The sequence below is a fragment of the Chionomys nivalis genome, chromosome 8 (assembly GCF_950005125.1).
Source record: "Chionomys nivalis chromosome 8, mChiNiv1.1, whole genome shotgun sequence".
NCBI lineage: Eukaryota > Metazoa > Chordata > Mammalia > Rodentia > Cricetidae > Chionomys > Chionomys nivalis.
The window spans coordinates 47,504,048-47,575,732 of record NC_080093.1 but is presented as its reverse complement, the minus strand read 5'-3'; the positions used below and the strand labels follow the sequence as shown (position 1 = coordinate 47,575,732).

Here is a 71,685-nt window from a genome sequence, read left to right as displayed (position 1 = left end):
TCCTCAGAAATCCATCAGGAGGCTGTCACATTTCCCAGAGACAAGATTCCTCAATAGAGGGAAGACAGAAGGTGCCACCTTGTGCCCCTTCTGCATCTAGGTGCCCAGATGGCTGCCCCCAGTGAATCTCTCAGTCTCAACGTTCTCCTCCTGCCCTTTCTACCCACTTGGAGAGATTCCACTGACACAAAGGATACTCACAGGGTTAATCCTCCTGACACCAAGTCACTCTTTAACTCATTGTCTTCAGGCCAAAGATTAAAAGCTGCCTGCACAAGAGTCAGGGCTCCAGCAGACCCTGAAAGCTGAGCTGTCCAGACCCCCGAAGTGAAGAAAAGAGGCGAGGGCAAGGGAGGGCCAGAACCAGGGGAGAGAGAAAGGAGGGGCGGTCCACCAGCCTGCTGTCCCACCACAGAGCCGGCTCACGTCCAGCTCCAGGAGCCACTCAGCTGCGAAGGCAGCAACAGCCCGCTCCTCAGGCAAAGGGCAGCAGGCATACAGACAGAAGTCCTCGGACTGGAGGTCTTCAGTCCCGGACCACTCAGCCTGGCCCAGCCCCATGGCCTTTAATGACCTCCTGAAGCAGGTGGGGGGCGTCGGACGCTTCCAGCTGATCCAGGTCACCCTGGTGGTTGCTCCCCTACTGCTGATGGCTTCCCACAACACCTTGCAGAACTTCACTGCTGCCATCCCCACTCACCACTGCCGCCCACCTGCCAATGCCAACCTCAGCAAAGATGGAGGTCTGGAGGCCTGGCTGCCCCTGGACAAGCAAGGACGACCCCAGTCTTGCCTCCGTTTCACTTCCCCACAGTGGGGGCTGCCCTTTCACAATGGCACAGAGACCAATGGCACCGGAGTCACAGAGCCCTGCCTTGATGGCTGGGTCTATGACAACAGCACCTACCCTTCAACCATCGTAACCGAGGTAAGGATTTGGGGCTCCCTCTCCACACAACATCACTTCACTTCTCAGACAGACAGACAATCCGACACACACACGCACACACACAGTCAAGTTCTCCAGGGACCAAGATCAGAAGAAGATAAAAGCATTAAGAGGAGGATGGTATTTGCAGAGGGTGGATGTGGAAGCTGCTGAGTGTTTTAAGTGTTCTTAGCTCCTGAGAACCGTAAAACAAACAGCAGAGGAAAGTGTGGTTGAAAGAGGGTGGCATGGGCTGCAGAGGACCTTCCTAGAGGAGGCTGAGGGCCTTCCCTGCATCTGGCCTCTTCTCTGTCCACAGTGGAACCTCGTGTGCTCTCACCGAGCCTTCCGCCAGCTGGCCCAGTCCCTGTACATGGTGGGAGTGCTGCTGGGAGCCATGATGTTTGGCTACCTGGCAGACAGGTCAGTCCTGGGTAAGCCAAGGAGCTGGGTTAAGCTGGGATTGGGGAGCCCTGACTGGATTCAAGGCAGGGGTGGATGATTAGGTCCTCAGAAGACTGCGGCCTAGGCAGCTGCTCCTCTCCTCTGTGGCTCAGCCTGGCTTCTAGCAGTCCTCAGACCCCTGACACAGGTTTTCCCTCCCCCACAGGCTGGGCCGTCGGAAGGTGCTGATCTTGAACTACCTACAGACAGCTGTGTCAGGAACCTGTGCAGCCTATGCCCCCAACTATACTGTCTACTGTATTTTCCGGCTCCTCTCGGGCATGTCTTTGGCTAGCATTGCAATCAACTGCATGACACTAAGTGAGGACTGCTCACCTATGTCCCCACACACCACCCCATCCTCCCAACCTCCTCCCCCAGGCCTCCCCTCCTGAGGCCTCCTGCTTTCAACCCCAAACCCCCCTTAGATATGCATTTTCAATCAACACCACCCTGCCTTCCTCAGCTCACACCATAGTAAGATTGCAGGCTTGTGGTCAGAGCGACCAAGACAAACCAGGTACAGGAGACCTTAGGAGTAGTGAAGTGAATCCAAAGGAGATCCAAAGTCTAGTGAGACAGGCCAGGCATGGCGGCATGTACCCACAAACCCAGGGCACGGGAAGCAGAGGTGGGAGGACCGTCCCAAGTATGAAGCCAGATGGGTCTATATAATGAGTTCCAAGCCAGTCTGAACTAAATAGCAAAGAAGGTGGGGTTGGCAAGATGTCTCAGTGGGTAAAGACACTTGCCACCAACTCTAGTGACCTGAGTTGATTCCCGGGACCAACATGGTTGAAGAAGAGAACCGATTGTTGCAAGTTAGTTGTCCTCTGACTTCCACATACCTGCCATAGCATAAGCACAAAGAAGGAAAAGAAGAAGGGAGTACAGAGAGAGGGAGGGAGAGAGAGAATAAATAAGTGAATAAATGTAATCGTTTTAAAGGAAATATCCTGTCTAGAGATACCAAAGGCACTGACAGCCAAGAAGTCAGATCTCGCTCCTTTTTTGTTGGTATTGTTTGTTTTGTTAAGACACAGAGTCTTACAATGTAGCCTCCAATTCATGATACTCAGCTTCTCCCTCCCAAGTGCTGGAATTACAGGCATACACCACCATACCCAGATCTCTCTCAGTTTTTAAAATAAATATAGAATATCATAATTATTTTAATATTATGGCTAGTCTAATATTTCTAAACAAGGATATTTAGTGACTGAGTTCATGGACCATCAGTGTGCCTCCTCTAGTAGATCACACACACACACACACACACACACACACACACACACACACACATATTCCCCAGATAATGAATCTGAGACTGGGGAGAAGAAAAGAAATTTACCTGAAGTCATCTCTCAAGCCCAGAAAGAAATCCAGGGATTCACAATTCTCTAGACAAAAGGAATCAACAATAGCTGAGATGGAGCTGAGCCATGCCATAATAAATAAATAATAAAGTCAATATACATGCTCAAGGGCATCCCAGCAGCAGCATCAGGAGCCCACCGGGAACCTAGTGGCTTTTGAGACCTTAACAGAGTAGTGGTCGCCGCCCTGCCTGGACTGATCCTCCAGGATGGAAGAAGGCAGTGCTCTGACCACGGAGGCTGAATCTAGCCTAAGACTGAGGGAAAGAGAAGTGGTGTCTGCTGAGAACAGGCTGAGTGGTCAGAGTAACTCTGCAGGAAAAGGGGATGTAGTCAGGCCCTGGGGGCAGAACCAAAAGCAGCAAGAGCACAGTGAAGTCAGTTCCTGGGGACCCTACTCTCACACAATGTCTCCCCTCTCCCTACCCTGGCACCCAACCTCAGACATCTACATAGTTTTGGGGAAGAACACAATTGGGAGGAGTGACGTCTCTTTCCACCAAGCAGCTCAGTTACTTGCGCCCCTACTCTAACCCCTTTCCAGATGTGGAGTGGATGCCCATCCACACCCGTGCCTGTGTGGGCACCGTGATTGGCTACATCTACAGCGTGGGCCAGTTCATTCTGGCTGGTGTGGCCTATGCTGTGCCCCACTGGCGCCACCTGCAGCTTCTGGTCTCTGTGCCTTATTTCGTTGCCTTCATCTACTCCTGGTATGTGGGACCTGGGGTGGGAAGCAATGGCCCAGAACCCTACATGGCTACAAGGGACAGGCCATCTCTCAGAGCTGGGCACAAACCTCCCCAGAAACTTCATCCAAGACAGAAAGCTGACCCAATCCAGTGCTTCTGTTAAACAGACTGAAACCAAGGCTGTGGGGAGTCGGTTTTGTCCTGGAGGAGGGAGGCAGTTCTCTGGTACCCCACAGTCTGACCTGCCTGTTAACACTCCCCTTCCCTACCCAGCACCCAAGAGCTAAGTTCTAGGTTAGGGGTGAGTGATTATCAAACTGGCCACTGCTTGGTGATCCTTAAGGGGGCCTTGGCAAAGGCCCTGGTTCCCAAAACATAAATAAAACTCTACTACATGTCTCTAACTCAGAAGACTGAAACTGAGACCATGCCAATATCCACCCTCTCTCCATCCCCACCCTCAGGTTTTTCATTGAGTCAGCCCGCTGGTACTCCTCCTCAGGAAGGCTGGACCTCACCCTCCGAGCCCTGCAAAGAGTGGCCCGGATCAATGGGAAACAGGAAGAGGGGGCTAAATTGAATATAGAGGTAAGACACCTTTGTCCCTAGATGCTGCCTGAGCTCCCCTAGGAGGAGCTCAGGCCCTGAATCATGCTTGTCCTATCAGGTGCTCCGGACCAGCCTACAGAAGGAACTGACCCTAGGCAAAGGTCAAGCCTCCGCCATGGAGCTGCTGCGCTGCCCCGACCTCCGCCGCCTTTTCCTCTGCCTCTCCATGCTGTGGTAGGCTCAACCAGAAACACTGATGGGCAAGCAGGCTGATCAAAAGACAAAAAGCAGGCTGGGAGAGGGCATGGATGCAACAGGTAGAAAAGGCAGAGAAGGGGGAGGTAGAGTCAGCAGATCTGCTATGCGGAGATGTGAGAGCCCTAAAGAAACCAGAGTCCTCAGGCTCAACAGTTCCCATGCTCAAACTGATCTCGCAGCCTCTCTCACCAGTCCTGTCCCTGTAGAAATCACCTCACCAGGACCAATGGGCCCCAGAGCCCACAGATTGTGAGGACAGTCTAGTGTGCTTTGAAAGCTCTCGGTGATTTTACTGCTCTAGTGGTGCCTGGGAGAAACGAGGTGCATAAGAGGACCCACATTTATCCCCCAAAACATGGTTGGGCCAAAGATGACATAAGACCAAATCTTCCTTTCTTGTGCAGTGTTCCCAGTATCTCTCTCTATGCATCACCATGGCAGTCCATGACAGTTAAGTGGGGTGTGGTCAGAAGAACAATCTTGCCAAAGAATTCTTCACTGGCAATTTGTGGGTTTATTCTCTGTACTGTTCTATCCCCAAACCTAAGCTTTGTGAACCCCTAAAACTTCATCCCAGAAATACAGATAAGTCCCAGACAATTCCAGTCATTACCAGGACCTTGATGTGGCTTACATAGTAACCTCTGCCCTACAGATAAGATAAAGTCTGAAAGTGTATAAGCCTTACTTAGCAACTAAATGAAAGTTCCCCTGTTCCCTGGGGTGTCTAGTTAGCACAGGATTGGAGGACCGCCCCAATACTTCAGGTGTGCAGTGTGAACCTTCAGTGGTTAAGTGTCTGAAGAAACAATAGTCAAAGCAGATCCTAGGTACCAAAGCAGGATACCCCAAGCAACACTGAATTTATGAAAGAGTACACTTGTGTAAGCCTGTCTAACCAACCGCACATCCCTCTCCCTCCTCACCAGGTTTGCCACTAGCTTTGCCTATTACGGGCTGGTCATGGACCTGCAAGGCTTTGGGGTCAGCATATACCTAATCCAGGTGATCTTCGGTGCAGTGGACCTGCCGGCCAAGTTCGTGTGCTTCCTCATCATCAATTCCCTGGGCCGCCGACCTGCACAGCTGGCCTCCTTGCTGCTGGCAGGCATCTGTATCCTGGTGAATGGGATAATACCTAAGGGTGAGCACCTACGAGCATCTTTGCTCTCAGTCCCACCCACCCTGCTCCTTCAGACATAACCCAGCTTCTCAGAAGAAGCCATTACCTCCAACCTCAATCCCTACACTTCTTCTCTCCTCATTGCTTTCTTTCTAGACCAGACGATCGTACGCACCTCCCTGGCTGTGTTAGGGAAGGGCTGCCTGGCTTCCTCTTTCAACTGCATCTTCCTCTACACTGGAGAGCTGTATCCCACAGTAATCCGGTGAGTGGGAGCCCAGGGCATGGGGTGGGGGTTCTTAGGGAAAGACAGTCTCCTGCACACACTAAAGTCAGAACCCTTGAGCATAGTCCAGTACACAAAACCTTTCCCCACTCCCCCAAAAAAAGCATTAATCAGGGCAAGACATATAGGAACCACTCAGTTGCACATGTCAGGGTCTGGCTGGCAGAGATGTGACTGTCCAGCCCTCACCTAACCTTAGAGGAGATCTAGAAGGAGTCACCAGCTAGAACAGGGTAGAGAGCCACATCTCAGAAGCAATGAACTGAAGACTCCAGAACACAAGTTACGAGCTGTGGTCACATCTAAACTCCATCTGAAACCAACCAGTACGTCTGAAACCAAAGACACAAACATGCATTCGACTTCCCACAAGAACCACTCCTGACAATATGCCAGTCGTATTAATAAACTCAGTACCCCTTTATAGCGAGACGGGAAAGGCACTAAGAGATAAAAATGTCTACTTTAAGAATTGAATGCAAGCCAGGCGGTAGTGGCACACGCCCTACCTGCTTCTCTCTCAGGAGGCAGAAGCAGGTGAATCTATGTGAGTTTGAGGCCAGCCTGGTCTATGGAGCAAGTTCCAGTACAGGCTGCAAAGCTACACAAAGAAACCCTGTCTTGAACAAAAATAAGGAAGAAAGGAAGGAAGGAAGGAAGGAAGGAAGGAAGGAAGGAAGGAAGGAAGGAAGGAAGGAAGGTAGAACTGAATGCAAACATCGTATGAAACGTCAAAGACCTGAGAGTCACGTGCTATGAGGAGAACCCTAAGGCATCTTGGATGCTACCCCGTGCCTTTGTGGGTTTCCAGGCCAAGTGTGGACAGTGTACCAAGCACTCAGGTAAAGCATGTGCTATGTACCAAGCACTTTCTTAATTTCACAAATACTAACTCAGTTATTTCTCAAAGCAGACCAAGGTAGGTCCTGTCACTCTCCTTCCACAAATGTAAAACAAAGACACACAGAAGTTAGGTCACTTCTGCAGGATCCACAGCTGGCAATGAAACCTGCACTGAACCCGCATTGGTTGCCACCTAAGTCAAAGCTTTTCACTTCTTCTCTCATACAGAATGTTCTTGGTTAGCTGGATTTACTTATTTTTATTTCATGTATGAATGTTTTGCCTGTGTATATGTATACACCATGTACATGCCTAGTGCCACAGGGACCAGAAGAAGAAGACATCAGATCTCCTGGCAATAAGTTCCATATGGGTACTGAGAACTGAACCTGGTCCTCTGCAAGAGCAGCCAGTGCTCTTAGCCACTGAGCCATCTCTCACAGAGAATGAATGGTCTTAACATACAAGCAATGTGTAGCTTCCAGACCCTTCCCCTGGGGATTCTAACAAATAGGTCTCTATGAGACGGAGACAAATATGACTCATAAGGTATGCAGGTGTGCTGGGTGTGGGTGTGAGGTCCTGAGTTCCATCCCTAGCACAGCCAGAAAGAGAAAAGGAAAAGAAAAACTTTCCAGATGATGGTAGCCCAAGAATCACTAGTCTTACCCAATGATCTCATGTGACTGCTGGAAACTGGAGCACAGAGATGTAAAGAGATTGTCTGAAGGTCACACAGCAGCTTAAGGACAGAGGCAGAACTCATTTTCAAATTCCCCAAATCTGATGATATCCCTCAATTTCCCTTTTTGTTTAGAAGTCATCACAATGGCCTTGGGTGCAGGTCAGTAGTAAAATGTCATCCTGGCTTTGATATCCAACACAACCAACAGCAAAACACAAAAATGTAGAATCGTTTGCTAATCAAGTAGGAAAAAGGAGACACAGGGATGTCCAGGGCTGTCAGAACTGCCCTGCTCCAAATGTGACCACTGGTACCCACACCAGAGCTCTAATCAACACCCCACTTGACCACAGGCAGACAGGCCTGGGCATGGGCAGCACCATGGCCCGGGTGGGCAGCATCGTGAGCCCGCTGGTGAGCATGACTGCCGAGATCTACCCCTCCTTGCCCCTCTTCATCTTTGGTGCTGTCCCAGTGGCTGCCAGTGCTGTCATTGTACTCCTGCCAGAGACCTTGGGCCAGCCACTGCCGGATACAGTGCAGGACCTCAAGAGCAGGTGAGCACACCCCTGGAAGAGCAGGTGAGCACTCCCCCGGAGAGGATCAGTGACTCACTCCAGGCCACCTGCCCAGGCTGGAGCAGCACTGGGACTCAAACCCAGAATGCCTCTTCCAGATCAGAGTTTTGTCCCTTTGTCCCTGGGTTCAGGATTGTCCCATAATCCTTCTTGGGGCTCTCAGTTCCAGGAAGGAACAGTTGCCATTTGGGGTCAGATAGCAGGTTACTAGTCACGGACTGAGGGGAAAGCCCGCACCGTCCTGAGATGTCTGCCTTCCTCCCTGCAGGAACAAAGGAAAGCAAAGACAAGTGCAGCAGGAACAGCAGAAGCAGATGATCCCACTCCAGGCCGCAACACAAGAGAAGAACGGGCTGTGAGGATGGAAGGGGCCCCACACAGCACCAAAGGGAGTGGGGCTCTACAGGTCTTGCCACCTTCCTAAAGAGGGAGAGTGAGTGGAGGGACCCATCCAAGTATGGAGGCTGCCGGTCAGAGAAATGCCTCCCCAAGGGTCACTTCGGTAGACCCCACGAGGAACAATAATTAAAAGTCCTGACTGTGTGCAGTTTCCAAGATGGAATGTGTTCTCCATCGGCAATCTTCCGGCTCGGTGTTCACATGGTCTGTCCCTCCCCCAGCTCCACGGCCCTCCACCTCCAGGACAAGGCACAGAATCCCAGACCATTAAAAGACTTTTCTCCTACTTTGGTCCCCCTCTCTTCTTCTCTGCCTCCACCTCTCCTATCCACACATTCCTGTTTAGTTAAATGCCTTATGCCTCCTTCCCTCCCCAGAAATCAAAACTCAGTGAGAAACTGAAATGAAAGCAGCCAATCAGAGGCTCTGCTTTGGGCTCGTCTCCCTCTGTATGAACAGATGGAAACTTTTAGCAGGAAACGAGAATGATGATCGTAGGTGCTGTCCGGATGCTGCCCTCTGCAAGTTCAGATCATTAGCCAACCTAATCCTTCCTGTGTTTGCTGGGTTTTCAGTGTTGCTTTGTTTTCTGTGGGTCCAGGGAGTACTGGAGGGGAAAGACAAGGACTGGACAGTATTGAACAGCCCGGGAGACCCAACACCGGATGCTAAGTATGTGCCAAGCAATGTCTTAAGCAATCTCCCTCTCAGTCATTCTCTGGAGGAAGATATTGTCTGAGAGCAATTTGGTTTGGTTTCATTTTTGGTTATTTTGTCAATTTGACACAAACTAAAGTCATCCAAGAGGATGGAACCTCGATTAAGAAAATGTCTTCAGCCGGGCGGTGGTGGCGCACGCCTTTAATCCCAGCACTCGGGAGGCAGAGGCAGGCGGATCTCTGTGTGTTCGAGACCAGCCTGGTCTACAGAGCTAGTTCCAGGACAGGCTCCAAAGCCACAGAGAAACCCTGTCTCGAAAAACCAAAAAAAAAAAAAAAAAAAAATGTCTCCATAAGAGGCCTGTAGTCAAGCCTGTGGAGCATTTTCTTCATTAATGACTGGTGCGGGGAGGAGGGTCCAAACCACTGGGCTGGTGGTCCTGGGTGCTATAACAAAGCAAGCTGGGCAAGCCTTGGGGAGCAAGCCAGTAAACAGAGCTCTTTCTTCCATGGCCTCTGCGTCAGCTTCTGCCCTGACTTCCTACAGTGATGGAGTGTAACCGAGAGCTGTAGGATGAAATAAACCCTTTCCTCCCAAGCTGCTTTTGGTCATGGTGTTTATCACAGCAAAGGAAATACTAAGACAGTACCGCATGTATCTCTGGCTGGCCTTAAACTAAGTAGCTGAGGATGACCTTGAACTCGCTTCTTCCTTCACCTCCCATGTGCTAGTATTATAGGAGTGTGCCACAATGCTCAAATATGAGAGCAGTACTGTTTTATTCCTAGCTTAGTCTCTTTTCAGTCAGTGTGTCAGTGAATTTGTAGCATTCTCTAGAACATTCCAGAGACTCCTCAGCTACCTGGTCCTGATAGGGTGTTTCTCAAAAGTCCCAATCTCAGGGCTTCACCCTGTCATGCCAGGGCTCACACAGGCTTTAGTCCAGTCCAAAGCCCTTCCTTATATGTTTTCATGCCCCTCCCCAGAAGCTTCACGGCCCTGGAGAAATTTAGAGGACAAGCGATTTCATCAGCTAAGCTTCCAGGTCCTGTGGCAGGCTGAATAGAGGAGCCCACAAGGTGCCTATAGCCAAATCCCTGGAACCTTTGATTGTGTTGCTGAAACAGAAAGGGAATCTTGCAGATTGTATTGCTTGTATTAAGTATTCTGAGGTGAGGAAACTATCCTGAATTATTTGGGTTAGCCCAGTGTGATCGCAAGGGCACTTAGATCAGTGAACAGGAGATGTAACAGCAGAATCGAGAGGCTGCGGTAACTTAAGAAGGGACAAAAAAAAGCCATTTAAGGCAAGACAGAAGCAATAATCTTCAATTAATTGTTAACAGATTAAAGTAGCTTCTTATCATTTTCAATCAAATAAATACATTTAGCATTTCCAAAAAAAAATTAAGTGGTGTGAGCTTCCAAGCCAAGGAATGAAGCTTCTTCCCAGAGCTGAAATGAAAGGAAATGGATCTTTCCTTGGAGCCACCAAGAGAAACACAGTCCTGTTGACATAGCAACCTTAGATATCCAGCCTCTATCTATATGAGAATAAATGGTTTAAGCTTCTATATTTGCAATGATTTCTTGCAAGCAGCAATGGGAAACTGATATGCCTTTTGCTAGCTTCCTCCAAGAGACTCAGTAGAGACTTTATTTTCCCATGTACTGTATTTGTGGTTGGGGTAGAGCTGTAATGCCTAGGTAAGCAAAGGTCCCTATTATCAAATTCACAAGGTTGGCTTTACCCCCTGGTCCTGTAGATATTGTGGAACTCCTAAACTCCCCTCTGCTAAATTCTCACCTGCCTACCCCCAGTCCCACAGCCCCCAAGCCCACAGCCCCACAGCCCTCCCCCTGGCCCCACAGCCCCCACAGCCCCACAGCCTCCCAGCGCCCCAGTCCCTTGCTTAGGTGTTTCAAAGATGTCAAGAAACAGTGTCCATCATAGGTACAGGGGCAAAAGAAAAATACTGCACTGGGGCCAGAGGCGTAGCCCAGCTGACAGAGTACTTACCTAGCAGGTATGAAGCCCTAAGTTCCAGCCTCAGCATTGAGTAACCCAGGCATGTGGTGTGTGCCTATAATCCCAGCACTCAAGAGGTAAAGGCAGGAGGAAACAAAGTTTAAGGTCACTCTGGCCTACATAGTGAGTTTGAGGCAAGTCTGGTATTCAGAATACATACTGTCTTAAGGTGAAAACAGAAAGAGATGACTAGGGGGAAGGGAAGGCAAGGGAAGGCAAGGCAAGGCAAGGCAAGGGAAGGGAAGGGAAGGGAAGGGAAGGGAAGGGAAGGGAAGGGAAGGGAAGGGAAGGGAAGGGAAGGGAAGGGAAGGGAAGGGAAGACTCGTTGGGAAGAAAACCCATTGTGCCTCCTCTTAAGAAAACCCTCAGTGATCTCTTAGGGCAGTGGTTCTCAACCCAGGGGTCATGCCCCCTTTGGGGGTCAAATGACCCTGTCACAGGGGTCACCTATCAGATGTCCTGCATATCAGATATTTACATTATGATCCATAACAGTAGCAAAATACAGTTATGAAGTAGCAATGAAGATAATTTTATGGTTGTGGTTATAACAAGATGAGGAACTATGCTAAAGGGCCACGACACTAGGAAGATCTGTCTTATGGCTGTCTCCATGCGACTCAGATTGTAGTTGCAGACCAGTAGCTGGATCTGTTGCAAACTCATGAAGTGCTAAACTAATGATCTTGAATTTCCTCCACCAGCTCTAATTCATTCTCACCCTGTTCTTCTTAAATCCCTCATCAAGAGACGCCCACACCAGTCACATCTGTAGAAGCTGCTATAAGTCACATCTGTAGAAGCCGAGCCAACTGTGAGGATCCAAGTCAGCTACAGTTTAGATGTAGGTGGTAGATGATATTGGATGTTCATATGAAATGTCTCAAATGGCAGCCACTAAGGAAAGCAAGTGTTGGGGGGTGGGGCACCAAAACACAACATAATGGAAAGTTAGAACTACCCCTATATCAGTGTGTCATTGACATATAGATTTAAAAAATCCCGAAAACACTTGCTGATATCCTATTTGAACTCTCCACTTGCAATTATACAAAGAATATGGTTGTTCTAAAAGCGTTGAGATTGGAAGAGAAAAAGGCTTCAACCATCAGGGAGAGCAGGGTCCAGAAAAAAAAACCTCTTCTACTGTCAAAGACTAAAAAACAGAAGGACATATAGTTAGACACCGGATACTAGGTAGCACAGGCCATACTTGCAGTGAGAAAGGGAACAAATGATGAGAGAGATACCCTCATCCAGGGACCCCTTCCTGGGAGCAGATTCTGGACCTCAGAATAGAAGCAGGATCCAAACAGAGCCAGGCAATCTCGTGAAGCTAAGGAGAACAAACAAAAGAGAAGTTCAAGGTGGCCAAGACAGCTAGAACTTGCAGAAGTGAGAACTATAAAACATCTACAGATGAGAGGGGTATGCGCACTGGGTTCCACAGGTTTGCAGAGTCTAAAGAGGATTCTTTGGTGGAGATATAGCTCAGCGGGTAGAAGGCAGCACCTACCTCAGAACCACGTACAAACCAGATATCGACTGGGCCACATGAGACTGTCTCAGAGACTAAATAAATACGTGAAAAGACTTTCTAGGCCCAGTGAGATGCCTCGGGGGGTAAAAGCACTCACCACACAAACTTGACAACACGGATTCTGTCCCTGGAACCCACTATGGAAGTGGTGAACTGACTCCTGAAAGATATGCTTTGACCTCTATATGCACAGAGAGAGAAGAAAATTAAATTAAGTTTTGTTTTGTTTTTTGTTCTCTTTTTCGAAGCAGGATTTCTCTGTGTAGCTTTAGGGCCTATCCTGGAACTAGCTCTTGTAGACCAGATTGGCCTTGAACTCACAGAGATCCACCTGCCTCTGTCTCCCTAGTACTGGGATTAAAGGCGTGCGCCACAACCGCCCGGTAGAATTAAATTAAAATTTAAAAAAATTCCTAGAACTCAGTAAACAGAACTCAAGCACCCCAATTCAAATATAGCCAAAAATACATAAGCACAGGATTTGCCATAAAAGAGACAGGAATGGGTGATCAACCTCAGTAGTCATGAGGAAAATGTAAAATCGGATCACAGTGAGATGTTGGTTCACACCCATACAAACAGCTAACACATAAAATTATGAATCCTATGCAGTCATACGATGCCCGGGACATAACCTTGGCATTCTACAGAATCTCCCCACCACGAAGACTCTCACCAGATGTACCCTCTTGACTTTGGACTTCCGACTACTCCACGTGACCAAGATGCAGCCAGAAGGCTGAGGCTCAGCTAGTGAGACGGAGCCACACTGGACTTTGACTCAGAGGGCAGTGACTTGAAAACGGAGCTCACCAGAGAACTCCCCCATGGTGCTAGGTCCAGAGTTCAGCTGCAGACCCCAGTGTCTCCTCCAAACTAGTGTGTAGGTCACACTACTCACGTTGAGTTTCCTCTATAACTCTCCCAACTTTGACCAATAGGCTACCAATAAATTCATTCTCTCCTTGAAAAATAAATAAGACTGACCACACCAGTGTGCTGAAAAGAAGAAACAGAAATCTAGTTCTAGCAAAAATTAAAAAAGAAAGAAAGAAACAAGTTTGTAGCCATTTTTTAGCAACAGCAATAATGAGCCAAGGCAAACCTTTGCACTCTGTTAAGCTGACCTACCTCAGGTGTTTGTCACAGTGACAGGAAGCTGACTAACACAGAGTTCCAAAACAGAATACCCAGGCTAGAGAGCTTACTCAACAGAAAAATACTGTCTCACTGTTCTAGAGGCTGAACGTCCATTATCAAAGACTCAGCAGGTTTGAGCCTCTTCCTTTGGCTACCTTCCCAGTGTGTCCTCACACGGCCTCTGCTACACACACACACACATACACACACACACACACACACACACACACACGCATCCTTGCTGCTTTCTTCTTATAAGGGCATCAGATGTTTGGATTAAGAACTTACTCTTTTTTAATAGAATATTTTTTATTATTTGGCAATTGCACACATGTGAACAATTTATCATAATCCTATGCACCCCAACTCCCCTTCCCACTCTACCCAGGCACCCCCCAACATATTCCCCTCTCTTTTACTTTCTCCGCTTCAGTAAGGAGAAGGGCCCTGGAGGCCTGGCTGCCTCAACAGGAATGGCCTGAGTCCTGCATCCTCTTCTCTGCTCCAACAGGAACAATCCTTTCCCAACCACACAGAGGTCGGGGGCCCTGGAGTCACAGAGGCCCGCATGAATGCTTGGATCTTCCCTCCCTTCTGCCAGCACAGCAGTGAATAAACCTGGGGCACTTTCCATCCTCTGTGCCCCCATCTGTTTCAGGTACCTTCCTGCACACTGTGTCAGAGTAACTGACAAAAGAAAGTGTTTGCTTTGGCTCGCAGTTAGAGGGTACACAGTCTATTCCAGCAGGGGATGCAGGAGCCTGGGGCAGCTGGTCACATAGCATTTGCAGTCAGGAACCAGAGAGAGATGACTGCCTGTATTCAACTCCTCTTCTCCTTTTTATTCAGTCAGGAACCCCAGACCATGAAACAGTGCCACCCAGAATCAGAGGGGGTCTTCCCACCTTTTCAGAAGTACCCTCACAGACACACCAGACGTTTATCTCCCATGTATTTCTAAATCCTGCCGAGATGCCCATCAAGATCCCTTTTCCCCCAATCTTGCTCTCCCAAGAGAGCACAGACTGCGTGACCTTGACTTGAGTTTATCTGAATGAGGGAAGACCCTGAAGCTACAGTGTTTGCCCAAAATACAGAGCTGAAAGAGAGGCTCTTCCTGGAAGAGACACAGTGATTCCTGCAGGAAGCAGCTCTCCACCCAGCCCACATCAGAGAAGACAGTGCAACAGGAAACAAATGCTCAGCTTCGCCTCAGAACGCCAAAGGACCCTGGGAAATCAGACACATTCGAAAGGTGGGTAGGTGGATGCAGAAGAAGGAAAAAGAAAGACGGAGGCTGGAGATTCTGAGCTCAGGGTTTCAGAGACAGAAGCAATTTCCTGACCTCATCTAGAAATTGCTCTCAGTAGCTCAAAGTAGGAGATGGAGCATAGCCAAGGAGCTAAGATGGGAAAGACAACAGGGCTGTGGGGTTCCTTTCATCTTAGTGATTTAGTGCCTCTCCCTCGAACACACACAGAGAAAGAGACAGAGACATAGACAGACACAGAGAGAGAGTGGATTATGCTAGCCTACTGAGCGCCTCACTGGACTGCATTCTGAAGGTCACAGCTGTAACACCTCTGTTCCAGTCGGTCAGCAAGAATAGGGGACTGGAGAGATTGCCTAGCAGTTAAGAGCCCCTGCTCTTCTTCCAGAGAACCCAAACTCGGTTTCCAGCACCCAAGTCAGACAGTTCTCAACCATCTGTGACTCCGGCTGCTGGGCATCTACTGTCCCTGGCCTCTGCAAGTGTCTGCACTTGTGGGCAGGAATTGTCCCACACTGCACCCACGTGGCAGACACACCTACATAAAATGTGAAATACTAAAAATAGATGATTTTTAAGAGCAGTAAATAAAGCACATGCACGACTTCTGGAAACTTGAACCAAGAGCTGGAACAGCGAGGTGTTTCCGCAGTCATTCTGCTCCTCCTCAGCCCGTTTCATCAGTGGGCTCATCTTGCAAAATGACCACTAGTCTTGTTCTGGTCCATTACTTCTCAGGCTTAGGGCTCAACATCAGTCAGAAGATTCTCAGGAAAAGTTCTGATTGGCTTAAAGCAACACACTGGTAAGTCTTGCACCTACCTGCATTTGGCTCATGGCCATACTTCATCTAATAAATGCACTTTATTGTTGACTTTTTCATTGCTGTGATAATGCCTGACAAATGTGATGTAAGAAAAGAAAGTGTGTATGGCTCACGGCTTAAGGATAGAGTCCGTTGTGGCGGGGAAGCCACGGCAGCAGGAGCTTGAGGTGGCTGGTCACATTGCATCCACAATTAAGGAAGAAAGATATATGTTACACTTAACCCACTTCCTCCTTTTGATTCTGTCTGGGACCCCAACCTGTGGAATGATGCTGTCTAAATTTGGGGTGGGTCTTCCAGCTCAATTAGACTAATCTAGATACCACCTCACAGACAGGTCCAGAGATTTGTTTCCATGCTGATTCTAAACCTCATCAGATATTCAGTTTAGCCATCGTTTGCACCTCAGGCTGTGCTTTGCAAAGAGAGGATACCCTGAGAAAGAGCTGTGGTCAAGCATAGACCCAGGCTTTTCTCATACAGCATCTGTCTGAAACTGGTAAAAGGTAAATTATATTCGTACTGGAAAGACCTAACACAGAAGCATCAGATAACAAAGTATGGCCTGCTAGTCCCTCCTCCCTGTCACACACAGGTGCCCTGTAGAAGTCCCTCCAGGCACAGTCATAAAGACTTTCTTCTTTTTCAAAAGATTTATTTCCTTTTATTTTATGTGTATGGGTGTTTTGCCTGTGTGTATGTATGGCACTATATACATGCAGTGCCCTCAGAGACCAAAAGATGGTGTCAAAACCCCTAGAACTGGAGGTGTGAGCCTCCGTGTGGGCGCTCAGGGAGGGCAGCAAGTGCTCTTAATTCTGGGCCATCTCTCCAGCCTGGATATTTCTTCTTTATTTTCTGGCCTAAGATGGTAAATATTCTTGTCGACTCCAGCGTATTTTATCAATATTCCCAATTCTGCTTTCCCTTGGCTCTTCCTTTTTAACTTTTTAAAGCTTATTTTGCAGTGTGTGTGCGATGCAGTGGAAGAGAAGAGCATGTGTGGAGGTCAGAGGACAACTCTATAGAGTGGTTCTCTCCTTCCTTCCACCTGTATGTGAATTCTGCAGACTGAACTCAGATGTCCTGGCAAATGCTTTTACCTCCTGAGTTCCTTGCCAGTCCCTCCCTGCACTCCCTCCCCTCCCCTGCTTTTTCCAAGACAGGGTTTCACTATTCCCTGTGTAACAACCCTAGCTGTCCTGTAACTCACTGGGTAGATGAGACTGGCCTCAATTCACAGAGAGCCACCTGCCTCTGCCTCTGACTTCTGAGTACGGGGATTAAAAGAGTACACAACATGCCTGGCCCCTTTCCACTTCTGTTTTTTAAGATTTTTTATTTTATTTTATTTTATTTTACGGGTATGTGTATTATGCCTGCGTTCCTATATATGTCTACCACATGTGTGGCTAGTGCTATGGATCCTCAGTTGTGAGCTGCCACATGGATGCTGGGAATTGAACCCAGGTCCTCTAGAGGAGCATCCACTGCTCTTAACCCATGAGCCATTTCTCCAGCCACCAAACCCTTTTCACTTCTTTTATTTTTATTTATTTTTTTATTTTATTTTTTTTTCTTTTTTGGTTTTTCGAGACATGGTTTCTCTGTAGCTTTGGTGCCCGTCCCAGAACTCCCTTTGTAGACCAGGCTGGTCTCGAACTCCCAGAGATCCGCCTGCCTCTGCCTCCCGAGTGCTGGGATTAAAGGCATGCGCCACCACCGCCCGGCTCCCTTTTCACTTCTTAAAACTCTACTTTCTTTTTGGTTTGGTTCTTAGTTTGGGGGTTTGGCTTGGTTTAGTTTGGGGGTTTTGGGACAGGGTTTCTCTGTGTAGTCCTGGCTGTCCTGGAACTCACTTTGTAGACAAGGCAGGTCTAGAATTCAGAGATCCAACTGCCTCTGCCTCCTGAGTGCTGAGATTAAAGACATGCACTACCATGCCCAGCATTTCTTAAAACTCTGCTTTCAAAGCTGGGCAAGGTGGTGCACACCACCTTAAACTCTGTAAGTTCAAGGGCAGCTTGGTCTATAAAGCAAGTTCCCGGACAGCCTGGAACACAGAGAAACCCTGTCTCGGAGGGAAAATAAAACAAAAATAATAATAATAACTCCACTTTCTGCTTTCCAAGGCTGACTATACTCTGAACTGTCAACCCACCTGCTGCTTTTCTGTCCCAAACAGCAGGTAGTTTGACTGAAAGCTCAGATTTCTGACCATCGGAAGAATCTCAACAAGTGAGACTAAAAGAAGACTGGGTACTAATCTTCTCACCATTTTTTTTTTTTTTTAAGATTTAATATCTGAGCAAAGTCAGACACACATTCCCTGAGACAGTTCCAAACATGTCTGTATGGATGCCAGGACTGATCTCTTCTGCACAGTGAACTGGGCTATCAACCACCACCACCACACGCAGGCACGAACTGCTGGAAAGTCTGTTTTATAAACAGTCACAACACTTTTTCCTTGGGTCAATAATATCAAAGCCTGTGGCTGCCTCCCAAAAGCATCTCATTAGGGTAATAGGCAACTAACATGCATAGCCCAATGTGAAGCTGGACCTCCTGACATGTTAAGCAAATGAAATGGCTCACAAACCAGGAGGGACTACTTAAGCAAGAAACACAATTGCAGTGAAGACATTCACCCAGGACCACATGGTTGTGTCTGGTAAGTACCACAAACCAGGTGCTCATCTGAGAAGGACGAGTCTCAAAATGCTCCTTGAGAAAAACTCCTAAGCGTGCCCTGACCTGGGAGGGATGACTCAGCAGTCTGCATGCCATGCAATAGATAACCACAACAAGAAAAAGTTTGCTAGTTGTAGGTTATTTTTTTAAAAAAGAAAAGGCAGCACTGGAGCCAATGAGATGGTTCAGTGACTAACAATGCCTGCTGCCAAGACTGATGACCCATGTTTGATCTCTGGAAGCCTTATGATGAAGGGAGAGCACCAACTCTTACAAATTGTTCTCTGCCCCTCACATGCATGCCTTGGTGCATGCACACACACACACACAATAAATAAACATGAAAGAAAATCTTAGCCCAACTTCAATTATTTTCTTGTAAATTAAAAATACTAGACAAGCCAGGTGGTGGTAGCATACACCTTTAAACCCAGCACTCAGAAGGCAGAGGCAGGCAGACCCCTGAGTTGGAGGCCAGCCTGTGTGTGTACTGCATATAGATAGATATGCAAGCATGTTTAAATGTATGGGGTGATATTGTATGTGTGTGTATGTTCCTGTGTGAAAGTCTGAATTGATGACAGGTTTCTTCCTCAGTCACTCTCCACTTGATTTACTTATGGGATATTTCTACACTGTGTGAAGATGTATCGCTGTGGTTGGTGTAATAAAAAGCTGAATGGCCAATAGCTAGGCAGGAGAGTATAGGCGGGACTTCCAGGCAGAAAGAAACTGCTGGAAGAAAGAAAGGCAGAGTTACCAGCCAGATGTGGAGGAAGCAGGATGGGCAGTACAGAGATGAGGTTACCATGTGGAAGTTCGTAGATTTTAAAATTCGGGTTAATTTAAATTAAAAGAACCAGTTAGGAATAAGCCTAAGCTACAGCTGAACTTTCATAATTAATAATAAGTCTCCATGTCATTACTTGTGAGCTGGAGGTCCAAATGAGATACTGGATGTGGCTTGAGCATATATTAGACCTCAACGCCCACCTCCACAGTGACACACGTCCTCCAACGAAGCCACACCTACTTCAACAAGGCCACGCCTCCTAATAGTGCTGCTCCCTTTGGGGGTCATTTTCTTTCAAACCAGCACACTTGATGAACTTGAGATGGTTGAAGAGAAATCCTTGTTTGTAAATTTTGTTATTGTGAGATTTGATTTATTTAACTGTTTGCATGGTGTACACACTTTCTGTGTGTTATATATGTATGTGTGTATATTTGTTCTTTATGGACTTTTGTTGTTTCTTTGAGACAGGGCCTCACTGTGCAGTCCTGGGTGATAGAGATCCACTTGTCTCTGCCTCCCGAGTACTGGGAGCCTTGCCCTTTTTTCTATTAACAAAGAAAATGATAATTTTATCTAATCTACTTGGGAAGTAGAAAAAGACAATATCTCCTAAGTAAATAGGGAGCATGAGGATCATGAGGGGGGCAGGAGGGGAGGGGGAGGAAGGGAGAGGAATGGAGAAAAAGATATAGCTCAAAAAAAAACAATTAAAAAGAAAAGAAAAGAAAATGACAGTTTTATAATCCATCCGAAAGAACGCAAAAGTGAGTTCTTAATTTTAGAAAAAAATGGCATATCTTTTCATCATTTCAATTCAAAAGTACTGGTACATCCTTTGGCAGTAAATTTTCTGTAGGCTGTGGAACTGTTTGATTGCACCTAGAGAGAAAATAATGTCAGAAGGAGAATTCTTTTCTTATCTTGATTTAAAAGAACAACAAAATTTTTCAGTGATAAAAAAGAGCTGAGCTACCAGACCATGAAGAACCATGGAGGAAGCTTAAACATATATTACTCAGCAAAAGAACCAATCTAAAAAAGCTATACACTGTACAGTGTGTGTGTGTGTGTGTGTGTGTGTGTGTATAAGACGGTGTCGAACCATGGAGGTACTGGCCTGGCATTCATAGAGATCCAACTGCCGTGCCATGCCAAACCTTTTTTTTTTTGGTGAAGACAATAACAATCAGTGATCCCAAGGGGTTGGGGAGGAGAAAGTGTCAAACAGACAGGGCACAGGGAATTGGGGGACCATGAGTCTTGCTGTTCTTTACTGGTGAGTACATACCATTACACACTTGTCAGAATTTATAGAACGTAAAATGTTAAGCATGAACTGTAGGCCAGGTGGTGGTAGCACACATCTTTAATCCCAGAACTTGGGAGGCAGAGACAGGTGGATCTTTGTGAGTTTGAGGCCAGCCTGATCTACAGGGTTCCAGAACAGCCAGGGCTACACAGAGAAACTCGGTCTAGGAAAAAAAGAAAAAAGAAAAAAAAAAGCATGAGCTGTGAAGTGCAGCATGGGCTCTGGTGACAATGATGCATTAATGTAGGTCCCACTACTTGTAACTGATGAAACCCACGCTGGTGTGGAGTGTTGACAGCGGTAGAAGCTGCTGCAGGTATGTGGCAGGAGTGCACAGCAAATGTTTATACCTTCTGGGGACCTAGAAATGCTCGTTTTGTCTGGCTTGTTGGTTGGCAGTTTTGCTTTATTCTTTTTTAATATTTATTTATTTATTATGTATACAATATTCTGTCTGCAGGCTAGAAGAGGGCACCAGACCTCATTACAGATGGTTGTGAGCCACCATGTGGTTGCTGGGAATTGAACTCAGGACCTTTGGAAGAGCAGGCAATGTTCTTAACCACTGAGCCATCTCTCCAGTCCTGCTTTATTCTTTTTTATTTTTGTTTAAGATTTATTATTTTATGTGTGCCAAAATTTTACCTACATATATGACCGTGTACTGTATTCATGCCTAGTGCCAATGGAGGCCAAAAGAAGGTGTTGGATCCCCTGGAACTGGAGTTACAGATGGTTGTGAGCATTATGTAGGTGCTAAGAATCAAACCCAGGTCCTCTGGTGGAGCAGTCCATCATCTTAACCACTGAGCAATGTTTCAACCCTCTTCTATTTTATTTTTGGTATGTGTGTATCTGTGTAGTGTGGTGTAAGGGTGTGAAGGCATATACCAAGGCTGGAGTATGATGTCAGGTGTCTTTCTCTGTTACTGCCCACCTAACTGGTTTAAGATAGGAGTCTTTCAAAGAATCGGAAGCTGTTGCACAGGTTAACCAATGAAGTCCCATTGATCAGACTTCAGGTGTGTACAGCCATGCCCACCTTTTGATGTGGATACTGGGAATTTGAACTCAGGTCCTCACACTTGCCTAGCAAGTGTTCTTACCCCCGAGCCATCTCCGCAACCACTGGTTTCAGTTTTTTGAAACAGGGTTCCATGTAGTCCATATTGATTTGAAGCTTGCTACGAGGTTAAAAACAACCTGAACTCTTGCTTCTGCCTCTCAAGTTCTGGGATTACATGAACCACAAATCCAGACACATAAAACCATTTTAAGTAATAAAATCAATTACTCAAACTAAACAGAAATCCCAAAAAGTGCTTTCTATAAGAGCAGCATTGTTTAAATGTTAGCTGTGATAACAATTACTATTTATATCAGGGCTTCAAAGGACCACAACCCTCTCAAATGTAGTGTACAAAACCGGAAAGTTAATGGGAGTATCCAAGAAGGGTCCACAGAGCCCTTGATCTAGAACTCGAGCATAGCCTCACAGGGGCCTGAGGGCCAGGCAGCTGAACTCTCCCTCCCTCTGTCAGTTGAGCACAGAGCTCTTGTCATGACTTCTGGTTGAATTAAAATTATAGTTCTACTTTTTTTTTTGAGACAGGGTTTACTCTGTGTAACAGCCCTAGCTGTCCTGGAACTAGCTCTGTCATCCAGGCTGGCCTCGAACTCACAGAGCTCTGTCTGCCTCTCCCTCCTGAGTACTGGGATTAAAGGCATGCACCACCACCGCCCGGTTTTTCCTCCTGATCTTAGTGCTTCATTCTTCTCTCTCCCTTTCTTTCTCTCTTCACCCCTTCCAGCTATCCTTCTCTCCCCTCCACGTCCTTTCTCTAGTTTTCTCCACTGTACTTTTACATTAGCACCATTCCAGCCATCCAGCTCCATCTTTAGATGTCCTTACAAGTCCTGCTTGTCTGAGTCATATTTTCAAATTCATAAGAATGTAATTCGCTCAGACCAACCCTGGAGTCGGATGTCTTTGGTTGTGTCTAAGGAGAGACAGGTGCGCTGATGTAAGAATACTGCAGATGCCCCAGGAGAGTGAGCAGTTAGAGTTCAGAAACAGCAAACAGGCTGAGCAGGCATCCCAAACGGCATTTTCTTCAAGCAGATGAGAAGTATCTGTGGCAGCGAGAAGGTGGGAGGTACTCCTCATGTGTTAGCTTTAAAGCTCTCAGCTTTCCCTCAGCCCTGCCAGGGGAGAGGGAATGGGGTTTTCCTGTAGCCATGTCAGTCTCATTGACCCCGGTTCTTCCTTCCTGACAGGAGACTTGTGTGCACATCACCTTCCCCTGATGAATTCAATCATTTCCATGGCTGGGCTGTGATGGGAAGACTTGTGCATGGGAGTTTGGCCAAGAGGTGGGTGATGGAGAAGCTGAATTAAGAAGCAAAGGCTGCTCTGACTATACTGTTTGAACTTGTTTCTTAATCATTCACATGAATTAGTTTGATCATTTCAAGCATTTAATGCTGATTGAAACAGGAGGAAAGTACAGTCATGTCACTAATGAATGAAAAGAGCAGGAAGTAATTCAAGATTCCGAACATCCAGAGTCACTCTTCACTTTTGTGTTGTTTATCTTAGTAGAATGTCATAAAAACATTAGCTTCCTTGGATTGGGGTTTTCCTTCTAGTACTTTCTGTAAGGCTGGGTTTGTGGATACATATTGTTTAAAACTGTTTTTGTTATAGAAATCTTGTTTTCTCCATCAATGGTGAATGAAAGCTTTGCTGGGTTTGTAGTATTGGCTTGCATCCGTGGTCTCTTAGTGTCTACAGCACATCTATCCAGGACCTTCTGGCTTTCATGGTTTCCATTGAGAAGTCGGGTGTAATTCTAATAGGTTTACCTTTACATGTTACTTGACCTTTTTCCTTTGCAGCTCTTAAATTTCTTTCTTTATTTTGTATGTTCTGTGTTTTGATTATTATATGGCGAGGGGATTTTTTTTTTTGATCCAGTCTATTTGGTGTTCTGTAAGCTTCTTATACCTTCTTAGGGATAGCCTCCTTTGGGTTGGGAAAGTTTTCTACTATGATTTTGTTGAATATATTTTCTGTGCCTTTGAGCTGGAGTTCTCCTTCTTCTATCCCTATTATTCTCAGGTTTGATCTTTTCATGATGTCCCAGATTTCCTGGATGGTTTGTGTTAAGAATTTGTTGGATTTAATGTTTTCTTTGACCAACAAGTCTATTTCCTCTCTAGTATCTTCAGCGCCTGAGATTCTTTCTTCTATCTCTTGTATTCTGTTGGTTATACTTGTCTCTGTAGTTCCTGTTCATTTACCCAGATTTTCCATATCCAGAATTCTCTCAGTTTGTATTTTCTTTATTACCTCTATTTCAGTCTTCAAGTCTTGAACTGTTTTCTTCACCTGTTTTCATTGTTTTTTCTTGGGTTTCTTTAAGAGGTTTATTAATTTCTTCCATTTTTTGTTTGTCTTCTCCTCCATTTCTTTAAGGGAGTTTTTCATTTCCTCTTTAAAGGTCTCCATCATTTTCAGAAAGCTACGTTTAAAGTCATTTTCTTCTACTTCTTCTGGGTTAGAATGATCAAGTCTTCCTGTTGTGTGATCCCTGGGTTCTGGTGTTACCATGTTATTTTTTAGGTTGTGAAGAGTGGAAGGAATGAGAATACGAACAAAGAGGTCAAGACCATGATGAGTTCACCCACTGAAACAATTTACCTGAGCTAATGGGAGCTCACCAACTCCAGTCAGACTGGGAAGGAACAAACATAGGACCCAACTAGAGCCTCTGAATGTGGTTGGCAGTTACAAGGCTGGGGAAGACTGAAAGGCCACTGACAGTGGCACCAGGATTTATCCCTACTGTGTGTAGTGGCTTTTGGGGATCCTATTCTCTTTGGATGTATAACTTGCTCAGCCTAGATATAGTAGGGAGGGCCTTGGACCTTCCACAAAGCAATGTGTCGTACCCTCTCTGAGGATTAGATGGGGCTGGGGTGGGAGGGTGTGTGGAGGGAATGGAAGGAGAGGAGGGAGTGGGAACTTGGATTGGCATTTTTTTAAAAAAAAAATCTAATAAATTAAAAATAAAACAAAAAAGAACAACCTGGGAATTTTCAGGTTTTTAATAATAATAATAAGCAGCACAGACCTAAGAATCAGAGGGGCTGGAGAGACAGCTCAAAAATTAAGAGCACACACCTCTTCCAGAGGACCCACCCACCCGTGTCAGGCAGCTTACAGAGCCTGTAACTCTTAGAGGTCCGCTTCATTCTCCCAAGTGCTGGAATAACAGGTGTGTGCCACCATGTTCAGCTGAAAATAATCACTTAAATGCACAGTTTCCTTTGAAAATAGAAGCTCCTTCATTGCTTTTTATAATTACATCATCTTTTTTTTTTTTCTGATTCTGGGAAGCAAACCCAAAGCTTCATGCATGCTGAACAAGTGAACGGTTTCTAGGCTGCATGCTGCCTTAACTTATTTCTTCTTCCTTCTCCTCCTTTTCCTTCTCTCTCCTCCTCTCCTCCTCCTCCTCCGCCTCCTCCTCCTCCTCTTTCTTCTTCTCCCTCTCTCTCTCTCTCTCTCTCTCTCTCTCTCTCTCTCTCTCTCTCTGCTGAATTTTAAACCCAAGACCTTTCACAGCCTAGGTAAATGTTCGACCACCAAGCTACAATCCAACCTTGGTTTTTTTTGAGAAAGTGTCTCGCTATTTACCCCAGACAGGCCTTGAACGTGAAATCTCCCAGGCCTCCAACTTCCATTACAGGTATGTGCCCTCATACTGCCATGCTCAGCCCCTTTTTGTAAAATATTCACCTTCTGTGTTTCCGATCATGTTCAGAAAGGCCTGTTGGCAACAGGACAGTACGCTTATATATGGCCCTAGGTTTGAATACCAGCACCCCAAGACAAAAACAAAGCAGAAGGAAATTCCCCTCCCTTCAAATTAAAAACTATTTACCCACACTTCCTTCAAAAGCAGCTACATTTGTTTGAGGTTTGAGGTTTTATCATTATGTATATGAAATTTAATGCAAAGTGAAAATATCTTTTTTCTTTGTTTCTTTTTTGTTTGCTTGTTTTAGCTTTGCTGTGTCTAAATTAGTCATTTGCTCCCAGTCCATTTACTGAACAGCCCCATGTTTCCTGACTGGCATGAAATGCCACCTATCGCACGCTGTTCCTAAACCTCAGCCCTGAGCAAGTTGTCTATTGCAGAGCCACGAAGCACTCTGATGGATTCCTCTTGTGAAATGGCAAGGGCACTCGTCGGAGATGAAGACACCTCACACATTCTTAAAAAGTCACGTCTCTCTGGAGAGGAATGTGGCTTATATAAGAATGTCTCCCTGCACACAGCTTTTTCTGTGCCCCCCACCAACCCTGAGGCCAAGAACAGCCCCTTCCTCTTGTTACAAAAGAGCAAATCTGTTCCACAAGTGCCGCTAAACAGCATTGACCTTGCCAAGACTCCACAGGGAGACAAAGGAGATGCATGCAGTGTACAGGGCACAGCGAGAAATGCTGAGCACACATTTGTGTTCTCCTTCAAACCCATCCTTGGAAAACAGCCATCGATCCTTCTCCTCCTCTCTCTCCTCTCCCTCAGTAACCTCTCCTCCATTGTCGAAAAATCCAAGCAGCTATAAATCTACAAATATGATTCGGAAATTCAAATGTCCTATTACAAATAAAATCTTTCTTATAATTCATCAGTCGTTACTTGAGTTCCCTAGAAGGAGGCAGACAGACAGATAGAGAGGCACACACACACACACACACACACATATTGGCTGGAGCGTGGTCTCTCAGCAGCTATTGGCTGGAGGAGCGGAAGGACCTCCCGCAACACCCCCCCCCACACACACACACACACACACTGAGCAGAAGGAGGAAACACCTGAGAAAAACATCCCTGGACTCTACATCTGCCTGCATTGGTGGGCACATCTGCACACACACACACACACACACACATACACAAATATACTCATACAGTCACAAAAAACACCAAAGAACTCAAAAACTTGTAAGGAGGAACCTGGAGAGATACCACTGGCTACTCTTGCAAAGAACAAGGTATAGTTCCCAGCACCCACACAATGGCTCACAATCTTCTATAACTTTAGTTCCAGGGGATCCGATCCCTCTTCTGGCCTCCTAGGGCACCAGATATGCACAAGGTGCACACATATACATATATGTAAAACACTCATACACATCAAAAAGTAAAAAAAATAGCAGACTTGACATGATTGAGCACATCATTAATCCTGGCACTTGGGAGGCAGAGGCAGGTGGATCTCCGAGTTTGAGGTCAGTTTGCTCTCTGTAGACTTTCGGGTCAACCAGAGATACACACAGTGGAACCCTGTCTCAGAAAAAAAGAAAAAAGATAGTATGGAAAAACTAGGCCAATACTCTAAAGGGTGGGTACCCAGAGGAGCAAACCAGCCAGTTCAGCAGGGGAAGAAAGTGCAAACGAGGCTGCCTGCCCACAGTATCCTCAGCAACAGTCAATTGTTTGGCATGAAGCTGGGGGCTTAATACATACTCCACTAAAAAAGAAAAATACAAGAAAATTAGGAATTAAAACAGAAGACTTTAAAATGCCATTACTTAGAGGGAATGTGACCACTTACCTACTTAAGCCAACAAAATCAATGAACAATTAAAAATAATGAAAGAGCCACACAAGGATACTGAATTGAAAAATCGAATTATCAAAAGAGCAATAGCAATAAGTTAGAAATTACTGTCTAAAAACAAAGTCTTGAAAATTAAAATGAAACTTAGAACAGCACCCAAAGCTCAGTGCTATTTAGGCAATTAAGAATACCCAAGCCATCTAGAGAGAAAAAACTTTAAGATTCTTTTTTGTTTGTTTTGTTTTTCAAGACAGGGTCTCTCTGTATATTCCTGGGTGTCCTGGAACTTGCTCTGTATACCAGGATAGCCTCAAACTCACAGAGATCAAAGAGATCCTCCTGTCTCTGCCTCCCAAGTGCTGGTATTAAAGGCATGCACCACCACCACCTGGCGTTTTGTTTTTTTTTTTTTTCTTTAAGCTTCTTTTATGATCACAAATATTTCAACAGGTGGGAAGTATTTCATACTCTTTGCAATGACTTACTCCTCAAATTAATTTATAGAAATTTAATGTGCTATAATCAGAATTTTGCTTGAGATTATTTTTAGGAACGCTAAAACTTCTATGCTAAAATTTAAATTTTACATTGAAGAATAAGGAACCAAGATCATGGAGTCAATTTTGAAGAGAAAAGTAAAAAGGCAGCCAGGTGTCCAGGTGCTATGACTACTATGGTCACTGTCCCAGCACTTGGTGGGTGGGGAATGGGGAGCAGGGGCTGAGTTTCAAGACCAGGCTTGGCCATAGTAAATTCAAGGCCATCCTGGGCTATACCTTGTCTCAACAAAGCTAAACAAAAAATAAAAAATAAAAAGGCAACACTAAAGGTTTGCTTTTATATATTATGCATATGTGTATGTCTATGTGTGGATGTGTCTAAGTGTGGAAGCCAATGGGGCCAGAGATGACAGATCCTCTGGAGCTGAAGTTTCAGGGTTGTAAGCCACCTGATATAGGTGCTGGGAACCAAACTTGGGTCCTCTGGAAAAGCAGTAAGAGCTCTTACTACAGAGCTATCTCTCCAGTCCCAACTCTGATGTCTTTTAAGAGATGGGACAAGACTAGAGGTATAGCCCAGTAGATACAGTTCAGTGTCTAGCATATCTGAAGTCCTGGTCAACATCCAACACACACACACACACACACACACTGAGAGAGAAAGGGCAATTTAAAATTGCTACAGTCCGGTGATGGTAGTAAATGTCTTTAATCCCACCGCTTGGGAGGCAGAGGCAGGTGGATCTTTGAGTTCTAGGTCAGCCTAGTTTATATGGTGAGTTCCCGGACAACCAGGGATACATAAAGAGACTCTGTTTCAAAATAATGAAATTAAAATGAAAGTATTAGTGATTCATGTGTCTATAATAAAAATAAAAGCACTACTGAGTGTGTCCTATTGTGCCCAACATGGTGGCAAACAACTGTAATCTTAGCACTCAGGAGGCAGAGACACAGGAGTCTTAATTCAAGGGCAGTCTGGGCCGTTAGCAAGACTCTATCTCAAAAGAAAAAAAGAGGGGAAAGGGGTTCCAAAGAAGAGAGAAAAGAGGACAAGGGGATGTGGGAGAAAATGGGGACAAATGTGCTACAATGGCAGGTGTGATGGCACACACCTAGAACCCCATGTGCATACACCTGTAATCCCAGCACTCCTAAAGCTGATGCAGGAGGATTGGAAGTTCCCTGGTGGCATAAACTGTAATACTAGCACTCAGGAAATGGAGTCAGACAGACCAGAAGTTCAAGACTATCACAGACTACATAGCAAATTCAAAACCAGCCTGGGCTACATGAGACCCTGCCTCAAATAAAAGGAACGCCAAGATCTCTGAAACAACATGAATGAAGGAAAGGAAAATCTCCTCATAGAAGAGGAAATCCGAGAAGCTAACCATAATATGACTATGATGTCACTGTGGTGACTACGATAATGTCACTGAGATGTCTACAGTGTCACTGTGATGACCACGCTGTCGCTGTGATGATGACTATGATGTCACTGTGATGACTACACTCACTGTGATGACTACAATATCACTGCAATGACTGCGCTGTCACTGTGATGACTACGATGTCACTGTGATGACTACGTTATCACTGTGATGTCTATGCTGTCACTGTGATGACTATGATATCACTGTGATGACTACGATGTCACTGTGATGATGACTATGGTGTCACTGTGATGTCTACATTGTCACTGTGATGACTACAATATCACTCTGATGACTATGATGTCACTGTGATGACTATGTTGCCACTGTTATGACTATGCTGTCACTGTGATGACTACAATGTCACTGTGATGACTACACTATGATGTCACTGTGATGACTATGCTGTCACTGTGATGACTATGCTGCCACTGTTATGACTACGCTGTCACTGTGATGACTACAATGTCACTGTGATGACTATGATATCACTGTGATGACTACGATGTCACTGTGATGATGACTATGGTGTCACTGTGATGTCTACACTGTCACTGTGATGACTACGATATCACTCTGATGACTATGATGTCACTGAGATGACTACGCTGTCACTGTGATGACTATGCTGCCACTGTTATGACTACGCTGTCACTGTGATGACTACAATGTCACTGTGATGACTACGATGATGTCACTGTGATGACTACGATGATGTCACTGTGATGACTACGCTATGATGTCACTGTGATGACTACGATGTCACTGTGATGGCTACGCTGCCACTGTGATGACTACGCTGTCACTGTGATGACTACGATGATGTCACTGTGATGACTACAATGTCGCTGTCATGACTGCACTGTCACTGTATCCTCACCAAACAGTTCTACAGCAAACTCCAACCTGGAACAGACCCAGATTTCCCAGTTTCAAAACCATTTATTTCCCACTTCCTTCTTAGTCAAGTGAAATGCAAAGTATCAGAAAGTCAGATAAAGCTGAGAGCTCATAACCACATAGGATTAAGAGCCTATAAGTCCATATAGGTCACTTGCATGGCTAATAGGAGTTAGTGTCACCGTTCTAGAAAGAAATAGGCAGTATGGAGCTCACTCACACAAACATACATACAGACAGACAGACAGACACCTCTGAGGCGTTATCTGCAGAGACATTCACTGCCGTGTGTGAAGTAGTGGGTGCAAGTGGTCATCTAAATATCCATCATTAGCAGTCTTAGGTAAAATGCAGAGAGAAGCATCCTAGGCATCCCACATAGAAACACACACTGTGCTGGAAACAGTTTTAAAACAGTGCTAAGTGAAATGAAAGCGAATGGAATGACTTCTGTGGCCTGTACATGTGACTGCACTGAAATAATTGTGCACAAGAAGATACACAATGTGCAGTACAAATGAAAGTGCACATTTAATGCAACTGTTGACTTAGCAGGAAAGGAACTGGGAGTTGAGCTCTACGAAAAGGCAGAATAAACAAGAAATCATAGGGCCTGGAGAGATGGTTCAGTGATTTAAGTGCACTGGCTATTCTTCCAAAGGACCTGGGTTCAATTCCCAGCACCCACATTGCAGCTCAAAACTGTCTGTAACTCCAGTTCCAGGGGATGCTACAACCTCATAGGCAAAATACCAATACATATAAAAAATAAAATAAGCAGCTAAGAACGCCGACCGCCGTTCCCGAGGGCCCGGGTTCAATTCTCATAGATAGCAATGAGTAATAACTCACTTGCTATCTATGAATAATCGGGAAAAAATAAAATAAAATAAAAAGTTAAATGTTAGTTTAAAAATATGAATGCCTGGAAGAGACTGTTGGAGACCAATAAGAGGGTCCTGAGATGATTAACTCAGCCCTCTGTACATGGGTCAAAAATGAAAAACAGGCCATGAAAGCAGAAAGCAGGGTTAAAATTAAGGCAGCCAGTCCAGGATCCTTCCCCTCCCTGAAGCAGGGGCAAGCATATGGGAACCCAGAGAAAAAGAAGAAGAATGGGGGAGGGGGCAGGACCTCCCCTCCCGGCCAGGTCCTGCCTTAGAGAGCAGTTTATCACCTCACACCTCGGCTAGCTCTCGTCACGGTGCAGCACACCCCTAACCTGCGCTCCTCATCCATTTCTGGGCTTTTCTGAATTTGTATCTGGAAAGCTCTGAGCGAGTAAGGGTGACACACCAGGAAGATCATAGGAGAGTCACAGAGATCGACCCCATCCGTCCTTCCCTGACCTTCCTGGGCTGGTAGGAACCAGTATTGATGGCCTTGGAGAGATCAAGTGACAGAGATGGAAAATGGCCATGATCTGTAGCTCAGAGCAGAACCCAGGGTTCCTGGTCCCTGTGCAGCTCTGTCAGTTCAGGAAGGACCCGAGGGTAGAAGCTATAAGGAGCCCTAGCAGTGACAACAGCCGGTGGGGCCTCGCTGCCCGTGCACCCCTGCCTGGGCCAACACCGTACCTCTCCCTGTTCTTTACCCAGCCAATTCACAAACGTTTTCTTAGTTCCTCTGAGGCACATCCCAAAGGCCAGGAGTTCCTGTCCAGACAGATGCCACCACCACTCCAGGCCAAGATTGTTCTTCTTCCTTTGCCCTAGACAAGTTCACAATATCCTTGTCTAGCAAATCTCTCCCAGACCCCCAGCCTCCCTCCCATCCCAATCTAGGAAGACTCTTTTGCTTCATCCTAATCCTAGCCCCAATAGGCCATTAGTTAACTGAGCATTCATTTTTATGTTTTAATATTGCACTAAGGCTGTGATGACTGCTTTCTGCCCCTCATTTGACTCAATTCTCAATCCTTCCCTGCACACACACACTTTCCTGCAGGCCAAGGACTTTTTGTTTGCTTCTTTAATCTGTGTATATACATGCTCACATATGTGAGTGGAAGCAGGCATGTGCCAAGAACACATATGGAGGAAAGAGGACAAGTCTGGGTGTCAGTCTTCCATTTTGTTTGAGGTGGAGTCCCTTGTTTAACACTATTGGGAGGCTGGCGGACCCACAAGTTCCCAAGGGTCTTCCTGCCTCCGTCTCCCAACTTCCCATAGAAACACTGTGATTCTGGATGTGGGCTTCTGCCTCTGGATTTTTACAGATGTTCTGAATTCAAACTCAGGTCGTCACATTTTTGTGGCAAGAAATTTACCTATTGACCCATCTCTGCAGTTCTCAAGGACTTTTGCAGTCTGAGCCCTAACAAGGTCTCCAGGACTTTCTTTGTATGGTTCACTGCCCCAACCTCCAGTCGGTTGTGCAAATTCTATCATAATCTTCAGCTATAGAAACTTAATAATACGGAGCTGCAGAGAACACAGCACCTGAGAGCACTGATTGCTCTTCTAGAGGACCAGGGTTCCATTCCCAACTCATTCACTGCCTCTAATTCTAGTTTGGGGATCTGACGCCATCTTCTGGCCTCCATGGGCACTTCATGTACATGGTGCATGGACATATGTGCAGACAAATACCCATAAACATAAAATAAAATTTAAAGGTAGGGGAGAAGAACAGGACAGAAATTTATTATTTACCTTTTTTAAAGAGAAAGAAATTTGATGATCTGTTTATTCTAGGCATAAGCAACAGTAGTAGAAAGTCCCTTAGGCAGCAAAGTGTTTGGCGCATCTGATGATAAACATGGTAAAACAGAGAACAGGTGTGGGAAGGAGGTCAGAAGGAAGCCAAGGCAGCTCACAGGCCATGCAGGTCACAATGGAAAAGATGGATGTCAGAGCGTCAGAGGACATGACTTAGCTCACATATCAAAAAGAGCCTTCTAGCCGGGCGGTGGTGGCGCACGCCTTTAATCCCAGCACTCGGGAGGCAGAGGCAGGCGGATCTCTGTGAGTTCGAGGCCAGCCTGGTCTACAAGAGGTAGTTCCAGAGCAGGAACCAAAAGCTACAGAGAAACCCTGTCTTGAAAAATAAAAAATAAAAAATAAAAATAAATAAAAATAAATTAAAAAAAAAGAGCCTTCTAGGTGCTATGTTGAAAACAGCACAGACCAATCAGGAGAAGAAGCAAGAAGTGTGGAGGCAATAACTCAGGATGACACCAGCAAAGCCACAGCGGCCACACACTGATGATGTTCCAGGAAGAGATGATGGGTTTCCTAATGAGTTTGATTTGGGATGTGAGAGAAAGAAGGAAGGCAAAATGACTGCCCCAAGATTTTTGTCCTGAGTTTCTGGGAGGCCCCAGTTGTCATCTACAGAGAGAGACAATGCTGCAGATAGCACAAGTTTGGGGGTTGAGATGAGTCATGTCAGAGATGATTCTAGACATCCAAATGGAGCCGGCTGGCAGGAACAATGACAGTGATAACAGTAATCACAGCTGCACATAGAGCAAGCTCCGGGTTGGGGTGCAGTTCAGTAGTGGAGGGCTTGCCTAGCAGGAGTAAAGCCCTGAGCTTCATCCCTACCACCACCACAGTAGTAGTAGTAGTAGTAGTAGTAGTAATAATAATAATAATAATAATAATAATAATAATAATAATAATAATAATAATGGAAAACTTAAAACCATCAGACTCACTCTGAGCCAGGCACCTTCCCAACACTTCACATGTCTGAATCACTTAATCCTCATAACATTTCTATGATGTGGAACTGTCATTATCCCCTTCACAGACAAGGAAATCTACAAGTCTGGTGTTCAGTGAAGAGCCTGTACTAGCAATATAAACATAGAATTCATCAGTGTGGGGGTGGCATAAATTCTCCTGGCAGTGGGTGTGAAGGACCACAGGCCGAGGCCAGATTCTCCAAAGTTTAAAGAGTAGAGAGATAACCAGCAGGGGAGCAAGGAAGAACAACATCCAGGGAAAGGAGACACTAGAGAATGGTATAAAAAAATTGCATAATGCAGCCAGGTGGTGGTGGCACACGCCTTTAACCCCAGCACTTGAGGGGAAGAAGCAGGGGGATCTCTGTGAGTTTGAGGTCAGCCTGGCCTACAGAACTAGTTGCAGGACAGCTAAGACTGTTTCACAGAGAAATCCTGTTTCAAAAAAAAATTAATTTAAAAGGTTATGGGCTAGAGAGACGGCTCAGAGGTTAAGAGCACTGACTGCTCTTTCTAGAGGTCCTGAGTTCAATTCCCAGCAACCACAAGGCAGTTCACAACCATCTATAATGATATCTGTTGCCTTCCTCTGATCTGCAGGCAAACAGTCAGGGAGATCACTATAAACATAATAAATAAATAAACTTTAAAAAATTGCACAATGCCTCTGGAAGTTCCTTTATTGTACAGGATTGTTTTGGCTGTCCTGGGTTTTTTGTTTTTCCATATGAAGTTCATTATTGTTCCTTCAAGGTCTTTGAAGAATTTTGCTGGGATTTTGATGGGGATTAAATTGAATCTATAGATTGCTTTTCATAGGACTGCGATTTTTACTATGTTGATCCTACCTATCCAAGAGCATGGGAGATCTTTCCATTTTCTGGTATCTTCTTCAATGTCTTTCTTCAAAGACTTGTTCTTGTCAAATAGGTCTTTCACATCTTTGGTTAGTGCTACCCTAAGATATTTTATGTTATTTGTGGCTATTGTGAAGGGTGATGATTCTCTGATTTCCCTCTCAGCTTTTTTATCATTTGTGTATAGGAGGGCTACTGATTTTTTTTTGAGTTGATCTTGTATTCTGCCACATCACTGAAGGTATTTATCAGCTGTAGGAGTTCTCTGGTAAAGTTTTTGGGGTTGCTTATCTTCACAGACCTTGAAAGAACAATAATCAACTTCATATGGAAAAACAAAAAACCCAGGATAGCCAAAACAATCTTATACAATAAAGGAACTTTCAGAAGAATCACCATTCGTGACATCAAGCTCTATTACAGAGCTACAATAATGAAAACAACTTGGTATTGACATAAAAACAGAGAGGTTGATCAATGGAATCGAATCAAAGACCCAGATATTAATCCACACAGCTATGAACACCTGATTTTTTACTAAGAAGCTAAAATTATACAATGGAAAAAAGAAAGTATCTTCAACAAATGGTGCTGGCATAACTAGATGTCAACATGTAGAAGAATGAAAATAGATTCATATCTATCGCCATGCACCAAACTCAAGTCCAAATGGATTAAAGACTTCAATATAAATCTGACCACACTGAACCTGATAGGAGAGAAAGCAGGAAGTAGTCTTCAATACATGGGCACAGGAGACCACTTCCTAAATATAACCCTGGTAGCACAGACACTGAAAGCAATGATAAATAAGTGGAACCTCCTGAAACTGAGAAGCTTCTTTAAAGCAAAGGACACAGTCAATAAAACAAAAAGGCAGCCTACTGAATGGGAAAAGATCTTCACCAACCCCACATCAGACAAAGGACTGATCTCCAAAATATATAAAGAACTCAAGAAATTGAACATTAAAATTCTAAATAACCCAATTAAAAATGGGGTACAGAACTAAACAGAGAATTCTCAACAGAAGAATCTCAAATGGCCAAAAGATACTTAAGGAAATGTTCAACATATTTAGCCACCAGGGAAATGCAAATCAAAACAACTCTGAGATACCATCTTACACCTGTCAGAATGGCTTAGATCAAAAACACTAATGATAGCTTATACTGGAGAGGGGAACACTCATCCATTGCTGCTGGGAATGCAAACTTGTACAACCACTTTGGAAATCAGTATGGTGGTTTCTCAGAAAATTGAGAATCAACCTACCTCAAGATCCAGCAATACCACTCTTGGGCATATACCCAAAAGATGCTCAATCATACTACAAAAGCATTTTTCAACTATGTTCATAGCAGCATTTTTTTGTAATAGCCAGAACCTGGAAACAACCTAGATCACCCTCAACTGAAGAATAGATAAAGAAAATGTGGCACATTTACACATTAGAGTACTACTCAATGGGGAAAAAAAAACCAATGATGTCTTGAATTCTTCATGCAAATGGATAGAATTAGAAAACACTATCCTGAGTGAGGTAACCCAAACCTAAAAAGATGAATATGGTATGTCCTCACTCATAAGTGGATACCAGACATAAACAAAGGACATTGAGCCTATAATTCATGGTCCTAGAGAAGCTAAGTAATAAGGTGAACCCAAAGAAAAACATATACAGATCCACCGGGATATTGGAAACAGACAAGATTGCCTGACAAAATTGAGAGCATGGGGGTGGGGGGTGGGGGAGAAGAGATGGTAGAAGGGGAAGAGAAGGGGAGAAGGAGAGGGTTGAGGAGAACTTGAGGGAATGAGATAGTTGACATGGAGGAAGGACAGAGATGAGAGCAAGAAAAGAGATATCTTGATTGAGGGAGCCATTATAGGGTTAGCAGAAACCAAGCTCTAGAGAAAGTCCCAGGAATCCACAAGGCTGACTCCAGCTAAGACCCTAAGCAATAGAGGAGAGGTGGCCTGATCTTGTTTGCCCTGTAGTCAGACTCATGAATATCTTTTTTTTTTACACTTGTTTAACAGACATTTATTACTTTAGTTGAACAACCTCTATACAATTTGTTTTGCTGAATAGAAAAGAATTCTAGGTCAAGATTTTTATCTAGGGTGGCGCACGCCTTTAATTCCAGCACTCGGAAGGCAGAAGCCGGCGGATCTCTGTGAGTTCGAGACCAGCCTGGTCTACAGAGCTAGTTCCAGGACAGGCTCCAAAGCCACAGAGAAACCCTGTCTCGAAAAACCAAAAAAAAAAAAAGATTTTTATCTAGTATTTTCTGGAAATCAGTAAAATCCTTTAGAAATCTGAAGAGAAAAACAGTTTAAGAAAAGCTTCAATTAGATTGTTAAGCCCGCTAGCCCAGATCCCTGATAAGGGCTGTGCTGTCTATTCATTCCATACTCATCCTGGGACCTAGTCCAAGGCATGGCACAAACAAAACATGGTAGTTTTGTGTGGCCTTGGTGAAATGTCAACCTCTGAGAAATATACCAGGGACAAGTACCACAGGCACGACCAAAGGAAAGACTAATGAAGTCATATGGCCAACTGACTGGCCCAGGATTGACCTTTAAGTACCCAACCACCCTTGTTATGTGGCTAGAAGCTTCCTAATGGCTGGATACTATCTTGACCACAACTTTTTAAGAGTTCACTTGGCTGGCATTAATTGAAGCCCACATGGCACCCATCTCTGGACTACAAACCCTAAGGGAAATAATCTGCAGAGGGCAACCTCACCATACCATTCCCACATAGGCCTCACCCCACCCAAAATTCAATCACCACCACCTTCGAAACACCAAGGTGTCAACACCGATTACTGGACATCCAGCTCATCCTCCTGAGATCCAACAGAATACGGAAGCGTCTTCCAATTTTACCTGGTTCTTCTGAAAATGGAGCACTGGATTTAATCTCAAATTGTGGGTTGTAGCTGACCTCCCTTTTCTAAGCATGTTCACAAAACAAGCTGGAAGCTTCTCTTCCTACATTTCTAAGCAAAATCCCAACTCTAAAGCAAGCAGCCACTTCAGTGACTAGAAGATCTTATCATCCCAAGAAAGCTGCAGGTTCTATCACATGCACCAAACACTTCTACAGGGCAAGTCCTATGACTCTTCACACATAGGATACCACATGGTGTAAACCATATACCGAACCACCTAAGCAGGTAATGCAGACAGAAAGGTCACCAGAAACAAGATATATCATCACTGTAATCTTCAAACATTATTGCACTTTAACCGCTATAATCCACAAAGCATTCAGGACAATCTGCGACAGTTTTAACAGACAAATAACACCTTAAAGCAGACAGGACGGTCCTCCATTGTTTATTGGGTATGAATTGTACAAACATTACGTGTATTAGCGGTAACGGTGGAGCTGCAGAGTGTTGCGCCTTCTCCAGGCTGCACGGCGAGAGCCACCAATAGTGTGGTGGAACTTGTGGCCCTTTCCAAGGCCACGGCTCTTGCAGCCTGCAGATGTCAGCCCACGCATCTCTCTGTGCTTGTGGACCGGTTTGGTGATCCATTGGGTGTCAGGGTTTCTTCTGATAGCTTTATGGAATGGATCGATGAGGATAACCTCAAAAAAATTGTATGTGGAATCTTCGCCAACCCAGTAAGAATTCAGGACTCTCAGAGCCCCACAGTGGCGTCCAGCTCTCTCCTCAGCAACAGACTGAAGGCTTCGGGCAAACTTTAGCTGGTTCACACCATGATGGACAGGCTTGCCGTAAGTCGCACCCTTGGGCACCGGGCGTTTGCGGCCACCACTGCGGACGCGAATCCTGTATATGACGTAACCTTGCTTGGCCTTGTAGCCCAGCCCCTGCGCTTTGTTTGGGCCGGGTGGGGCAGGGAGCTCGGTGCAGCGTGGACAGCTGGCGGTACTGCCAGCAGCGGACCCTCAGCAGGAAGCGCATCACGTCCGACTGCTTCTTCCGCCACAGCTCCTGGATGTACTTGTACGCGCCCATCTTAGCTCACCTGATGGCCGCCGTCAGAGGAAAGGCACTGATGAATATCTTAAATATCACCACAGAACCTTCATCCAGTAACTGATGGAAACAGAGGTAGAGACCCACATCAGAGCACTGGACTAAGCTGCCAAAGTCCAGTTGAGGAGTGGGAGGAGTAAGAATATGAACAAAGAGGTCAAGTCCATGATGAGTTCACCCACTGAAACAGTCTACCTGAGCTAATGGGAGCTCACCAACTACAGCCAGACTAGGAAGGAACAAGCATAGGATCAAACTAGTCCCTCTGAATGTGGTTGACAGTTGCATGGCTGGGGCAGACTGAGGGACCACTGGCACTGGCACCAGGATTTATCCCTACAGCATGTACTGGCTTTTTGGGAACCTATTCTCTTTGGATGTATTCATTGCTCAGCCTAGATATAGTAGGGAGGACCTTGGACCTTCCCCAAAGCAATGTACTTTACCCTCTCTAAGGATTGGAGGCAGGTGGAGTGTGGAGGGAATGGGAGGATGGAAGGGAGTATTTTTTTTAATCTAATAATTTTTTTAAAAAATTGCACAATGCATGGAGCATCCTGGGTGACTCTGGTGAGGGTTCAGGTGACAGAGCAGGGACTTAGTCTCAGATATAAATGGAAATTCACTGGAAATTGAGCTAAAGGTTATACCATGTTATACCACAGAAAGAATGTGGATGCATCATGTTCATATCCTAAGACTTTGTAGCAGCTGGTGGTGCACACTTTTAATCTCAGCACTGGTGAGTCAATAACAGGAGAAACTCTGTGAGTTCAAGACCAGCCCAATCTACATAGTAACTCTATGTAGACATTCAGGACTCCATAGAGGGACCTGTCTAAAAAGGAGAAGAAAAAGAAGAAGAAGAAGAAGAAGAAGAAGAAGAAGAAGAAGAAGAAGAAGAAGAAGAAGAAGAAGAAGAAGAAGAAGAAGAAGAAGAAGAAGAAGAAGAATTAAAAAAAGACTTTGTGGAAAGTTAAACTTAGAGATAATACAGTAGGTCACTGAGTGGAAATTCCACAACAGGACACTCTGACTGTGGCATGAGTATTCCTGGCTATTCTTAGATTTCCAATGAAATGAAAAGCAGAGTGAAAAGATTTAGAAGATTCACAGCTTGGTCAAGGAAAAAAAAAAGAAGCATGTTCAGGAGAGATTTCAAAATAGAGACTGGCAGAGGTGAGAAGGGTGCATGGTCTAATGGGTGAGAGAAAAGGAAAGGCCTCAATGATGTCTCAAAACTCTTCAGGGCCTTCCCTCTCCTCATGAGCCAACAGGCCTAAAAGCCCACTTTTGGTTTAAGGACTGAAGGATTCTTCCCACAGGCGCATTGCCTAGGGCTGCCTCCAGAACTCAGCTTTCCAGCCAATTCCCTCACACAAGCCCAGATGAGTTTCTGTAGACAGCAAACCTCAGTATCCACATGGTTTTGTGGACACACAAAGTGTACGAACTGTGGCGGCTCCCACTTGGGTTTCACGGGAAAGCTTGAAGTTTGCCACAGCGTTGGTTCAAAGAATGACCAGTGGAGTGATATCTAGTAGCGCCATGGGAGTGGAACCACAATGATGACCCCAGAAAGGGAACACTTCCAGGCACACCCATCCAGGAAAGCTACCGACAACACATAGCAGTGCCTCCCCGTGCAGTTGTGATTTACACAGCCACCAGCAAAGCCAGAGGAAGTTCAGCTCAGGGCTGACCCCTTCACACAGTGTAAGGTAACAGACTCAGGGATTTAGGACGCAATGTCTGCCCTACTGGATTTCAGTCTTGTGTTGAGATTATCATTCTTTTCTGGGAGCCTGTCCTAGTTTGCTGTGATAAAAACTGCCCAAAAGCAACTTAGTGGGGAAGGAATTATTTGACTGACAGTCCATCATTGAGGGAAGGCAGGGCAGGAATTCAAGACAAGAACCTGGAAGACAGGAAGTGAAGCAGACCACGGAGTCACACTGCTTACTGACTTGTTCCAATACCTTTCCTATACAGCCCAGGCCTGTCTCCCAGGGAAAGCACATCCACAGTGACCTGGACAGCCCTACATCAATTAGCAAGCAGGAAACTGTCCCACAGACAAGCCAGCAGGCCAATCTGACTGAGGCAATTCCTTAACTGAGGCTCCCTATTCCTGGGTGTGTCGAGTTGACAACCAAGGCCAGCCATCACGGAGTGCACACACCTTGTGTCTGTCCTACCACTGTGTATTGGAGGGAAATAAATTGGTTTGATTTTACAGGTTCAGAACTAAGAGATTTGCTTTGAGTCTCAGATGACCTTGAACTCTGGACTCCTTAACTGATGCTAGAACAATTTAAGAATTGGGGGTTATTTGGTGAAATACTATATTTGTTAGGAATTGTGTTAGGGATGAGATGGGTCTCTCTTTTTCTCATCACTATGACAAAGTATCTGTCCAAATCAACTTGGAGAGAGAAGGATTTATTCTGGCTCACAGTGGGGCTGAGGGGTACAGAGTACAGTGTATCATAGCAGAGAAAGCCTGGCAGCAGGAGGGTAGGCAGCTGGTCCTGCCACATCCGGTCAGGAAGCAAAGGGAGGCAATGCTGGTGTTCAGCTGACATCTCTTCTTAGTGCCATCCAGAAGCCCAGCCCATAGGATGGTGCATCCCACACTTAGGCAGGTTTTCCCAGATCACTGACTTAATCTAGATCTACAATCCCTCACAGAAGTGTCCACAGATTTGTCTCTTCAGTAATTCTAGATCCTATCACGTTGACAACATTACAGGGGACCTAGGGCAGAATGCTGTGCTTTCAATAAGGTTTGTACCCTCCAAAATTCAAGTGGAAATCGAACACCCACTGTGAGGTATTAAGAGGATGAAAACAATCCCGCTCTAATGCATAAAGATGCAAATTTTGGGAAGTGATGAGGATTAGCTCGTGGCAGGCGGTTGAGATGGCTTGTACTCAAATCTGATGACTTGAGTTCAGTCCCTGGGCCTCACAAAACCTACAAGTTGTACACAGATACACACACACACACACACACACACATAATTTAATTAAAATTAAACAATAGATTAGATAACATCCGTGTGTAACTCCTTCCCCACAATTTTTTTATTAAATTTATTTTTTAAACAATGTTTTCTCATTTTATATACCTATCCCAGTTCCTACTCCCTCCCCTCCTCCTGCTCTCCCCATCTTCCTCCCACACAAGCCCCCCATCCACTCCTCAGAGAGGGTAAGGCTTCCCAAGGGGAGTCAGCAAAGTCTGACACATCACTTTGAGGCAGGACTAAAGCCCTCCCTCCCTATATCTAGACTGAGCAAGGTATCCCTTCAAAAAGAATGGGCTCCAAAATGCCAGTTCAAGCACTAGGGATAAATCCTGATCCCACTGCCAGTGGCCCCATAGACTGCCCCAGCCACACAATGTCACCCACTCCCATGATTTAATATTGGCATCTTTATAAGAAAATGGAGACCAATAGACACACACATGCATGAGATGAGTACTCTGTGTCTCCTGCTGTGTGATACTCTGGACTGCCTGAGCCATCACCAGATGCAGTCCCTTAACCTTACCTCCAGGATCATAAGCCAAAATAAACTTCTTTTTTATATAATTCATCCAGCCTATAGATTGTGTTACTGACAACAGAAAATCTACTAAAATAACCCAACTCTCCACTCTGACATCACACCTACCTGCCTAAACTGTTCCTATTTGGTTTTTGTTTTTGTTTTGTTTTGCTTTGGGGCCTACAAGGGGTTCCCTCACCTTGAACCATGCTAGGGATGGGATAGGATTACTCCAAATACTTGTCCTATCTGGCCCAGGCCCAAAAGCCAAGTAGGTTGCAGCTGCAGCTGGAGAGAGAAAGGGCTGCTTCTTAACCCGTAAGCGCCAGAATCTCAGAAAGCACTTTGGACAGGAAAGCCAGATGCCATGGCCGGGGCTTGTAGGTGGGGTTAAAGAATAGTTCAGAGCTGGGACCCAGAGGCTCTCATGCAAGCGCCTGATTGAGGACTGCGGCTGGGACTTGAGACTCAGCCTATGAAGTCTGGGGCTAGGGTTTAAGGACAATGAAACCACAGTCTGGTTGTAAGGGTGGCCACCATGCAGACCCCTGCCAGGGAACCTCAAATAGTGGCCCTCAGGACACTAAAGGCTCAAGGAAGGACCAGCAGGACTAAAGTCTGAGTCCTCTATGGAGCTAAACAAGGAGGCCACAGGAAGCCTGGCAAACAAAAAAGGAGCACCCTCAGGAGAGCAGAGGAAACAACCCAGAGGGGGGAAGCATCCAGGAAAGGCAGAGGCCTGGGAAGAAAGGCCTGGAAGGGACAGGATTCAGGCCTAAAACTATCCTGAATATCCAGAGCTGGAGGATTTCTCTGTGCACTAGTCAGGGGTGACCCAACCATGATCCTCAGCAGCCAGGTCAGTGAAGCACTCCATATCAAATCCATATCAAATCCATATCAAAAATACCCTGAAGAAAGGAAGACCTGGCGCCCACGTCTGTAACCCAAATACTCGGGAGATGAAAGCAGGAAGATCAGAATGCCCAGGACATCCTTAGCTGCAAATAAAATCCAAGGACCTCTGGGATCCTGTCTCAAAACAAAATTAACACACATTTGACACTGAAAAGCTCAGCTAGGCTCCCACCGGAAAGAAAGCCCTACTAGTATCCCAAGTTTATTATTTTTGTTTTGTTTTGAGGGGTTTTAATTGCATTTATTGGGGGCCATTCCGTAGAGCATGTGTGGAGGTCAAAGGACAACTTGAAGGAGTTGGTTTCCTCTTTCCACTGTGTGGGTTCTGGAGATTAAACTCAGGCCATAAGACTTGATAGCAATCGCCTTTGCTCACTGAATAGTCTTGCATGCCCTGGTTTGTTTTTATTTTTAATTATTTGTTTGTGTGTGTATATACAATGGAGGGGTGTAGACGGAGCCTGCTCATTTGTTTCCCAGCCTCCCAGACCTGAAATAATCACACAGAAACTATATTAATTACAATACTGTTTGGCCAATAACATAAGCATATTTCTAGCTAGCTCTTACATCTTAAATTAACCCATTTCTATTATTCTGTATATCACCACAAGGTTGTGGCTTACCAGGTAAAGTTCCAGCATCTGTCTCCTCTGGCAGCTACATGGCATCTCTTTGACTCTGCCTACTTTCTCTCTACATCTCTGTTCAGATTTCTCACCTATCTCTATTCTGCCCTGTTATAGGTCCAAAGCAGATTCTATATTAACCAATGGTAATAGAACATATTCATAGCATACAGAGGGGAATCCCACATCAGAGTCAACCTTATGAAGTCAGCTATCTCCTTTCATCTTTTTTGTGGGCTCTAGGGATCAAACTTAGCTCCCTAGGCTTGCTAGGTAAACATCTTGAGCAACTAAACCATCTTGCTCGTACAGTTTCCTGTGAGGAAAATCATAAAGGCTTTTCCTCCTATGTATAACATGTACTCACATCCAAAAAAGTGGGCTTTGCTGGCTAAGCCTCCATTCTACTTACTTGGAAACTGAAGTTCAGAGAAGAGGGGTCTGAGGAGAGAAGAATTGAGGAACTCAGACAAACCCCAGGGAAACTATCTTTAGAGAACAAGAGAGATGGTAGAACACCTTGGCACCAGCTAGTGTATCACTGCCTTCATCTGCACCAGGGATATGGGCAGACTAACAGAGGCTGGAAGGCCTAACAGGGGCCACGACTCCTCTTTCACAGCCTTCTCTGTGGGCCCCAGTTTGGCCCAGTCTGGTCTCCCAATGTGTTGCTCAACTTTTTTAAATCAGGTCTTCTTCCTCCACCAGGCCCACCTTGTCCTCACTGGATCCAGCTTCTACTGACCACCCTCTGGTTTGTTTTGTTGTGGGCTCTGCTGTTCCTGGAAGTGTTCCCAAGACCATCTCCTCACACCTAGCTCAGGAAACTGCATGACATCTACCTGGGGCTTCTGTTCCCTTCCCAGTATTGACGGCAGGGCTTGGGCACAGGCTACAGTCTGTTCTCTTAGGATAGATCCCCATTAGCAGTCCAGAGGATATAGCCATACTGTGCGGCTTTTAGGTTAGTGACACTTCGGTAGCCTGTTCCCCCAATTAGCAAAGAATCGTCATGAGGATTGTTAAGTCCACAACTATATTCAGACAATTGTAGAACTACTCCACTAGCCATGTGGTTAAGAAAGCCAGATCAGGCTGGACATGTGCGCAAGAGAAAAGTCCTTCACAGATCTGAAAGACATGGAAACACAAAGCCACCCAAGAATTGAGGAGGCTTGGGGCCCAAATAAACTGGCCTCTCACAATCCAAAACCCAAACGGACAAAGAAGCTCCCTACCTCGCTCCCTCCCTTTGCTGTCTTGTTGCGTAGTCTCCCTGGGGAAAGAGCTTTTTTCCTTCTTGGTCAAGCACTGGAGCTCAGACATGCCCAGCCTCTGTGGAAAGGCTATAGGAAAAGCAAGGAAGGTTGCTACCACGCCATTGGGGTGCCACAAGTTTCCTCTCCTGCTGCTAAACCCTTTGGGCTTACAGTACTCCTGGCCCCCACAAAACTGTACCAGTACCAAAGAGCTGCGGCTCAAGCCTACCCACTTCCGCGCGCCCCTCCCCCTTCCCTAACTCAGTCCAGGAGCTTCTACCCTAATTCAATTCCTCAGAGTTAATCACCGAGTGTTCAGCGGACTGAGTGAACAGGCAGGCAGCCTGAGGTTCTCTCATCTCATCAATTTCTGCCCTGGTCAGGTCCCTGTCACTGCTGAAGCTGACAGGAGGCGCCGGGTGAGGAGAGGTGGGGGGGGCGAAAGGGGGCATGCGAAGGGACCAGGTCTTAGCACAAAGGCAGATGACCCCAGGCAGTACAGAAACAAATGAAAGGGGAGGGGGCAGACGATGTGGACATATTGACATCTGGGAACCTTCGTGATAAAGGCAAAAGCAATAATTAGAATTCAACACGGCCTTGCCGGGGCCATGTTGGCACAAGTCTTTAATCCCAGCACTTGGGAGACAGAGGCAAGCAGATCTCTGTGAGCTGGAAGTCAACCTGGTCTACAAATTACTATAAAAATTAAGGGCTGGAGAGAAAGATGGCTCAGAGGTTAAGAGGACCAGGGTTCAGTTCTCAGTACCCACATGATGGTTCATAACCATCTGTAACTCCAGTCCCAGGGGATCCAATACCCTCTTCTGACCTTCCTGGAAATGCACATAGTGTGCAGACATACATGCAGGCAAAATACCCACACACATAAAATAAAGTAAAAAAAATTTAGTGAAATTTAGTAGTGAAATGAGCCAGATGTGGTGATGTAGACCTTTAATCCAGATGTGGTGATGTAGACCTTTAATCCAGTTGTGGTGATGTAGACCTTTAATCCAGATGTGGTGATGTAGACCTTTAATCCCAGTACTCCAGAGGCAGGGACCAGTAGATCTCCCTAAATTCCAAATCAGGACTACATAGTGAGACTCGGTTTTTTGTTTTCTGTTCGTTTTGCTTTATTTTTTATATTTTTCCAAACAAGGTTTCCCTGCATAGCTCTGGTTGTCCTGGAACTCACTATGTAAATCAGGCAGCCCTCAAAATCATAGAGGTCCACCTGCCTCGGCTGCAGTTAAAGGGGTGTGCCACTGCCACCAGGCCAAAAGAATACATTTTTAATTAGTTAAAAACGTAAAACTCTGAAAACTAGGCTGCCACATAAGTGGTGCACAGTTTTCATTAAAGAGCGGGCATGTAGACTGGAGCTGCAGAGCCCAGTACTTTTTGGTACTCAAGAGACCTGGGTTCTGCCTCAAGCACCACATAAAACCAGTGTGGTGACTGTACAGGCCAAAGGATGAGAAATTCAAGGTCATTCTCAGCTACAAAGCAAGTTTTACACCAGCCCAGGAGACATGAGATCTTGTCTCAAAATAATAATTATTGTTGTTATTGTTGCCATTATTATTATTGCTGCAGAATGATGAACAGTAGGGATTTTGTCTTAGATTTCCTGGAATTCCCTTTCTTCTTGCAAATGGTAAAGAGGGCTTTCAGGTACTTGGGCTCCAAGCTGGGGACAAAAACCGCAAACTGTGAAGGGGTAAAGACAGCAGATTGAATTAACCTAACCTCTCCAGGTCTGTTTCCTATCAGCAAAATAGAAAGCAAATTGCCCTGCGTCATAGGGCTGTTTTTTTTTTTTTTTTTTTTTTTTTTTTTTTTTTTTTAAAGATTTTTATTTATTATGTACATAGGTTTCTTCCTTCATGTATCCTGCAGTACAGAAGAGGACACCAGATCTTATTACAGATGGTTGTGAGCCACCATGTGGTTGCTGGGAATTGAACTCAGGATCTCTGGAAGAGCAGCCAGTGCTCTATTCCTCTGAGCCATCTCTCCAGCCACCGTCATAGGGCTGTTGTGAAGATTAAGTGAGAAAATGCAGCGAGGAGCTTATGAATGTGGGGCTAGAGACAGGATTCCCTGGGGAAAGGTGCTTGCTGCCAAACCTGGGTTCCATCTCTGGCACTCACAAGTTGTTCTCTGACCTGCACATGGATGGATGCCCTGGCTCCAGTGTGCGTGCACCTCACTCATACACACACCCACACACACACACACACACAGAGAGAGAGAGAGAGACAGAGACAGAGAGAGAGACAGAGAGAGAGAGAGAGAGAGAGACAGAGAGACAGAGAGACAGAGAGAGACAGAGAGAGAGACAGAGAGAGAGAGAGACAGAGAGAGAGAGACAGACAGAGAGACAGAGAGAGAGAGAGAGAGACAGAGAGAGAGAGAGGTTAGAGTGATGAACTGTACAGCCAGCTCCTCTCACCTTCTGAGGGTAGTGGTAACCACTCCTTATGCACCTCCACCAAGGAAACATGTTATTGTTTTCCTTCCAAGGAGGGGGAAAATGGGGACAGTGCATCCAACTCCAGGCACCCACCCAAGCACTCTGGGTACACCCGACAATGGATGAGGTGGGAGGGATGGAGGACTGCTAGCGCTCCTCTGAGGCGGCTGTCCAACCAAACATGGCACTCCATCCCCTTCGGTCATGTACTTGATCGGCCTGCGCAGGACCAAGTTCTTGCTCACCTTTGGGTCCTTTCCAGCCCTCACTGTCTTGGATTTCGAGTTCTGAACTACACGTGGGATTTAATCTACACATTGGGTTGTTAGGAGAAATGCAAGGAAAGGGGGAGAACAGCAGGAGAGGACAATGGAACCCACACACACAAAGGGAAATTTTTGAAGGCCCTGATGTATGGTCTCTAGTCCGTAGTGCTCCTAAATGCAGTTTCACATGGAGTTAGATCTGAGCCAGGATGCGTCTACGATCTGGTGGGAGCTTTGAGGCCCTGTGTCTAGTAGCCAAGCGAAAATTAAACAGTTTCCGCGCTGGTTTTGGCTACAGAGAGCAGAAGGCTCCCCTCAGGCGGACTACCTCTTCGCTGGATCTGAACCGCGCTTCTAGGTGCAGTCAACTCCAAGGCTGCCGCAAGTAACCTGAGCTCTGAGTCCTGTCCTCTAGGCAGAAATGGGGGTGTTTAGAAACGCCTTTTGAGAGCACAGTTCTCAGGTTCAGTCCGAGATTATCTCAGTTCCCAGTGCTCGAATCCCAAACCAGACCCCGGCGCCACCTAGACTCCGCAGGGGGGGAGCGAGGGACCCCGTAGGGTCAGGGAGAGCTTGTCTGAACCCAGGTCCCAGACGGCTCCTGACTGTAACGAGAGGGATAGACGGGGACTGCTTCCCGGTCATCCCCTTGCCAGGAGCCAGATTAAACGGACCGGGAAGGGGAAACATTGGTTGAGTAGAACTGTGTCTCCGTTCCTTCATCGTAAGAACAGATTGTAAAACCTCGATTTCCTGATTGTCGTGGCTGCTTCTGCCCTGGCCCATCTGCAGGACCACCCTGGATTATAGCTTTGCCTTTTAAATCTAGAAAGTAGTCTATTGGGGTGGAGAGGAAGGTCCGGGAAGATTAAGGCTGAAGACTTTGGGCAACGGAAGAAGTGAGGAGGCGGGCTGTCAGGTCGTCTGGCTGCCTTCCTGAGTGGTGACGCCTCTGACCCGCAGCCCTCCGCAGGGCCCGCAGGACCACCTGCACATCACAGGCCGGGTAAAACAGGAAGAATGGACCTCCCTTCCGAGGCTTCCGTCCTTTAGCGCAATGGAAGGGGCACCCTGAAGGGAAAGGTTTAGCGAGGTTTGAGATTGTCCTAGAGTAAAGCCGAGGGCAAGGATTTAAGTAAGGACCCGGTGCGAGTGCTCTACGTGAACACTCCCCACACCACGGAAGCCTTTCGGAAAAAGCTGTCTTGACCTGAGGAGTGGCTCAAGGATGGGAGGCGCTTGCCTCCAGCCTAACATATCTGAATTGAATCCGCAGGACCCACACGATGGAAAGATAGAACCGACTCCTTCAAGTGTGTCCTCTGACCTCCACCTGAGCTCTTTGTTACACACACATGCGCCCACACCATATGCGATAAATAAAATTTTAAATTTTTTAAGTAAACTACTAGTCCTTCCTTCCCTCAGACTATAGCCGGCGAGCTGCCACCCGGTTTCCACCCCGAGGGTAGAACACGCCATAAAGCCCGAGGCACGTGAATCTATTCAATCTGTAAAATGGGAGTAATAAAGCCTACCACACGGTGCAGTGAGCGACAGGTTAATTCATGTAATGCACTTAGCAGCGCCTGGGAGGAGTAGGCGCTTAATGCCAATTATAAATAACAAGAATGGCTTTGTCTTTTAGACACTGTAGAGCCACCGTTTGATGTAACTGCCCCATTAAGGGAGGCCCTACTTCCATGTCGCTAATTATACAGACCTAGAAACAAGCTCTAACTTGCCTGGCAGTTCGAATGAACCAACCTAAAGTTGGACTCGAACCCAGGACAACTTCGTTCTTTTTCTACTTAGAAACATTTATGATTGGGCCAAGTCATCCAAAGCTGATCAAAAATAGCAACCAGCAGGAGCGCAGACCCGGAGTCCTGTGTCGGCCCCGCCCCCACCTGAACAGAGACAGGAAAGCCGAAGAGGGTCAGGGCAGCAGGAGAGGGGGTCTGGCCGGGGCGGGGCCGGACCCCCACGTGCGCCGCCTGCAGCCGCTTAGCGAAGCCCTTTGTCGGGAGCAGCCGCGTTCGTGCCGCACTCGGCGGCTTAAAATAAAGACAATGTTCCCAGCCTCCCTGCGGCTAAATCCGGCTCGAGTGCGGGGGTGGTGAGCGAGCCGGGCGGGAGCGCTTCTCGCCGCGCTACCTCCCTTCTTCCCTTGTGCCTCAGTTTCCCCAGCTGGTAAGGGGAGACATAACCAAGTTAGGCAAGGAGCGCTTAAAAACGTGAAACAACAACGGGGAGGAACGGGGCTATAGCCCCCTTCTTCTGAAGCTGAACAGACTCAAGAAAGCTGCATGGGCCAAGGGTGGGGGCCACTCAGGAGGAGGCAGAGGAAAGCTGGACACCCTCCCCTCCCGCCCACAAAATAAGTGTTTTTATTTCTAAAGGGACATGTGCAGAGGCGGTGGGAGAAAAGGGAGACCAAGAAGATTGGGGGAAGGGGGCAAAGAGGAAGCTTGATTCAGACTCGGAAATGGATGTGGAGGCCTAACTCCCCCACTCTAAACCACGTGTACACGCACAAGTGCACGCACCCCCACTGTTCTCCCAACCGGCAGCCCACAACCTAAGGATGGTCCAGCAGGGGGCAGCCCGCCGCAGGGACTCTTTGAGTTCTGACCTAACCCTGAGGATTTAATGACCCCGAGGGTCGGAGAAGGAGCTGCTCGGATCCCTACCCCCGACCCCTGACCGCCAGCTACGGTATCTGACCAAACACAGAAAGAAGGCACTCCGGGTACCTCTTGGCACCCTGGCTTCTCAAAAGTATCCATGTTCCCGCATGTACGTGCCACTAGTGCCCCGTGGTTGCTGGCCCAAGCCCCAGAGACGCCAGAGTCTTCCTTCCCTGGCTCCTTTGGCAACTGGGATCCAAGCTCAACACTGGGATAGGGTGCTTGGTGGGAAAATGAAATGAGGAGGAAGGATGGGGCGGGTTGCCCCAGACTCCAAAACCCGTGGCTTAGAGACCCCAGGACCTGACTTCAAACAGTAGCTCACCTAGTACCCACCACGCTTCAGCTTTCTCTTTTCTCACCCATATAAAGGTGATCTTGATTTCAGTCCTTTGCACCTCCCATCCAGGGCTTCATCACAGCCCACAGGGCAAAGAACATCGGTGTGGCGTTTGTAGCTTTCCCAGTTCTCCTCCGTGGTCAGTTCTCCAGGAAGTCTCTATTGGGGCTTTGCTAGACCCAGGTCTCTATGACAAAGGGTACCCCTAGCCAGGGTCCCTATCGCTGAGTCAACTCAACACAGGAATCTAACCTGGACTGGGGAGGCTGCTGGCCAAACTACAGGCTGAGAGGAGAGGCGGAGTGGCTCACACTCTCCAGGTACACACCTGTGAACCTAGAGTGGGAGTCAGGGGAGACAGAGTTTGACAAGCTGGGAGGAGAGCTGTCTGTCTCCCTGTCTGTCTGTCTTCCAAAGGGAAGCTGGGGGTGGAGCAGGCAAAAAGGTAGATGCTGCCTCGCTTGTCAAAATTAGCCAGTTCCACAGTTGGGCAACACTCAGACACACTGAGTACAGACACACGCACGCACATGCGTTCTGGCTCGACTGGCAGGGTCACACCTGTATTTATGTAGGCTTCATGGTGACATGAGCACACACAGATACACACATGTCGGACACTAAACAGCATATGTAACAAACACACAGCCCCCCCCCCACTCCCCACAAACACGACACCCATATATCCTCACACCGGGGCTCTGCAGACACTAGAGCACACTGCCCAGCATGTGGGCATGTCACTCAGCCCCAGGGCGGGTGTGCCAACCCTCTGGGTCTGTTCCAAGTTGGAACCTCTCACGTGAGGCCCAATGTGTCATTTTCAAACAGAAGGAATCTAGCTCCCTCGCAGCAGGGAGGAAGAGCAGGGTGTGTGGCTGGGTGGGTGGGTGGGCGCGTGGGCATGTTCATGGGGGGAGGGCATGTGTGCAAAGGAAGCAGGCATGTGAATAACAGGGCATGTGTGTTGGGACATGGTGCACAAGAGTTGGGGGCTTTCCGGTTGGGGGCTTTCCGGTTGGGTGGGGGAAGAAGCCTAGGAAACAGAGTGTGCCTTTGTGAGGGTGTGTGTGTGTTGCCGGTCTGTGTGCAGTGGGTGTGGGTGTTTGTCTCCCTGTATCCGCCTTCTCTCTCCTCCTGGACTTTTAGCCTTCCACAGCTCTCCTTCCTCATGTCCTGCCTCCTCTGTCTCAAGGCTCAAAGTGGATGCCCTTGTGGACAAGGGGGGCACACTCCAGGACTTAGTCCAACCCCAGATGCTGCCTGAGGCTTCCCTCCTGCTCCCCCTCCCTTTCTTTCCTCCCTTCCCTCCCTCCCTCCCTCTCGTTCCCTTCCTCCCTCCCCCCCAAGGCTGGCGTGCCAGGGGGTGGGACATGCCAATCACTGGCTGTGCCTCTCCCGCTGCCAGCACAGGGCGCAGCTCCCCCCCGGGAGCCAGGTGTTTGGGTCCCAGGAGACGCTGCAGGCCCCCGGAGAAGCAGTGAAGCTGAGGACCCCACAGACCCTTCTCCGGTCCCCTGGTGAGTACATTTGGGAAGGTTTGGGAGGGGTTTTTTGAGCTGGGTGCAGAAGCAGCAGGGTCCTCTGGGACAGGACAGGGACAAGGATGAGATGGAAATGGGGGTGGACTCTGGAGAGGGGAGGTGGCCAGGGAGGGGTCTAGAGGCCAAGAGGTCTCTATAGCCGTGGACATTGGCTGCTCCAAACACCCTGCCTGCTGGTTTTCAGTGGATTCTTCTGATGTTTTTCTGGGCTTCAGTTGGCAGAAGAGATGGAGACCCTCTTAGGAAACTCAAACTAGAGTTCAGAAGAGATTAGATGGTCATGTAGTTAGCAGATTGCCTAGCACCCTAAAGCAGAAAGGGAAGGGCAGGAGACAGCCCTTGCCACCAGCACCCCGCTGAAGGATGACCCGTGTACATACTTTTGGGGACACCTCCTTCTCTCCTCCTTCAGGGCACCCTGAATCCCACCTCCCCCATCCACCTTCAGCCCCCCAAGATGGACTGAATGAGACTGCTGGCCAGATGGACAAGCTGGATGCCAAGGTGGGTGTTTGGCCAGAAGCCAGCAGGAGACCAGGCAAAGAGCCCCGTTGCTTTTTGGAGACAAATAAGCACATGGGCAGCCACATCATCCAGAGGATATGGCCCTGGCATGTAGGGGACCCAGAGAGCCCTCCCTGGGTTTTTAGTATCTTTGGCTTCCGGAAGGGAGGCTGCAGTCAGTGCAAGGGTCTCGGGCAATACAAGGATACTAATGCACACATGTGTGTCCGCAGACTCCAGGAAGGAAGAGTTGAAGCCAGGGGCTTTGATTCTTGCGGTCGCCACCTCCAAGACGGGTGTCTGGGGAGAGGGCAGTTGGACCATGAAGACCTGTACACCTTAGGGGTTCTTAGTGCCAGTGGAAAGGGCTTCACTTTTTCCTACAGTGCACATCTATCTGCAGCTCCACCCCATTAGCCCAGTGTCCCCTGTCTCACTGGCTGGAAGAACTCGGGCAGTCTCCAGCAGCTGATCAGTCTCTTGTCCCGGGGTAACCAGCCGCTCCATGAGCTGTGTAAGGAAAGGGCACTACCCCCAGACTTCAGCTACTAGGTAAACCATGACAGCTGCTGAGATATGCAAGAGGAGATGATGGAACAGGGCTACAGAGGGTATCATTCTGGCTGGGCTGCAGGTTGCTGGGCTGCTGGCTGTGACTTTGGTGGATCTTGAAGAGCAATGGGGAGCCCTAAGTGTCCAGAAAGGTCTAGGCAGAGCTGTCCTAATATACACCCAGAGAGAATGAGGCTGAAAAGGGAGACCAGATATGTTCGTGGCCATAGAAGGGAGACATAGTAGTCCCATTCATACTTGAACCCCATTCTCTTCACCCTCAGCGCATCCCTGTGCTACCACCTCTGTGAGCAGGAAGACAGGATAGAATGGGGAAGGGAAGGGCATAGTGAGCTTTGGGAGGCAAGAGCTTGGGGGCTCCCAAGCAGGCAGGCAGGGAAGAGGTGGGTGAATCGAGCTGAGTTTCTGCTCCACTGTGATGCCATGGTGATGCCTAGAAGAATGGGGGAGGGAAAGAGAGAAGAAAGGAAAAGGGGGAGTGCCAGGAGTGAGGCTCTGGAGATGTGCCGGGAGGAGGATGAGGGGGCCTAGCATTGCTAATGCCACACTTGCAGAGCAAAGTCTAGGTTGCAGCCTACTAACAGGTAGGCTCTTCCCAGCCTCCTCAAAGATGGTCAGGTAGTCAAGGTCCATCACCAGTGAGCAAATTTGGCCATAGCTCTAGGACGGATGCTCCTCTTTCAGATCAGCGGTGGATTTAGGAAGCATTTAACTGATGGCCACTGACCTCCCAGTGGTGGCTTGAGCCTAAAAAGACCGAGATTAATTCCACTTGTTTACTTCCTTGTTTCCAAGGCCAGGGGGTCAGGGGTGGAAGTTTTGTGAACCTTTAATGAATCAAGAGCCACTTGAAGAGAAACGCTAACCCGAGGGGAGTCACCCAGAAAAGCTGGCTTCTGGGCTGTGGTCCCTGACGAATGGAGTAGTCAAAAGCCTGGACCAGAACCTCCTTCTTACTAAATATGTGAGACCCCAAGTTCCCATCCCTCAGCCCTCCCTGAAGACCACCTTCTCCCTAGAGTTATCTCTGCCCCAGCCAGGTTTTCAGACAGCTTACAGCCCCAGAATAACAAGATGGCTCCGCACCTCCTTCTTAATTCTTCCCCCAGCATTCTCTGTCTCCCCTTCTTACTCCTTGACCAGGCTAAGGAAAGTCTAATGTTCAGGAATCCTCCCCAGCCTTCCTATCCTCCCCCAGTGGCTTCTTTCCTTCGCCCTTCCTTTCACCAGCCAGATCCCCTGTCCCTAGGGATTGGTCCAGGGCACTGGCGGTCATCAGTCTGGCCTGCCTTGTGTTAGAGACTCTGACCTCATCTCTTAACTCTTGGAGCCCACATTAACACACACCATCACCACCCACATTAGCTTAAACACACACACACACACCACCACCACCACCACTACCACCCACAATAACTTACACACACACATACCACCACCACCACCACCACCACTACCACCCACAATAACTTACACACACACACACACACACACACACCACCACCACCACCACCACCCCACATCTATTCCTGAACCTCACTTAGCCTCTCTTCGCCTCTCAATAAAGCAGGATTTTCTTCAACCATTGCACAAATTAAGAGGCTCTCCGTTTATTTTTCTCCTATGCTCTCATGCCAGACAGTCCTTTACCCAAGAGAACAGAGGACTGGTGGATAAAGGGTCATAGAAGCAGAGGAAGCCCTAAACTCTGTTCCGGAGCTGGTCTTGATCCCCACAGGCTCATCCTCAACCTCCAGAGCCTGGAGTCATTAAGGAGGACCCCCCTCCATGTATACATTCATGTATTTCTTCCACAAATATTTGTTGAACAGTTACTATGTAGCAAGCCCTAAGATAAAGCAGTAAATGAAGCAAGCAGACCCCATGCATTGCCTCTCCATCCGTTATGACTAGATTTCCCCTCCCCCACATCGTCATTCTTCATCACACAAATGACACAGACGCAGACCAGAATCTAAAGCAAGGACTTCTTGACTGAATCAAACTAGGGTTTGGCCAAGCTAGTGAAGATAGGTGGAGAAGCTATTGAGACTCCCCTCAACACCCCGTCAGGAACAGCTTAGAGTCGGGGCTCCCAGAGATGGATCTCAGAGACAGATGAGTGCATCACTGACAAGCTTTAAGGTCACCTCTTTTTGCAAATCGGAGATAATAGAATCTATTTTCAAGGAGTTATAACAAGCAAATTAAATTATGCATATAATGCGTAGAGCCATGTCTGGTATACTCAAGCAGCCAGTAAATATCAGTTGCTATGATAATAATAGTAATATTATTAAAGGCTCCCAACAGTCTTCATCAGGAGGCCACAGTTCCAGGCAGAAAAGTACTCTCCCCATTTCTTAACACCTTCTTGCGTCCAAACACAAAAAGTTCCAAGATCCCGCCCCACCACCACCATCCTCTTGTCATTCAACAATGCACACACCCTTACTCACACACGCCTGCTAGAAACTCAGCCCCGTCCTACAAAATGGCGCTCAGGTCAGGATGGTGGCTTGCCTATGGTCATTGAAACAAAAGACTGAAGTTAAGAGGTCTCTGTCTGACTCACCTTGCAATCCATATCACAGCTTTTTCTATGAATGTTTGTTTCTGGTTTATTTAAGAGTTTATGCTGGGCAGTGGTGGTACACATCTTTAATCCCAGCACTCAGGAGGCAGAGGCAGGCATGCTTCTGTGAGTTTGAGACCAGCATAATCTACAGAGTGAGTTCCAGGACAGCCAAGGCTACACAGAGAAACCCTCTCTCGGGGAAAAAAGAAATGTATTTATTTTTATTTTCCATGTATGCGTGTTTTGTCTGTATGTATGTCTGTGCATCCCATTCCTGCCTGGTGTCCCTGGAAGTCAGGAGAGGGCATTGGATCCCCTAGGGACTGGCATTACAGACTGGTCAGCCACCATGTGCGTGCTGGAACTTGAACCCCAGTCCTCTGTAAGAACAACCAGTGCTCTTAACCACTGAATCATCTCTCCAACCTGTCCATGAATGTTTTAACAGGATGTGCTATGTGAATGTAGCATCAAGTTCCTCTTTCAACCAGAGAGCTAACCCTGAGCCCCTAGTTCATTAAACTTCTGGAGCCACCACTGAACCCCAGCACCCTGTCTCTCAGTCCAGGATGATCACAGTCGTGGGAAACCAAGCTGATTCATGACTACCATCCTCCAGTAGCCATCAACATAGTGAACTCCCCAGTCAAGAGCAGAGATGTCTCAGTGCGTAAACATGCTCATCAGGCAAACTTGAGGGCCTGAGTTCAAACCGCCAGGACCTACAGAGAAGCAAGCATCTGTAATCCTGGTGCTCCTACAAGGAGATGGAAGAGAGAGACAAGAGAATCCCTGGAGTTTACAGTCCAGTTAGCCTGGCACAAGCAGTGAGAAAACAACTCATCCTATACACACACACACACATACACACACACACACACACACACACACAAGTTAAGGCTAAGGCCAGGCATAATAGTGCACACTATACTCCCAGCACTCAGAAGCCTGAAGCAGGAGAATTGCTGTGACTTCAAGACCATCTTAGGCTAATAGTGAGACCTCAAACTAAAAAACTTAAAAGCTCCTATAGGAGCTTACACAACCACCTGTAACTCCAGTTCTAGGGCATCGGACACCCTCTTCTGGCCTCTACCAACACACATACATGTAGCTTGCACTCACACAGACAGGTACACACATAAATTTAAACTTTTTAAAAAGCAAAATAAAAAGCCATCTGAAAACGTAATCTCATTGGTAGTCTGCTCATCTAGCAAGCAGAAGCGAGTTTAGTCCCTAGCACCCCATAAATTGGGTATGGTAGCACATACCTGTAATCCCAACTCTTGGGAAGTAGAGGCGGGACAATCAGAAATTCAAAGTCATTTTCAGCACATAGGGAGCTCAAAGCTAACCTGGACTACATGAGACCCTGTCCTAAAAATAAATGAATGAACAAACGAACGAATGCATGCATGAATGAATGCATGAATGAAAAATAAATAAATAAATAGTGACTGCTAGAGATCTGGCATATGAAAGGCCCTGGGTTCTAGGCAGGGCAGAAAAAAATGAAGAAACAAAAGAAATTGATTAAGGATAATAACATAGATGTGTCATTTCAACACCTGAGATGCTAAGGTGACAAAGACCTTCCAAGGTTGCACGGTAAGGACTACAGTAGGTCACCCTGCTCTCACTGTGACAGGAAAGCAGGTTCATGACCATCACCAGGAAGAGTGGAAGGTCCAGAGGTGGTGAGAATTACTCTCATTCTCTAGAACCTCTCTCTGCCCTTTCTTCTCAAACACTCCCAGTGGGAAGCAAACGTTAGAGGGCCACAGAGCAATTAGCCAAGTAGAACAAACACAGACCTTGAATCCAAAAAGTTAGTGTCACAATCCCAAAGTTACTAGCTCCTGTGTGATCATCAGAAAACCCCTCACCCCTCTGAGCCTCTGCTCCCTCACCTTACTACAGAGATGAGATTGCCCTGCAGATGAAGAGGAATAACATATATCAAGCGCCTGGCATAGCCTATATATGGCGGCTACCAATTTGCCCATTAAAAAAGATTTGGCAGGGATTTCTAACCATCCAGGCAAGACTGCCAGCTTCCTCACCTCCAAGGATACTTGGTTCATTTTTCTCTGGAGTCCTGTACTAAAGGTATTTGCTTTAACAAGGCATGATGGTTCATATTTATAATCCCAGCACCCAGAGGTAGAGAAGCAGATGGACCTCTATAAGTTTGAGACTAGCCTGGTTTATAAGTAAATTCCAGGTTAGCCAGGGTTATATAGTAACACCCCGTCTCAAAAAATATGAAAGCATTTGCATTATTCATGGCCATCACTACAACCCTCTGAGAGGAGCTTGTGATGGCTGCAGGTCACCATGTTCCCACCCACAGTTGATCGTGCCACAGCTCCCAGTGAAGGGACCTGAGTGAGCTTCAGCTTCACCTCTGAAACTTGGGTCCTCTCTATGCAGCATCTGGAGGTGTTGCATTCAGGACCCTGCACATCTGACAGAGATGCTAGGATGGTCCAAATCCTTCTTTGTACAAAAAAGTAGATTAAGAACCAGGGAAGATGTCAGGCAGTGGTGGTTCACGCCTTTAATCCCAGCACTGGGGAGGCAGAGGCAGGTGGATCTCTATAAATTCAAAGCTAGCCTGGTCTACAGAGCAAGTTCTGGGATAGCCAAGGCTGTTACACAGAGAAACCCTGTCTCAAAAAGGGGGGGGGCTGAAAAGATGGCTCAGTGGTTAAGAGCATTGCCTGCTTTTCCAAAGGTCCTGAGTTCAATTCCCAACAACCACATGGTGGTTCACAACCATCTGTAATGAGATCTGGTGCCCTCTTCTGGCCTGCAGACATACACGCAGACAGGATATTGTATACGTAATAAATGCACTCGGGAGGCAGAGGCAGGCAGATCTCTGTGAGTTCGAGACCAGCCTGGTCTATAAGAGCTAGTTCCAGGACAGGCTCCAAAGTCACAGAGAAACCCTGTCTCGAAAAACCAAAAAAAAAAAAAAAAAAAAAAGAACCAGGGGAAGAGCTGGGGGTGGGGGCTGGAGAGACAGGACACTGTGACAAGTGGATCAGGACAGGGAACCGGGAAGAAGGGCAGAGGCCATGTACTGTGTGTCTGCTTTGGTACCCCACTCATCAGCTGTGGAGTGAGAGGCAGGAAGAGAAAGGGAAAGAATGAAAGGTTGGGAGATTGTGCCAATAACTTGTGGAGGAAGAGATGGCACTGAGCTTCATTCCAGAACCAAGGGTCACAATCACAATGCCAAGACTTGGGCAAGTCAAGTAACACACTCACCTTGAAGCAAAATTTGAGGGATCACTGGGGTAGAGGATGTGACTTAATGGTAAAACAAATGCTTAGTTTTTACAAGGTCCTGGATGGTACCCCAATACCAATGAGAGAGAGAGAGAGAGAGAGAGAGAGAGAGAGAACTTCATAACACAGAAAGATAAAGTTGCAGCTTTGTTTTGTTTTGTTGCGTTTGTCCACCCCCATCCCCAGACAGGGTTTCTGTGTAGCCCTAGCTGTCCTGGAACTCTGTAGATCAGGCTGGCTTTGAACTCAGAGATCCACCTGTCTCTGCCTCCCAAGTGCCAGGATTAAAGGGGTGTGCCACCACCATCTGGCCTTGTTTTTGTTTCTTAGGGCAGTCTCGAAGTAGGTCAGGTTAACAGTAAACTTGCTATGTAAACAAGGTTGGCCTTGAACTCCACACCCTCCTGCCTCTACCTCTAGGGTGGCAGGATTACAGTTGTGTGCCACCACACCCAGTCTGGAAACTTTTAAAAAAAATCAAATAGCAAACCAGACTTGCAAGTAACCCCCGCATTTGAAAGGCTAAGGTAAAATAGTTCTGAGTTTGAGGCTAGTCTGGGCTACAGGGGACTACATAGTGAGACTTTGTCTCAATCAACCAATCAATTAATACTACAGCAGGCTAGCTCTTTTTGTAAATAAAGTTCCATGGGAACTAGGGTCAGGTTTGGAGTAAAGCTAATGAGACAGGATTGCACAAATGTAGGGCTGGATCCTGCCTTTGATATTTTAATCATCAGATTATATTTGCATTGATTTTTTTATATTACATAAAATATTAGTTTATTTACTACCAAGTTTGGAACCATCTTTAAATTTTGTGACCAAGATACACATCACCCTCCCACTAAGCCTGAGGAGGCCTCTATAGGGGGGAGGGGCAGCCTCTCCGCCAGCCAACAATTCTAGTCTAGTTCCTTTACAGGTCTTTGCTCCAAAGCTCATGGAGGTGACACATGGGGAACCGTACTCAGTCTAAAAGCAAGGAGACCTGGGCAATGCCTTCTATTCTCTGTTGCTGGGTCTCAGTTACTCCATTTGTGCAATGGGTGTTAAGTGGTCCTGAGTTCAGAAAATCAAAGACAATGACTGTGCCGGGCAAATTCCCAAGATAGTGGTCACCAGCCACCTCCCCAGGGAAGGACCCAGCCTGATCCCTGAAAAGGGTGTGACAAGACCAGGCAAAAAAAAGATAAACCATTTTTTGCCTGATGTGGTGGTAACTCATGCCTTTAATCCCAAAATTCAGGAGGCTAAGGACAGAGGCTCAGTAGTGAGTTCAAGACCAGCCTGGATAGATGTAGCAAGACTCTGGCTCAGGGGCTGCACAAGGTCCTGGGTTTGAATCCTAATGCTAAAGGGGGCGAAGGTGGAAGGCAAATTGCGTTTTAGTGCATGCTTTTAAAATTCAGATCGGTGGGTTAGTCTCCACTGATGTTTTGTTCTTTTGTTGTGTTTATTTAGAGTTTCGTACATATTTTTTTTCTGTTTGGTCATAAGTTCTTGCAAATGAACTTTCACTTGAAAAAAATGACTGGGGTCCAGTCTTTTTTTTTTTTTTTTTTTTTTTTTTTTTTTTTTTGGTTTTTCGAGACAGGGTTTCTCTGTGGTTTTGGAGCCTGTCCTGGAACTAGCTCTGTAGACCAGGCTGGTCTCGAACTCACAGAGATCCGCCTGCCTCTGCCTCCCAAGTGCTGGGATTAAAGGCGTGCGCCACCACCGCCCGGCTGGAGTCCAGTCTTGATGGCACACTCCTGTGTGGTCTTCTGCGGGTTTTCTTGCTGTTGCACTTGTGTCTCGCTCAGTTCTATCATCTGTAAACTTGTGTTCAGGTCATAGGTTCCTGTTGAGATTCAGTATGGGGGTTGGACACAGCTCAGTTTGTAGAGTGCTTACCTAGCATAGGGTTCCATCCTCTATACCATGTAAAACTGGCTTGGCACCCTACGCCTCACATCCCAGAATTCTGGAGGTGCAGGATCAAAAGTTTAAGATCTTCCTTGGCTACACAATGGGTTCCAGGCTAGCCCACACTGCATGAGATAAGACTCTATCTTAAAGGAAAAAAAATAAAAAGGAGGTGGGCAGAGAAATTACCCATGACTGCAGATCATTGGCAGAGTGCTTGCTGAGCATGCATAAGGCTCCATGTTTGAGTCCTTACACCGCACACACAAACACACACACACACATACACACACACACACCATACACATACATACACACATACACCATACACATGCATACACATACACACACCATACACATACATACACACACACCATACACACACATACACACACACCATACACACACATACCCACCCACCATACACACACATACACATACATATACACACACACACCGTACACATACATACACACACACACACCATACACATACATACACACACACCATACACATACATACACACACGCCATACACACACCATAGACATACACACACACCATATACATACATACACATACACCATACACACACACACACCATACACATACACACATACACCATACACATACATACACACACCATACACATACACACACACCATACACATACATACACACACACCATACACATATACACACACCATACACACACACACCATACACATACATACACACACACCATACACATACACACACACCATACACACACACACACACGATTAAATAAGATAATGCATGGATGTATAGAAATACTTCAGCAGTGACTCGGGGTGAACTGTCCAACAGCAACAGGTACCATTGCTATCAACCACCACTGCTGCACTATCAGAGACTTAGGGCCCTGGGCTAGGGATGAAGCCCAGACGCTGTGAGTGCTGGACAAGCTAGACAGGTGATTTACCACAACATGTACCCAAACCCTCTAGATTTATTTATTTTTTATTTATTTTTTATTTATTTATTTATTTTGAGACAAGGTTTCTCACTGTAGCTCTGGCTATCTTGGAATTCACTACATACACCTGGTCAACCTCAAATTCACAGAGACCTGACTGTCTCTGCCTCCAGAGTGCAGAGTACGGGTGCGTTCCACCACACCCAGCCTTAGGAGAGCTTTTGGGTTTTTTTTTGCTGTTGGTGTTGGTGGGTTTTTGTTTTGTTTCATTTTGTTTTCGATTTTTCGAGACAGAATTTCTCTATGTAGCTTTGGAGCCTAGAACTTGCTCTGTAGACTAGGTTGACCTCAGACTCACAGAGATCCACCTGCCCCTGACTCCCAAGTACTGGAATTAAAAGCATCCGCCACCACCACTGGCCTGAGACTATTTTTAGCTTAAAATACAATTACATCATATTCTCCCTTCCTTTTCTTTCCTCCAATATTTCCTGTGTACCCCCAGAATTTTCTCCCTCTTGAAATCATGGCCCCTTTTTCTACATGTATGTATGTATACCCAAATATATAAATACAACCTGCTCAGTCCATTTAATATTATTTGTATGTATATGGCTTCAGGGCTGACCCCTTGGTATTCGATAACCAATTAGGGCCTCAGCCCTGGAGAAGAGTATTACTCCCGATCCACTCCTCAGCAGAAGGGAGCCCTCATTCCCACACAAACCAAATTTATGTGGACCCAGTGCTCACTGGACATCAGGAGACATTCTAAGCACTTGATGTTCAAAACCTCATTTAATCCTCTTAACAATTCCTTGAGGTATTAACTTAAAGGTCTTAGCTAATCCCTATATCTCATTTGAGGAATTCATGGTTATAGACATTACATCATTTAATAGCTAATAACAATAAATAATCATAAATAAATAAATAAATAAGGTAATAAAAATAAAAAGAAAAATAAATAAAATAAGATATGGTGGTGCAAGGCTTTAATCCCATTACCTGGGAGGTAAAAGTAGGATCAAAAGTTCAAAGTCATCTGCCCCTCTGCTATACAGATAGGGAAGCAGGCCTCTGCTACACGAGACCCTGTCACAAATGAATGAATGAATGAATGAATTATTTTTAAATATTTCTTTAATTTTTGAGATATATCATTTCTCCCTTTCTTTTCCTCCCTCCAAGACTTCCCAGATATCCCTCCTAGCTCCCTTACATATTTCATGGCCTCTTTCTCTTTTTCCTTAATTGTCATTGCATGTGCGTGTGTGTGTCTGTGTGTGTGTGTGTGTACCTAAATACAGAAGTGCAACTTGCTCAGTCTGTATAACGTTACTTTTGTGTATGTTTTCAGGGCTGACCATTTGGTATTGGACAACCAATTGGTGTGCTCTTCCTGGGAAGACTATTTCTCCTGCTCTCGGCACCCCTTAGTTGCCTGTAGATCTTTGTGTAGTGTTGAAGCCTTGTGGGCCTTCCCACCCATCCTAGCATGTCTGTGGCTATTGTCCTTCTCTAGCTCGTGTTTAGACAGTCACCTTGATGAGACATTATGGTGTAGCTTCTGACATTTCTATCTGACACCATCTCACAGCAAACTCCCTGATTCTCTGGCTTATACAATCTTGCTGTTCCTCCCCCAATCCTTAGGTACCGGAGTTGTACTGTAGTGACTTTTTTAAAAGATTTACCTATTTTTATTTTATAAATTTGAGTGTTTTCCTGCATGTACGTCCGGGCACCACTATGTGCAGTGCCCACAGAAGCCAGAGGAGGGTATGGGATCCTCAGGGACTGCAGTTACAGACATTTGCAACCTGCCATGTGGATCCTGGGAACTGAACCCAGTCCTGTGGAAGAACTGTAAGCACTCTTAACTGCTGAGCCATCTCTCCAGCTCCTATGGGTGATTTTTTTTTTTCAGTAAATGGCAGAGCATGAATTCCTATCCAGACAAGCCTCACCTGCCATCCTGACACTCAGGATGGGAAGGTAAGGAGGAACTGGAGCTCAAAATAATCCTTGATTACATAGAAATTCTGAGACCCTGTCTCAAAAACACAAAACAAACACAGCAATACCAACACCCTCTTGTTTGTTATAACTTCTCCCACAGCCTTTTAGCTAATATCAAGTGTAGTACTAAATGCAGGTGGCCTAGCTCTGGAGTCTAGGTTCTTTAACTGTGGTATCACACATACTCCCTCAAGTGTAAAGTGACTCAGACACACGTGTGCATACTGACAGCCACAGACCTTATTGCTCATGTTGTGGCACACTGGTCTCCTTCCCTGTGCTGAGAGTTCTACCACAACAGTTCACCGAGAGCCATGGAGATGGCCTCAGCCACACACGGGTCATACATGGTCACAGGCACAACACATAAGCCTCTCTGTCACAGACCAGGTCCCCACGCGACACCAGGATTCAGAAGGCTTTTGTTCAACATTTCTCCCTTAGGATCTTCCCAACAGCATAATCCTAAAGCCCATGGCTCTACACTAGGAAGACCCTAAACTTCTTCTGTGGACAGATGGGGACACATAGAAGGACCCACCAAATCACAGAGCAGCTAGGCCATTGCTGAGTGAGACCTTCAGCCTTCCGGCTGCCTTTGCTTTGGCTGTGGGCCTTCCCTGCCTCCTGGCCTTTCATTTTGCGCAACCTTAGTGCCTGGGCCAGACTCCAGATCCCAGAAAAGTCTGAGGGATCTTCCCGTTCCCTATGCTGCCCTCTTCTCAGCTGGGGCCCAGGAACAGAGCAGAGAGGGAGGGAAGCCTCCCACATCCCATCTGGGGCCAGACCCTCACCTAACTGGGAGCTGAGGCCATTGTCCCTGTTGCCTGCCTTGTATGCAATCCATGGAAGATTGTACAGACATAAACACACGTACATGCATTTCCATGTACCCACTCCCATTCTGCTCCCTCTCCGGAGTCTCCTGTAGCTCAGGCTCTCCTCAACCTCACTGTGTAGCAGGGGACGACTTTAAAGCCCTGATCCTCCTGCCTCCACCTCCCAACCCTCTTCTCTTCCCTGGAGCCTTCTCTTTCTTTCCATCACTTTATTTAATGAAAGAATTACACTGGAGCAGCCCATGCACAGCTAGTGGAGGAACTGGGCCCTAATACCACTCAGTATCTTGTCACTATAGCAGAGGCTGAAGCTGCTCAGTCGCCATTGCCTCCAGCAAGAAAGGGATGACAAGGTCCTTCCTGCTAAGGATGAGCAGGACAGTTAAATAGATAACTTGATTAGGTGCTTAGCACTGTGTCTGGCATGTAGCAAGCCCTTCTTAAATGAAGACTTTAATAAGGCTGAGTGAAATACTTGGAAAATCTTGCAGAACTATATACAAAATAATTCTCCCAATTCCTGCTGCATGAAATATAAGAAAAACAGGGGTTAGTGGCTGGCTTAGTGGTTAAGAGCCCTGGCTGCTCTTCCAGAGGACTCAGGTTTAATTCCCAGCACCCACAAGGCAGTTCACTATGTCTATAATTCCAATTCCAGGGGATTTGATGCCCCTCTTCTGGCCTCCCCGAGCTTACACATGGTGCACAGACATATATGCAGACAAAATACTCATACACATAAAATAAAAATAAACAAATATTTTTACTTTTTTTTTTGAAGACAGGAATTAGTAGCAATTTTTCAAGGAGAAAATGGAGGTTCAAAGTTTGAACAGTGAAGCTGGAATGAGGACAAGGCCACCCCGTGCTGCTGGCAAATCTCCCTGTGGCTGGGAAGCCATTGTTAGCCACTGTGTGTAGGTGCCAGTGCCTGCGGGTGATGCTGTGTGACCTGGAGCTCTGAGGTGGCAGGAGCTGTACCCTTTGACTCTTCCACTCAGAACTGTCAGAGGTGCCCAGTGGACCAGCCAAAGCTTGTGTCCTCTCTTTTCAGGTGATGCCCTTTCTCTGAGGAAAACTTGTGACTGGAGGAAGGGGCTGCCCCTTCATCCCACCTGGCTGAAATGAACACCTCAGCGCCCCCTGCTGTCAGCCCCAACATCACCGTCTTGGCACCAGGAAAGGGTCCCTGGCAAGTGGCCTTCATCGGGATCACCACAGGCCTCCTGTCTCTGGCTACAGTGACAGGCAACCTGCTGGTCCTCATCTCCTTCAAGGTCAACACAGAGCTCAAGACAGTCAACAACTACTTCCTGCTGAGCTTGGCCTGTGCTGACCTCATCATTGGCACCTTCTCCATGAACCTCTATACCACATACCTGCTCATGGGCCACTGGGCTCTGGGCACACTGGCTTGTGACCTCTGGCTGGCCCTGGACTATGTGGCCAGCAACGCCTCGGTCATGAATCTTCTGCTCATCAGCTTTGACCGTTACTTCTCAGTGACCCGACCCCTGAGCTACCGAGCCAAGCGCACTCCCCGCAGGGCAGCTCTGATGATTGGCCTGGCATGGTTGGTTTCCTTCGTCCTCTGGGCCCCAGCCATCCTCTTCTGGCAATACCTGGTTGGGGAGCGGACAGTGCAGGCCGGGCAGTGCTACATCCAGTTCCTCTCTCAACCCATCATCACTTTTGGCACAGCCATGGCCGCCTTCTACCTCCCCGTCACAGTCATGTGTACCCTCTACTGGCGCATCTACCGCGAGACAGAAAACCGAGCCCGGGAGCTGGCAGCCCTACAGGGCTCTGAGACCCCAGGCAAAGGTGGTGGCAGCAGCAGCAGCTCAGAGAGGTCACAGCCAGGGGCTGAGGGCTCACCGGAGTCACCTCCGGGCCGCTGCTGTCGCTGCTGCCGGACACCCAGGCTTCTGCAGGCCTACAGCTGGAAAGAGGAAGAGGAAGAGGATGAAGGCTCCATGGAGTCCCTCACATCCTCTGAGGGCGAGGAACCCGGCTCAGAAGTGGTGATCAAGATGCCCATGGTAGACCCTGAGGCACAGGCACCAACCAAGCAGCCCCCCAAAACCTCCCCAAATACAGTCAAGAGGCCCACCAAGAAAGGCCGAGACCGAGGTGGCAAGAGCCAAAAACCCCGAGGGAAGGAACAACTGGCCAAGCGAAAGACCTTCTCACTGGTCAAGGAGAAGAAGGCAGCTCGGACCCTGTGTGCCATCCTGCTGGCCTTCATCCTCACCTGGACACCATATAACATTATGGTGCTGGTGTCTACCTTCTGCAAGAACTGTGTTCCCGAGACCCTATGGGAGCTGGGCTACTGGCTGTGCTACGTCAACAGCACTATCAACCCCATGTGCTATGCACTCTGCAACAAAGCCTTCCGGGACACTTTCCGCCTGCTGTTGCTCTGCCGCTGGGATAAGCGGCGCTGGCGCAAGATCCCCAAGCGCCCTGGTTCTGTGCACCGCACCCCCTCCCGCCAATGCTAATGGCCTCGTCTCCTGCATCCTTCCACCCCAGCTCCAGGGAGAGGCCGGTGGAAAGTGTCCATAGGCTGTATCTTCAGTCCCAGGGCCCTGCTCAGGCCTCCCCTGGCTTCCCAGGCCCCTGGGTCACCTTCCTGGACAGCCCAGAGAGACTACTAGTTTTCCAAACTTTGCTATTCCCAGACAGGGAGTGAAACCCGGGGAACTGGTTTCTCTGTTCCCTGCTGTGTGGGAATAGGCTATTCACCAGGAAGAAGGTCCAGGAGGAGGATCCGGGTTTTGGACTCTGTTTGCATTTAGGCAGGAAGTCAGGAGCCAGCGGGGCGGGCCAGTAGTTTAACGTTGTTGTCTTCCTTGGCCCGGCAGGGGGCCCAAATTGTCATGGGAAATAGCGCCCCCTGGGTGTATAGGGCAGGAGTTGACACAAAGTTTGGGACTATGAGCTGGAGATCCCCTCTCTGCACAGGCATAGTGCATCCAGGTAGGTCCTAGGCACACTCTAGGGATTGTCCAGCCTCCCTACAAATATCCCCAGGTCATCCCTATGTGAGTTACCTCCAAAGCAAATGTCCAAGTGTGGGGAGGATGATAATGCCAGAGGAGATCAGCTTGGCTAGACACACCAAGTCCAGAAACTGCAGCAGGACCAGATGTCAGGTGTCCTAACTGACCCACTATGTCACTTTCCGGGGTGGGGGGAGATAAGGTGCCTGCTATCCAGTCCCACACCTCTCTCTCTCTCTCTCTCTCTCTCTCTCTCTCTCTCTCTCTCTCTCAAAGTTGCCCCAAAGTAACCTCAGTCCCTCCCTCCTGGCTCACAGCCATCACCTGGGTGGATCTGCTCTGGGCGGATCTAGCCAGGCCTCCCGCATGCTGCCTGCCTCCAGCCTTGCCCCACACAGGCCTGGCTCAGCCAGCAGGTTCTCTTCTGTAAACTCCCCAGTCCAACCCATGCATGGCCTCCCTGCCTCCCTAATCTCCAGAATGCCTGGCCCCAGATGTTCTCTCCTTCCATCCTCAGCATATGCTGAGTCTGTGAATAAAAGCCACGTAACCAGCAGGCACTACGAGGAATTCCTCCCTGTTTTGGCTCAAGGCCCTGGTCCCAAGGCCAGGACTGGATGGGGCACAGAAGGCGCAAAAGCCGCACAGAGAATGTGGGCTGCAGCATTTAAGGTGAATCCCAGAAGGACAGCACTGAATGGCTAGATCAACTAAGCCTGTGGGCCCCAGCACCCTGGGGTCCGTGGCTCAGGTGAGCGGTGCTACAGGAGGCAGACCTGGCCTCTGGAAACGAGGGGACTAGGTGAAGCACCCCGTGTATCCCGCACATAGCTGCTCTAGGACCTTCTCATACCTAGAGAGAACACAAGTCCTCCAAACTCCTATTTGTAGATGGGGAAACAGGCCCAGAGACCCAGGAGGATTGCTTAGGATTATCTCACAAAGCAACACCCAGCTTTCCAGGTAGTCCACAGCCTCCTGACCCCTAGACTGTGGAGATGACACCTAGGACACCCTCAACCAGAGCAGCGTCAGGGTAACCCTCAGGCCGCAACGTAAACACTGTGTTAGTAAGGGTGGCTCCCAAAGTCTGAGGAAAATGGACCTAAAGAGATTAACTCCACATCCCTGAGCAGTGGTTATCAGAATGTAGCTGCGGCTGAAAGTCCCAAGAACAACCTTAATGTCCGAGGTTTACTGGGAGAACATACAAAACTCTACCAAGTCACTAGAATCACTGTCGTATCAAAAGAATGTCAGAAGAAAATGGCAACAGAAGAATGTGCACAGAGCAGAGTCCCAGGGTAACCAGGCACAAGATGCCAATTCTCTTTCCAGGGAGTCACAGAACACTTTCTCTCCTACAGTGATGTATGATAGCCTGCATAACACACTGCCAGTCAGGAAAGGCCCACCAGAACCTTGGTGTCTGGGGTATTTACTAGAGGCTGGGCATAGGGGCATGGCTGACTGTCCACGTGGCTGACCTCAGTTAGTGTCCAGCCGCTCTAGAGGTTAATGGTGGACTGTGGTTCAAGACCTCCAGCACAGATCACATAGATTATCTGGTGCAGTCCAGCGAACACGGATGAGCAATCATTTTCTTCCAGGTTGGATAGTCCAGTGGTTTGTCATGATTCCCAAGAGCCAGACAAGGCCTGCTGAGCTATCAGTGACCCAAACCTGGAGCACCGCTGTCACCTGGGAACTTATATAGGTAAATTCCTGGGGTCACCACAGATTTACTAAATGGAATTCTGAACATGAAAACCAGCTATCTGTAACTAGCAGCCTCAAGGTGATTCTGGTACAGGCTAAAGTTTGAGGGGGAAAAACTCTCCTAGAAGGCTGAGGTCCTAGGTGGGACTTGAAAAAAGCTCTGCAGAGGACAGAGTGGGGATTCACCCCACAGTTAGCTGCCTTGATTCCCAGAAACTACTGAACCTTGAGAGCTAATTTGGTGATTCTAGATGGGAAGAGATTCTCTAATATATCCTGGACCCACAAAGGGTCCTCCTCTATCTGGCAAGGTCATCCTCTTCAACTGAGCCGACGGCTTCGGACAGGATGAACATAGAGAGCTAAGAGAGGAAGAAGCCATCTCCTAGTCAGCCGCTAGTAACCAGTGGGGTGGGGCTGGAGAAGTGGCTCAGTAGTTAAGAACCCGGGTTCAATTCCCAGCACCCACATGGCAGCTCACAACTGTCTGAAAATCCAGTTCTGGGGGATCTGACACCTTCACACCAATGCACATAAAATAAAGATAAATAAATCAGCCGGGCGGTGGTGGCGCACGCCTTTAATCCCAGCACTCAGGAGGCTGAGGCAGGCGGATCTCTGTGAGTTCGAGACCAGCCTGGTCTACAAGAGCTAGTTCCAGGACAGGCTCCAAAGCCACAGAGAAACCCTGTCTCGAAAAACCCAAAAAAAAAAAATAAATCATAAAAAATAAAAAAAGTAACCAGTGGGGTGACAGATGCCTCCGTCAATCACACTCAGTCACCCATAACCTGTGGAATGGAATCTTCCAACACCATGGGCATGGACAGCCCCCTACAGAGGCAGATAAGGAGAAGGTGGCCAGAAGCTGGAGGAGATACAGCAGTGTGGGGATGACCCTCAGCAGTAAACCCTGTACCCCTGTACCACCAGTGCAGCAGCTTCAGCTGAGACCTGTGAAGGCTGCTTGCTTGCTACTGCTCCACTGCAGCCCTAAGTCCTTCAGGGATAAATGTGCTGCCTGTGTCGAAGGCACGGAGGTGGAGGCACCGAGGAAGGTGACAGCCGTGTAACTTACCTTCTCTGAAGACAAGGAAGGAGGCGTGGGGCTAGCATTAGCGTCAGTAATAGGAGCAGTAGCTCACACTGGTCCCTTGTTCCCTGTCCTGGGAACCTCACCATGGTCCTGCCATGCCCACCATCAAATAACCTTAGGCTTGTCTTCAGTGTCTTCATTTCTAAAGGGGGAACAGCCCCTTGCAGGTGTCAGAGGGATGAGGCAAACTGTACAATCAGTGACTCCACAGAAGAGACTGCCACAGTTAAAGGCCAGGCTAGGTCTAGTTTCTGAGTCAGGTCCTATCCTGCACTCCATCCTGGCTGGCTTTGGAAAATCTGGAGTCCTATACCCCAGACCAGGAAGAAGAAATCTAATATCCTAACCCGACTGGGTTTGAAGAGAGTCCAGGAGCACCTGGGCAGGAGGGGTGTAAACTCCTGGTGGAATCTGGGTCCTGCAGGCTCTGAAGGAGTGCTGCAAACCAAGGAGCAAGGGAGAGGGCCATTGCATGGGCATCCATCCATCCCAAAGACTGCACCCACGCCTGCCCTGAGGGAGCCTCTTCACCACAGGAACAAAGACTTTATCGTAAGGAGAGAATAAGGTTGCTTTGTGAATACCACCTCTTCCACCAGTACCACTAGACTGGAGCCTGCCTAAAGGAGTGGAACAGGTTAGGTTCCCTCCTACACCCAAAGCTCCACCGCAGCTCCATCTCCACCATGTCACTTTAGCGCCACCTGCTGGCAATGCAGGAAATAGGCAACCCAAGAAACCTGATACTTGCCTTGGACCAGGTTCCCCAGACAACAGACCACAACATAAAATGATACAGTATGTGAATCTTGGTCACCCCAGCAACTACCCCCAAACTTCAGGAGAATCCAAAGACACAGAAGGCTCACAAGGTCTTATAAACATTCAGAAACAAGACCTTCCCTTTCTAACTAGTACGCTATCATCAGTGAAGCCATGGATACCAGGTGTCTTGACATTTGCGAGTAGCTCCATCCAAGTCTCAAAAACAAACGAAAGCAACCCCCTTAGCCTGAAGCCTTTGTGTT

The 71,685-nt window shown here is 47.1% G+C and overlaps 2 protein-coding genes and 1 pseudogene across 3 annotated transcripts; 2 read left to right on the top strand and 1 right to left on the bottom strand.

The window, feature by feature from the left end:
- Nucleotides 1–487: 487 nt before the first annotated feature.
- Slc22a6 (solute carrier family 22 member 6) lies at nt 488–8,426 on the top strand. Its single transcript, XM_057779288.1, has 10 exons — nt 488–928; nt 1,248–1,351; nt 1,539–1,693; nt 3,293–3,461; nt 3,905–4,028; nt 4,108–4,223; nt 5,177–5,391; nt 5,527–5,635; nt 7,538–7,741; nt 8,031–8,426. The coding sequence occupies exons 1-10, from the start codon at nt 560–562 to the stop codon at nt 8,119–8,121; spliced, it is 1,656 nt and encodes a 551-aa protein (XP_057635271.1). The 5' UTR covers nt 488–559; the 3' UTR covers nt 8,122–8,426.
- A 29,341-nt stretch (nt 8,427–37,767) lies between these two features.
- LOC130880139 (60S ribosomal protein L15-like) lies at nt 37,768–38,466 on the bottom strand (annotated as a pseudogene).
- A 13,110-nt stretch (nt 38,467–51,576) lies between these two features.
- Nucleotides 51,577–70,419, top strand: Chrm1 (cholinergic receptor muscarinic 1). 2 transcript variants are annotated; one of them, XM_057779840.1, is made up of 3 exons: nt 51,577–52,129; nt 52,566–52,657; nt 65,889–70,419. In XM_057779840.1, the coding sequence occupies exon 3, from the start codon at nt 65,959–65,961 to the stop codon at nt 67,339–67,341; it is 1,383 nt and encodes a 460-aa protein (XP_057635823.1). In that variant the 5' UTR covers nt 51,577–52,129; nt 52,566–52,657; nt 65,889–65,958; the 3' UTR covers nt 67,342–70,419. The 2 variants fall into 2 exon arrangements, with proteins under 2 accessions (XP_057635823.1, XP_057635824.1); XM_057779841.1 differs by lacking the exon at nt 52,566–52,657.
- The last annotated feature ends 1,266 nt before the right edge of the window (nt 70,420–71,685 follow it).

Bases quoted from the DNA above. Each gene is read 5' to 3' on its own strand.
- Slc22a6 (XM_057779288.1), top strand. From the start codon at position 560: ATGGCCTTTAATGACCTCCTGAAGCAGGTGGGGGGCGTCGGACGCTTC. The intron at 929-1,247 runs GTAAGGATTTGG...CTCTGTCCACAG, and splicing joins CTTCAACCATCGTAACCGAG to TGGAACCTCGTGTGCTCTCA. The intron at 7,742-8,030 runs GTGAGCACACCC...TCCTCCCTGCAG, and splicing joins GTGCAGGACCTCAAGAGCAG to GAACAAAGGAAAGCAAAGAC.
- Chrm1 (XM_057779841.1), top strand. From the start codon at position 65,959: ATGAACACCTCAGCGCCCCCTGCTGTCAGCCCCAACATCACCGTCTTG.